The sequence below is a fragment of the Cetorhinus maximus genome, chromosome 1, assembly GCF_964194155.1.
Source record: "Cetorhinus maximus chromosome 1, sCetMax3.hap1.1, whole genome shotgun sequence".
Taxonomy (NCBI): Eukaryota; Metazoa; Chordata; class Chondrichthyes; order Lamniformes; family Cetorhinidae; genus Cetorhinus; species Cetorhinus maximus.
The window spans coordinates 154,856,738-154,928,826 of NC_135879.1; the positions used below are offsets into that span (position 1 = coordinate 154,856,738).

Consider the following 72,089-nt stretch of genomic DNA (forward strand, 5'->3'; position numbering starts at 1 on the left):
ACTCCAAATTAACCCGTTACAAGGTTATTTTAGTGTAGCAAAATTGAATGGATAGGATTCATTGGGTGGTTGGTTAACTTAATTTGCTAAGGAGGTGATTACACTTGATTTGCATTGTCATTGTAAAGGAATACATTAGAAATCAACTTTTTGTACTATTCTATATAGCATAAATAAAACAAATGAATACATTATCTTTTAAGAAGAGAATAGATCAAACTGGGGCTCTTTTAATCTCTCATTTATCTTAAAACAAACTCCTGCTGGTTTGTGCACATTTCACTTCCTGCAGCCTAAATCTAAAAAGAAATCAGAATAGCAGCAGCTTCATGTTCATTTTATGCACAATTTAATTTTATACATGTTTAATACACTGAGGTTTTTGACATTTGGTGGTTTGTCCACATCCCAAATTTAAGACTTCAATCACTGACAGGATAACAGCATGGATTGTGAATCGGCAAATATGAAATGAGGGAGTTAATAATGGAACTAATTGAGGCATTATAAATGTTGCACACAGAACAATACATTTTATGTCACTCTGGCAAAGATTCTTTGCTTGAGCTCGCCTTTCATTCTTCACTTCCTTGGATGAACCTCCAAGTAAAGACTTAGTGGGAATGTAACACTAGATCACTACAAAGAAAGTGAATGTAACATATATGCAGTTCATTCTTACAATAGAATTAATCTACAATGGTAACCATTTAAGGCTATCAACATAACACACCCTTCAAAAGCAAAATGGAAATTAAAAAATGGCAGGTTTACATTACATATTGCTGCTGGTTTTACAGCACTGCCAGTTGTGTGTGGACACAAGTAACCTTGGAGATAAAAAAAATATAATCACACATCCAGTGAAAATACCAAGATAACATCCTTGCTTCATTTGCAATATCGGTCAGCTTTCATCTTGGATCGCCTGCAGAGCAAAACAGAGAAATTTCATTAAAAAGTGGTAAAGTTAAAAAGTAACTGAATATGTAATGTACTTTACATCTGCCTTTACCAAGGAAGATGATGCTGCCAAAGTCATAGTGAAACAGGCTGCAGCTGAGACACTAAATTGACAAAGCTTTTAAGCAGCAAGTGGTTAGGATCTGGAATGCACTGCCTGAAAGTAGTGAATCACAGAATCACAGTACAGAAGAGGCCCTTCGGCCCATCGAGTCTGCACCGATGAAGGCAGGATCAATTGTGTCTTTCAAAATGGAATTGGCTAATTATCTGAAGAGAAAAGAATTTGCCAGGCTACGGGAAAAAGCTGGGGAAATGGAACTAGCGAAGTTGCTTTTGCAGAGAGCCGATATGGACATGACGAGCCGAATGGCGTCCTTCTGTGCTGTAACCATTCTATGATACTAAGAGATTAAATGAGAAGGCTTCTTCCTAGTTGCTAATTTCAAAACTTAAGCACATACCTGTCTAGCAGGGCCTCATGGAAAGTACCTTCTTGCCTGGCTTTCTTCAGTAGTTTACTGTCCTCTACATTTACTCTAAGTTTCTGGTCTTGAAAACTCTGGAATTTCTTTCTGCAAAGGAAGAATTACATAGGGAACATGAAATAAGCCTTCTGCACAACAACAAACAATAGCAAAATACCATGGTGCATTCAAAACTATCTCTCACCCATTTTTTCAAGTGTTAGAACTCTGGATTGTTGTAGTTTTTATACTTCAACTCTTTTTTTTGCAATGTACTCTAATTCTCTGTGAAACCAAACATGATATTTGCTGCTCCCAATGTGGTTTCCTCTACATTGGAGAGACCAAACGCAGACTGGGTGAGCGCTTTGCGGAACACCTTCGGTCTGTCCGCAAGCATGACCCAGACCTCCCTGTCGCTTGCCATTTCAACACCCCACCCTGCTCTCATGCCCACATGTCCGTCCTTGGCCTGCTGCAATGTTCCAGTGAAGCTCAACGCAAACTGGAGGAACAGCACCTCATCTTCCGACTAGGCACTTTACAGCCTTCCGGACTGAATATTGAGTTCAACAACTTCAGATCATGAACTCTCTCCTCCATCCCCACTCCCTTTCCGACCCCCCTTCTTCCAATAATTTATAATTTTTGAAATATATTTTTCTTTTCCCACCTATTTTAAAATTTATTTCGATCTATTGTTTTATCTCCATCTTTTAGCCCATTTTGATCCCTTCCCCCCACCCCACCCCCACTAGGGCCATCTGTCACTTGCTTGTCCTGGCTGCTACCCTTAATGTCCCCATTAGCACATTCCTTAGATAATATCACTACCATCAACACCCCTTTGTCCTTTTGTCTATGACATCTTTGGCAATCTCTTCTTTGCCTCCACCTATCACTGGCCCTCTATCTAGCTCCACCTATCCCACCCCCCTCTACCAGCTTATATTTCACCTCATTTCTCTATTTCCTTAGTTCTGATGAAGTCAAACGGTCTTGAAACGTCAACTGTGTTCCTCTCCGCAGATGCTGTCAGGCCTGCTGAGTTTTTCCAGCTATTTTTGTTTTTGTTTCAGATTTCCAGCATCCGCAGTATTTTGCTTTTATGATAAACCAATTTACTGGTGGATTGTGTATTGACAGTTATCAGGCCAGACTTAGAGAACTGAAGCTATTTATTTTAGAAAAGCACAAACTCTGGAGACACAAAGGTCTTTTTTTTATATATACTCATTCCTGGGATGTGGGTGTTGCTGATTAGGCCAGCATTTATTGCCCATCCCTAATTGCCCTTGAGAAGGTGGTGATGAACTGCTGCAGTCCATGTGGTGTAGGTACACCCACAGTACTATTAGAGGCAGAGTTCCAGGATTTTGAACCAGCCACAGCGAAGGAATGGCGACATATTTCCAAGTCAGGATGGTGAGTGACTTGGAGGGGAACTTCCAGGTGGTGGTGTTCTCATGTGTCTGCTACCCTTGTTCTTCTAGATAGTAACAGTTGTTGGGATGGAAGGTGCTATCTGAGGATTCTTGGTGAGTTCCTGCAGTGCATCTAGTAGATGGTACACACTGCTGCGTCGGTGGTGGAGAGAGTGAAAGTTTGTGGATGGGGTGCCAATCAAGTAGGCTGTTTTGTCCTGGATGGTGTCCAGCTTCTCGAGTATTGTTGGAGCTGCACTCATCCAGGCAAGTGGAGAATATTCCATCACACGCCTGACTTGTGCCTTCTAGATGGTGGACAAGCTTTGGGGAGGTGAGTTACTCACCACAGGTTTCCCAGCCTCTGACCTGCCTCTGTTTATTAATATAATGAATAGTTCAGATTTTATCCAAGTGATTAGGTTATTTGAGCAAGATAGGCAGGGGAGAACTTGCATCAGCACAACTTACACAACATGGAATTAGGGTACAGGATGATACTAAGTTACATGGCACTGTAAGACTAAGTTAGATGGCACTGTAAGACTAAGTTAGATGGCACTGTAAGTAACGCAAATGCGAATGGAAAGTTACAAAGCGGCATTAATATGAACATACAAAATAGGAGCAGCAGTATGCCATTAGGCCCCTCGAACCTGCTCCTCCATTCAATAAGATCATGGTTGATCTGTTTGTGTTTTGAATTCCACATTCCCATCTATCATCGATAACCTTTGATTCCCTTGCCTAACAGGAATCTATTTACCTACGCCTTAAAAATATTCAATGAACCCGCCTCCATTGCCTTCTGAGGCAGAGAGTTCCAAAGTCACACCATCCTCAGAAAAAAAATTTCTCCTAATCTCTGTCCTAAAAGAGCAACCACTAATTTTAAAACAGTGCCTCTAGTTCTGGACTCATCCACAAAAGGAAACATCCTTTCCTCATCAACCTTGTCAAGATCGTTCATGATCTTATAACTTCAATCAAGTCACCCCTCACTCTTCTAAACTCCAGTGGAAACAAGCCCAGTCTGTCCAACCTTTTCTCATAAGGTAACCTGCTCATTCCAGGTATCAATCTAGTAAACTTCCTCTGAATCGCCTCCAAAGCACTTACACCCTTCTTTAAATAAGGAGACCAAAACTGCACACAGTATTTGAGATGTGGTCTCAATAATGCCCCGTATAACTGAAGCATAACATCTTTACTTATATGTTCAATTCCTCTCATAATAAAGGATAGCATTCCATTAGCCTTCCTAATTATGTGCTGAGCCTGCATACTAACTTGTGACTCATGCACTAGAACACCTCTGCACTTCGGAATTCTGCAGTCGTTCTCTGTTTAAGTAATACCCTGCTTTTTTATTCTTCCTGCCAACGTGAACAACTTTATATTTTCCCACATTATACTCCATCTTCCAGATTTTTGCCCACTCACTCAACCTATCTATGTCTGTCTGCGACCTCCTTATGCCCTCTTCACAACATACTTCCTACCTATCTTTGTGTTATCTGCAAATTTAGCTACAATGCCTTCGTTCCCCTCATCTAAGTCATTGAAATAAATTGTAAAAAGTTAAGACCTCAGCACAGACCCCTGCTGATCTCCACTCGTCACATCCGGCCAATCAGAAAAAGACCCATTTATGCATATTGTCTGTTTTCTGCCAGCCATCCAATCTTCCATCCACGCTAATATGTTACCCCTCACCCCTATTTTGCGCAATAACCTTTGATACACAATTACACGAGTATGCTGGACTGTAACAGAAGGAGTTGTGGCAAAGTGTGAGGTCATCCACTTTGGAAAGATAGATCAAAATATTTTCTAAATGGTGAGAAGCTAGAAAATGTGGAAAAGCAGAGATTTAGGGGTCCATGTAGAGAAATCACTAAAAGCTAATAGGCAGATACATAAGAATGTTGGAAAGAGTAGGAATAGATCATATGGTCTCTCAAGCCTGCTCCAGCCATTCAATAAGACTTATGCTGAACTTCAATATCAACTCCACTTTTCCACCATAACCCCATATCCCTTAACGATTTGGTTAGACTGCATTAGATATTTACTGCACCTTAGGAAGGATATACTAGTCTTGGAGGGCATACTACAGTGCAGAGCCCCAGTATCATTCTGGTGAATAAGATTTAAATTATGAGCTTGCACATAATAGTCTTGTATTCCTTTGAGCATAGAAGACCAATGTGTGAACTATTGACGTGTCATGACTAAAGGATTTGAAAGTATAGATTATCTCTGGTGGTGCAGTCTAGAACAAGGGACATAACCTTAAAATTGGAGCTAAGACATTCAGGGATAATGTCAGGAAATACTTCACAAACGGCAATGGAGATATGGAAGTCTGAGATCCTCTGAATTTCAGAAGCTCCGTGATCTTCAGAATTTCTAAACTATGTGTCATAAAAGGTGAATTGGCATTAAATGACATTATTCCAGCCATACATTTTAAATATAAAGATAGGCATATTTTTTCATTCTCCAAGCATAATCAGGTCATATAGATATATCTGATATTCCAAATTTATCAACACATGACCCCCTCTACTGCAGATGTGTGATAGTCCCATACTGTTCCACTGCTCTGCCTCAGAAAGATAGCCTTAACAGTGGTAAGTTGAAAGTCTATATGTACTGTGGACTGTAAAACTATCCAAGCTAATTTATACTGGATACCTGGCACCAAGGAAAATGAAGGATTCATTTTATTTTTCTGGAAAGGTTTAAGAGCCTAGATCTATCAATGAGAAGATCATAATATGTTGCAGCTATCTGTCTTCCCTACCCTCAGTAATTTAGAAGTATAAATATGTGCATCTTATTCTGTGAACTACTACAATTGTGCTCAAAACTGTTGTGGTACTTACACATAGTTGATTTCACATTGCTTCACGTTGCCCTTGTCTTCATCTAAAAGCTCATCTTTTGCCTTTATTACAATATCAGCACAGGAACGGATCTGTTTAAAACAAAAATGCAAGTTATGATAAAGTGTAACAATGTAGATAGTTGGACCTGGTTAATCAGAGAATGATGAGGGAGAACAGTATTAATGAAGCTGTTGGAATATAAGCAGAAGGCTTAGCTGAGATTGTTATGACCACTAGACATTATGAGATGGTTGTGTTTTAAACTGTCTCTTTTAATTTCAGGTAAACAGAATGCCCTGGAATGGGGGATGGTGCGAAGTTGCACTGAACTCCAACAGGTGCAGGTGATCTAGTTGTCATGGGGATAGGGGCCCCATGCCAAGCCCTATTGAAAGTCAGGTGTAAGCTTTAACACCTGAACATAAACATGAAGGCATCTGTTCTTGCTGTTTCTAACCAGTCAGACCAAAGGTTTGGGGCAAGAAGATCCTTAACAGGTGTGCTATGCCAAGCAGAAGAGAAGGACTGTTTTTGGAGTAACCACCAAGTGGAGGACTGGTGAGGGCAGAACTCATGTTTGAGGAAATAGCTAGAGGGAACCTTGCAATGGGAAGTCCGTTCGAATATGCTCCAAGGGTTGAGTGAAGCTGACTTTGTTTAAAAGGAAGATTCATTTTGGTGAAGCAGGAAGAAGGGATCTATTAGAGCTGGGAAGAGCTTTGGACTTTAACTCAAGACTACATTCTATGGAGAACGTAGTGTAATGTATAAATGTGGCATGGGGATTTTGGTTGTGTTTAGAAGTTAAAGGGGATATCTTTCCTGTAGTTTGCTGTAATAGTTCCCTACTAACTACTGTTTAGTCAATATTGATTTTAGTTTGTTACAGTGAAACTCTTAAAATGTGAAATCTTGCCATATAATTCCTTTATATTTGTCACTGGGAAATTTATATTTCTTTCCAAAAGTTATCAGTCTATACGGGGATCGTGGCAAGGTAAATAGTGAGAAATTATTGCCAGAGAAGAAAGGAGTAGGTGGTGATAAGGGTACTGTTGTAGAAGGGGCAGGCAATATTTAAAAAAAATTAAATGAGAACATAAATAAAAAGAATAAGGTACAAATCTTAAAAAGGAAATCAAAGTCAAAATTGGGTAGTGTGTTTGTGAATGTACAAAGCATTCCAAACAAAATTGAACCATTAGAAACACCAGTGGCTACTTGGAGGTGCACAATACATTAGTTATGCAGACTCATGGCTTCAGTTTCCAGTTCTGTTGAAACCTAGTATTAAAAAAGCAAAATTAGTGCCATTACCTTCCAGCTCTGATGAACAGTCATTATCCTGAAATGTTTATCATCTTTCTCAATATATGCTGCCTGGTCTGCTGAGTATTTCCAGCATTTTCTGTTTTTATTATAAATTATATTGGAAACATTATTTCTGGTTATAGCATTTTCAGGAGTCACAGGAGAAAAATGGATTGTGTAGCAATATTAATAAAGGCGTCTACCACAGCGTTAGAAAAATTCTCAGTGTGCAATGCAGGCCAAAGTATGCAGATAAGATAGAAAATTAGATCTCCAGACAGTTCAGTGTGATGAGTGTAAACAAAAGGCCAATAAAATTGGGTGATTTTAACTATCCCAAAATAAATTTGAAAGTGTAGAATGATTTTCACAATGCAAGTAAGATTGCTACCTACATAAGTATGTTTCTAATTAAACAAATGTTTGATTTAGCAGTGGGGAAGGAAGTGAGGCAAATATCTGATGTCAGATTATGAGAACAATTGGGAAATAGTGGCAAAGTTCTGCAAGGTTGGAGAAGGATAATGAAAAGTCAAAGATAAAGGAGATAAATTCTTAAAAGGCAAAGTTCAGTGAGAACAGGAGAATCTGGTTCAAATTAACTGGACAGAAAAATTCCAAACAGGATGTCAGATCAGTTGTGGGTTTCTTCAAATAAAAGATGCATATGGTACAAAATATATTCCTATAATATAAAACGGGAGCAGATCAAAAAATGGAGAATAAGTGAATAAAGAGAATAGGTGAATAAAGATGCAGATTTAAAGCTAAATGGAAACAAATCTGATAAAATATATGATAAAACTAGGACTAAAGAAAATAATGAGGAATATAGAAGAAATGTAACAGGGGGGTAAAAAGGGGGAAAATTAGCCAGCAGAAAATACAAAAGGAAATAGTGCTCATAAGCATATCAAATACTGAATTGTAAAAATAACTGTAAAAGAAAAATTAGTTCTGAAAAATTAGCACAACTCTTGATGAGAAGCTAGGGAATAAACTTGTGACTTGGCATGTCACTGATTTGGAGGTTATCATGAATCCTAAATGTGAGGTGATCAACAACAAAAGAGGTCTTCTAACAACTCATTCAGATTGGTCAACAGAAGTGAGATGAGGTTTTGGAAATTAAGGATAAGCAAAATGATGTTTTTACCACTAAACTCTTCAGTTCCTAGTTTTGTTCTTGTGTTTTTAGTTGTTTTTGTAGTAGAAGGTGTAGAGCTACTATGTTTACTATATATAGGATGTCTTTGAAAATCTCCCACAAAGAGACAAAGGTTATAGAAGCTAACATGGTGTGCAGGTCAGATACAGACATAAGCCCCAGTATTTTGACAGCACCATAAATATTAGCAGAGATATTTGATGATGGGGGAATAGTAGGATATTTGATTAGTTTGTATTGACTAGCAAAGAACCAGCATGTGATGGGCTAAATTGCCTGCTCTTGATGCTGTAGTTTTCAAGGGTTCCATTAAGTGCATTTTTAAAACACAACACTTCTAAATATAACCAAAAGTCCCATGCCACATTTATACATTACACTGCGCTCTCCATAGACATGTACCCTTGAGTTAAAGTCCAAAGCCCTCCCAGCTCCAACTAGGATCCCTTCTACTTGTTTTCAGTCACCCAGAAGAAAGTTGCTTTTTCCCCAAAACTTTACATATAGTACATAAAGGGAGCATCTTAGATTATCTCTCATTATTTCTTTTGAACATGTCAAAACTTCAGTGCCCACATTATCCAAGATTTACTTGTGGCAGACCACTAAGGGGCTTTCACTAATTAGAGTAATTGTGTGAAGCAGGCTCAGTGAAAACTCCAAAGCAGAATGACTGCAAGCTGCCTGGTCAGCCTCCTAGTAAAAGGCATACATGACTTTTCATATTAAAGAGGCAGAAACAATGGAAAATTAATGTTTAATGTTTACTTACATTAATTTGGACTCAGAAGGAAAGGTATACGGTTAACTATATAAAAGACAATTAACCCGATTTGAATTCTGCGCAAATGGATGAGTTTTGAACAAGTCAAAATCTTGTCAAATGGTTTTAGAAACAAATGACCAAAATGCTACTTAATTCCCAAGCAAACATATTATGTAATGGATAAAAATAATTTAATTAAGAGTAATTTTCTCCCTTCTTGGCAATGCAGCTTTGGCCAATGGGCAAGGAGATGACTGTTCCTATAGATGCACCAATGCCGCTTTGTATCAGCTACTGAGAATGCACAAATATATTCATGAAACAAACTGATGTTTTTCTTCTTCCTTCCTGTGTTAGGTATGACTCCAGCCAGTAAAGTCCCACCCCCTACCCACTGATTCCCATTTCAATTTTACTAGGATTCCTTGATGCCACATTCAGTCCAATGCTGCTTTGATGACCAGTGTAGGCATTCTTATCCCATTTCTTGAATTCAGCTCTTTTCTCCATTGTTGGGACCAAGGGTGTAATGAGGTCTGGATCAGAGTGATCCTGGCAGAATCCAAACGGAGCATTGCTGAGCAAGTGCCACTTGACAGCCCTCTCAGCGACACCTTCCATCACTTTGATGATGATTGATAGTAGAATAATGGAGGGATAATTGGTCGGATTGAATTTGCCCCCCATTTTGATGGAAAGGGCACTCCTGGGCAATTTTCCACTCTATCAGGAAGATACCAGTGTTGTAACAGTACTGGAACAGCTTGGCTAGGGGAATGGCCAGTTCTGGAACCCAGGTCTTCAGCACAACAACTGGATGTTTTTGAGGCCCACAGCTTTTGCTTTATCCAGCTATTTTTTATATCACATGGAGCGAATTGAATTGGCTTCTATGATGGGGGATCTCAGGAGGAGGCTGAAACGGTTCATGAATTCAGCACTTCTGGCTAAACATAGTTGCAAATGCTTCAGCCTTGTCCTTTGCGTTCATGTGTTCAGTTCTGCCATCACTGAGGATGGGGGTGTTTATGGAACCTTCTCCTCCCATTAGTTGTTTAATTGTCCACTACCATTCATGTCTGGATGTGTCAATGACTGAATGTGCCAACAATGAATGTCAATGACTGGATTAGTCAACAATTCCATTATCATTGTACCATGCAACTACTAGGATGGTAAATAAGATAGATCTTGGATTTTCCCTTTTGCAATTCCAATGCCCCTATATACACAGACTGATAATAAGGAGCCTTTATCCACTTTTACTTAGATCCTGGGCACAAACTGTCTGAACTCAGGCCAACCAGTGTCTATCAGTAATTTTCAATCGTCAAGCCACTAAGTCTTTTAGAATAATCATGCAGAATTTGTCACTTGATAATAAATCAAATCTTTTGCTGCGGGGTATATGACAGTGAAGCCACATCAACTTAAAAATGGAAGTGGAAGGAACAGGTTATTTTCTGGTTTAATTTACAATTAAATCAGAGCAGCCCACAGTAATACCTTTATCATCTCCTCCTCTCCTGCTGTTTTTTGCTTTGCAATAATGTCACCTTCTTCATTACAAGAGATAAAGCAGCTGTTTGATGCCATCAATGCCAGCTTCCCCTGGAAATAGAAAAGCTAGTGAGGTTACAATGCTTTATCACAGAAATGTGTGCGCTTTATAAATACTACTGAAACCTCTTCTCTTCGGGACCTTTTACTGAATAACTTTTTTAACTCACCGTCATATTTCTTCAGTTCTTCTTGCCCCTCAACCTTACACTGCACATAAAATCCACTCACATACATCAAAATGATCTCACCATCTTGGACAACATTGGGGAGAAATTTTGTAGCTTATGCACCCAGTTTATAAGCCCAGGCCATAGTATTTGAATAATTATAGGTGCTATATAGATGCAATCCGTTGTTGCTGTTGTAAATAAATGTTCATAATGTTTCAATGACCTTATTCAGTATTTCATATTTCCAACATTTTCTGCAAAATCTGTCAGTTTTCAAATATGTGGCCACAACATACAACTCTATCTAAACATCATTACCATGGATCACCAAAGCCTCATAACATTTTCCATTGAACATCAAGTATGTGAAGCAGAGCACAGGGAGGGTGAGAGGGGAGGAGGCAGTCTATACCAAGGAATGGTATAAAAGAGAGTACACATTTAAAAAATTATAAATAGTGTACTCAGGAGAATTAGGAACAGAGGATGCAGGAAACTATGGGAACTGTTCTCAAAGAAATTTATCTTTGGATCCTATTTTGAATCAGGAGGTCGTTTCTTTGTCCAATCAAAAATGTCATGTGCTATTAAAGCACCATCATTTTATGATCGACAGGTCATTCATGCAGTATATCATGGCTTATTATTTGCAAATCCTACTCTCCCTGTTTAGTATTAGAATCAATAGGTGGTAGTCTTAGACTACAGCTTCCAAAACACAACTGTGGTGTACACAGCATGACAAAGACAGACTCCTGGAATTCCACTCCACTACCCGGATGAATATCTTCATTCAAATACAAAGCATGCCCAGGGAATTAAGTAGAACACAAGTCCTAGGTCCTAGACAAAATGGCAGGCTTGTGTAGAAGAAATAGGCATTTGCAACACAGAACGAGTGGCTTTAAGTTAAGTGTTCTGTTCCAGAATTGTTTAAATTTTTACATATTTTTGTTTTAATTATTATTTTCAGTTGGTCAGAGTGGACTTAATGGCAAATAAACATGGCCACCCATGAATTTTCCGTAATTTATTTCAAGCAGTTGACTGTGTTTCTGGTTGTTGAATGGTACTTTTGCCTCCCAGTCTATATTTGAGCAGTGACATTAGATTAATAAGTGAGTGTTTAAGACAAACAGAAAATGTACCGTATACTTCTGAAGTGCAACACCCTATACAACTTTAAAGCTGGGATATCCTATGCAAGTCTTTAAATTATACATCATACAAAGAGGCAGGCATTGAATAATGTGATTGATGTTCCGTCGTATTGCTCATGGACAAAAAAGACTTCCTGGAGCACATGATAAAAGACTGATGTTTCAGTGCTGTAGTGGGAGTGTGCTGTATTATTGGTAACATGTTCCTTTGGAGATGGTAAACTGAGAACAGTGGTTCTGGCACACTCAAAGCTTCCATGGCCATTACCTGAACACGAGTGTGCAATTTTTTTTTTTTTACAATGCTCCAAGAAATGTTACTCCTTCAATTAATTTGACTAAAAATACCACATTACTTGGCCATTCGCACAAGGAGAATGTAATTTTGGTTGGGGAGGGCTAGTCGTCACATCTTAGATCATTGATGCAGAAAGATCCCCACTGTAGCACTTTGTACAGGGGGCCATTTGATGTGTTCATTACTCTGTGAAAAAAAGTGGTGCTATCAGTCCTAGATTTACCTTTTAGTTAGCTGGTCCCGCAATCCCTTGTCAGCTCCAATTAATTTCAAGTAGTTTTCCTGATTTACTGTTTCTGTATGATTTACCACCTTATTTACCTCTATAAGATGACATATCAGAGGCTTCCTTATAAGGCCGAAAAGTAAAAGCTTCTCTTGTCTTTTCTTGTAACTTAGAGCTCCAAAGCAACTTTTTAAATTAATTCACAGGATGTGGGCTTTGCTGTCTGGGCCAACACTTATTGCCCATCCCTAATTGCCCTTGAGGTGGTGGTGATGAGTTGCTCTCTTGAACCGCTGCAGTCCATGTGGTATAGGTACACCCACAGTGCTGTTAGGAAGGGAGTTCCAGGATTTTGACTTAGTGTCAGTGAAAAAGGCAATATATTTCTACGTCAGGATGGTGAGTGACTTAAAGGGGAACTTCCAGGTGGTGGTGTTCCCACTTATCTGCTGCCTTTGTCCTTCTAGATGGTAGTGGTCGTGGGTTTGGAAGGTGCTCTCTAAGGAGCCTTAGTGAATTTCTACAGTGCATCTTGTAGATGGTACACACTGCTGCTACTGTGTGTCGGTGGTGAAGGGAGTGAATGTTTGTGGATGTGGTGCCAATCAAGTGGGCTGCTTTGTCCTGGACGGTGTCAAGCTTCTTGAGTGTTGTGGGAGCTGCACTTGTCTAGGCAAATGGAAAGTTTTCCATCACACTCCTAACTTATGCCTTGTAGATGGTGGACAGGCTTTGGGGAGTCAGGAGGTGGGTTACTCATCGCACAATTCCTAGACTCTGACCTGCTCTTGTAGCCACAGCATTTATATGACTACTCTAGTTCAATTTCTGGTCAATGGTAGCCCCCAGGATGTTGATAGTGGGGGATTCATTGATGGTAATGCCATTGAACATCAAGGGGCGATGGTTAGATTCTCTCTTGTTGGAGATGGTCATTGCCTGGCACTTGTGTGGCACGAATGTTACTTGTCACATGTCAGCCTGGGTATCGTTCAGGTCTTGCTGCATTTGGACATGGACCGCTTCAGTATCTAACGAGTCACGAATGGTGCTGAACATTGTGCAATCATCAGCGAACATCCCCACTTCCGACCTTATGATGGAAGGAAGATCATTGATGAAGCAGCTGAAGATGATTGGGCTGAAGATCCTACCCTGAGGGACTCTTGTAGTGATGTCCTGGAGCTGAGATGACTGACCTCCAGCAACCACAACCATCTTCCTTTGTGCTAGGTATGACTCCAACCAACGTTTTCCCTCTGATTCCCTTTGACTCCAGTTTTGCTCGGGCTCCTTGATGCCACACTTGGTTAAAAGCAGCCTTGATGTCAAGGGCAGTCATTCTCTCCTCACCTCGGGAGTTCAGCTCTTATGTCCACGTTTGAACCAAGGCTGTAATGAGGTCAGAGGCAGAGTGACCCTGGCTGAACCCAATTTGGGTGCCAGTGAACAGGTTATTGCTAAGCAAGTGCTGCTTGATAGCATTGTTGATGACCCCTTCCATTACTTTACTGATGAGCGAGAGTGGACTAGTAATTGGCCAGGTTGGATTTGTCCTGCTTTTTGTGTACAGGATGTATCTGGGCAATTTTCCACATAGCCAGGTAGATGCCAGTATTGTAACTGTACTGGGACAGCTTAGTATTTAGTACGATTAGTATTTTGGTTCTTCTTTGCATTGCTTTCAACGTGTGAATGCTTCCTTTGTGTTTTGTTGGCCACTATGCTTTACAATTTGATCACAACTTCCTTTGATATGTATTCTGTTTTGGCCACATAATTTAACACTTACAGAATTAAGTATGATACTGTGCAGGAGGCTATTAGGTCCATCATGCCTATGCCAGTTGTGTAGAATGATCCAATTAATCCCACTCCCCTGCTTTTTCCCCATGACACTCTATTTTGTTCCCTCTTCAAATGCTCATCCAATAATCTGATGAAAGTCACGGTTGAATCTGCTTCGACCACCCTTTCAGGCAGTGCATACCAGGTCACACCAGCTCACCTTGTAAAAAAAAAAAATTCTTCATTACATCTCTAGTTCTTTTGCCAATCACCTTAAATCTGTCTCCTCTGGTTACTGGCCCTTCTACTACAAAGACAACTTGCTTCTATATAGTGCCTTCAGCATAGTAAAATGACCCAAGGTGCTTTACAGGGTGATATGAAACAGAATTTGACATTGAACCACTTAAATGATATTAGGACAGGTGACCAATAGGTTGCTTGAAATGGTCAGTTTAAGGAAAAAATTAGAGGAAGAAAGAAGTACAGGGGTCTAGGGAGTGAATTCCAGAGCTAAGGGTCTTGGTAGCAGAAGGTATAACTGCTAATGGTGCAGTGATTAAATCAAGGATGTGCAAGAGGCCTAAAAACTAAAGAACTGCAGATATCTCAGGGGCTTTAGGAGGTTACAGACATGGGGAGTAGTGAGGCCTGAAGGGATCTGAAAACAAGGTTGAGATATTTAAAATTGAGGTTTTGCTTAACCAGGTAATGGTTCCTGTTCATCCAGTACTGGATGTCAGCCAAGCTGTCTGAAAACAGTTTTTCATTATTCTATCAAAACCATTCATGATTTTAAAGACCATCATTAAATCTTCTCTGCTCTAAGGAGAACAACCACAGCTTCTCCAGTTTTTCCACATAATTGAAGTCTCTCATCCCTGCTACCATTCTAGTAAATCTCTTCCTCACCCTAACACCTTGGCATTCTTCCTAAAGCGTGAAACCCAGAATTGAACACAACACTCCAGCTGACACCCAGCTGGTATTTTGTATTGGATTTGTTGATTGCTGCTTTATATTTGGAATAAGAGAAGGAAGATGTTTGGAGATAATGGTTCTGGAGCAGCACTGACATATAATGAGCAAGCAAAAGCAACTTACGTCCTGAAAAATTGGCTCCCACTGTTCTCTTGACCCAATTGCATCTGATCGCCCAGTTACGACACCATCAGAATTTATTCCCATATATTTGCCATAGCCAGACTTCAGCGCTATTCTATAGGAAATAATGAAAAATAGTGAAAATATATTCTGAAATATCAATGCAGAAGCATTAACTGGACTTCGGTTAACATAGTTATTGCAAAAGTGTATTTTATATAAACATATGTTGCTCAGCAGGATATTGACAAATTCCAAGCTGTAGAGTTGTCTCATTACCATCTACCAAATTCGTTAATTTAGTAGTTCAGATTCATATTAACATTGCGGTAGACAGTAGTAACATCAAATACTTTAAACATTAGCAACATAACATTCATGTCTCCTTCTAATTGAAATTAAAAATCTAATAATTGACCATGTGGCTGTTAAAAGATTTGATTCAAAATGGTACCTATCTGAAATGCATACACACTGCAGAGCAATTGTATGATGGATTTATAAAGGAACATGAACAAAAGGATTGATTGTTTATAACTAGTGGTCTTATCAGATTGTTGAGACCATCTGCATTCAAATTTTGTCGTACAACACTGCTGTGAGATGCCTTGGGACATTTTTACTATAATAAAGGCATTATAGAGATGTGAGTTGTTGATACATAGCATGCAGCTGTTGTAAATACAATTTTGGATTCTACAGTACATAGAATAATAGAACAAAGATCTTAATAAGGAGCTGATAGCTTCCTTCCCTACTTGAGTATTGCACACAGTTCTGGTTGTCCTACTACAGGAAGGGTATCATGGGGTTGGAAAAGGTAGCGAAGTGCAGCTCATCTGAAAGATTCATCAGGTATCTAAACTACAAGGAAAGATTACAGACTTGAGTTTGTGAGAAAGGATGATTGAAGTTGATCAATTGACAATAATAAATGTTTACCATGGCACAGAGAATGACTGGGCAGGGGGTGAGGGGTGGCAGCAAGCGATGAAACTCTGAAGAAGGGAGGTCAATCAACAGTTCAGAAAGAACAACTTGACAGAGGGTGGTGAATGTTTGGAATGGACTGGCCAGTGAGGCAGTCTAGACTGATGACCTCAGTAATTATAAGAGGAAAATGGGTTGCATTTGGCAAAATAAAATGAGTGATACAGGTAGTGGACAATGCATTGTTTCTCTGCACTTTGGAGCCAGGTGGATAGACCAAAATGATCTTCTCAGATCCTGAACTTTCCTATCATCACTATGGCCACCTGCGTTTTTGCCTAAGAATTGTACCTAAGTATCAATGGGGACGCTACAAAAATTTACTTTAATAAGTTTAAATAAAATGATACATATTCCCTATAAGTCATTCTTAAATTGCTGTAAAATTGTATGCAAGTGTAAATTGTTTATTGTTTATTAAAATACAAATAAAATACATATTTTATTTTTATTGTGCATATCTAAATACATATGCTCATACATTTCTGGAAAAGTAATAGATTTTGGTTTGTGAATATAAGCACAAATTGTACTTCTATGGGTGTCCTGCAATTATACACATCTTTCACATTTGCAGAATAGGATACAGAAGTACTCACCTACTTGCTGACTGACTGGCTAAGTCTACAAACTTTCTTCAATGTCAATGGCCACGAGTTATGAATTTCAGAAATGATATCAGCATCCGAGAGCAGATACATCAGGTTCACTTTGGCCCTGATTATCTGGTTTGTATCAGCTGATCATCCACAAACATTTCTGGGCTGCAGGGGCTGTGGAGTCAGGGCAGAACAGGGGGGCAGATGGAGTCAGCTACATTACTTTTACTTTGGATATGATTTAACATTACTTCTACTCCTATTTTTTCCCTGTCTCTGGACATGGCTGCACAAGAACAAACAGGAAGGTAGATTTGTATCTATGCCCAAGTCAATGGGAAATTAACTCCTTATGAAGGTCATGAAAACATTGAACAAACATCAGATTATAATGTGTAACCCACAGTAAACATTAGAAAACAGATATTATGATGAAACATTATTTCCATCAACACTTTGGGTTAATTTCCTTTTTCTTTCTTTAAAAAACAAGTTTCTGGCAGCATCATTTTGTTGGTAAAACACTTGGAAGAACTTTGTCTATGACAATCAGACTTCATTGCACTCAGAATCAGTGAGTGATTTTGGATATGTGGCCAAACATTTCAGCAAATGGGTTGGTTGAATGAATAATATTAATTAAGATAGATTAATGAATTAGTTTTCATTCCATTGCAGTTTGATTTTATGGAGCTCTTGATTATCCGCCCAATTCCATTATCTGCCAAGGTTCGTTCTATTAATGAGTTAATGAGGTGCATATTCGTCTTCCCCTTCAAACAAACAAAAAAAAATGCAACTTGCATTTCTCACCTCGTTTCAGATAATTTAATAGCTGTTAACTGCTCTGGGGGATCAGGGGTTTCATTATCCTCTGTGAAAGAAAAAAAGTACAAAAGCAGATTGTATCTTATAATGAGAAAGACAATTGTTAATTTTCACCATGTAGCAAATGCTGCTGAAAGCTGTGGCACTATAACTAGTGCTGAAAGTTTTCTCTTCATTAAAGTATGAGTAAACAAACAGCGCCTTTCACATCCCCTAAACACCTCAAACGCAGCAGCTAATTTGTGCTCAATCAGATAAATTACCAGTTAATACAATTTTGATGATTGTTGAGGGATGAATGCTGGCCAGAGCACCAGGAGTACCCCCTTGCTTTTTTTTTCATTAGTATGATGGATCTTTTATGCCCAGCAGAAGAGGCAGACCAGGGCTTAGTTTAATGTATTATCTGAAAGACAGCAGCTCCAAATATATAGTATTCCCTCAGTATTGCACTGAAATGGGTCTAAACTAAGGGCACAAATCCTGGAGTCTGGCTTGAACCCACAGCCTTCTGGGAGGGAGTGCACCAATTGAACCAAGCTAATGCATTCTGAGTAGTTACAGTTTAAAAGCACTGATCAATATATCCTGTTTCTCATGGGAATTTTTTCAAGACACCCAGAATTAACGAAAACTTGTTTTAAATACAAATCTCCTGTCTATAAGGTGTCAGAGTGTACACTGAATTCCCAATTTCAGCTGCAACACAGCTGAGAAGTGCCAAGCAAAGGTTGTGTGTTTCCGGAGACAGAGGAGGATCTTCAGTCTATGCAGCACCTTCTGCTAATCAAATTCAAGCAGCAATATTGGAAGTTTGGGTGAAGGTTTCTTAATTTGATGGCCACAAGCAAAAAATAGAGGGGCAAAAGGGTAAATTTTCAACTTATTGTTTTTATAAATCCAGCATTGTGGATATGCAACAGTATAGCAACAGCTCAATTTTCATTTCTATTTCCATTGAAAACAGAAGAAATGAAATCCATGATTTGCACAACACTGGTTTTATACTTAGCACAGCAAGTTGAAAATGTATTCCTAAATATCTTTCAAAATACCAATCTTAAGACACTATATAGACAGATTCTTAATGGCAGTTTTGTTCTTTAAGATCAATCTAACTATAAAGGTATTATCAGAAATTCTTTACTAATTTACACAATTGTTAAGTGAAATCAGAGCAACAAGATGAGAGATTCACCAAATGAATACACAAGGACTTTCTGTTTTCTTAAGCTAATTCTGGAAATCACAAATTGCATTGAATTTTCAATTTCTAAAACTATAAAATAATAATTAGATTTGAGGGAAAAGGTTAACCCAGTTCAAACTGTGCCTACCTTTATGTGGTGCTCCAAGTGTAAATAGACCATTGTCGAGAGCACGCATGTAAGTCCCTGTTCCCATCTCTATTGCCACAGTGCCTGTAATTTCTCCAAAATTTCGAACTGCCCACCATCCTCCTAACAAATAATACAAAAAAAGAGACACATTTGAAAAAACTAAATCAACAACATATGGAAAAAACTTGCATTCGCTTAGTGCCTTGCATGACCTCATGACAACCTAAAGTACTTCAAAGGCAATAATCAATTTGTCCTGTAGCCTAGCCACTTTTGTTGTGAAAGCAAATGTAGCAGTCAATTTGTACACAGTTAGGTCTCACAAAAAGTAAATGAGGTAAATGCCAGTTATTCTGTAATGGTGATGCTAGTTGAGGGAGAACTCCCCTGCCCTTTGAATAGCACCATGGGTTCTTCTATATCTATTTGAACAAGCAGACGGAGCCTTGGTTTAATGGTACATCAAAACACATATGAGAGTGCAGCACCCCCTCAGTACTCCACTGAAGTGTCAACCTGGACAATATGCTCAAGTCTCTCAAGTGGAGCTCGAGTCAAAGTTGTGGATTCAGAAGTCACAGCACTGCCAGGTGAATCAAGTAATGGTCTTCAGTACAGGATCTTTGAAAAGCATTCACAGTGTACATACTGCAGGAAATTGAGAGAATTTGGCATTGAGAGAGAGAATGTGTGTGCGCGCGCACACCAGGGCAAATTAAACAAAATTGCAAAGAATGAGAAGAGGACAATCAGAAAGGGAAAACATATACAAGGCTTGGTGGGGGTGGGGGGGGGGGGGGGGTGTAGGAGAAGGGTGGGAAGGCAGGGAAAATGAGTATTATTTGTTCATTAGTGGGAACAGAGGCAACAGAAGACCAAGAATACAACTGGGTAATGAGCATGAATAGTACCTCAGAGGCCCAAGACCAACCTATGATGAAAACAAAATTATTCTGTAAATAACCAATTATTCAACAAATGTTATTTTCATTTTCTAGAAAAGGGAAATCACAGGCTTGAGGGGATGAATCACCTACTCCTGTTCCTATGACTATTGCAAATGTAATATGGCATTCTCATTCATGAATAGCAACAACCTGACAAGAACATTCTACAAATAGAAAGAGCTGTGGGGGTTCCCTCCCTACAAACACTTGCACTTACAAACCTTGTGTGTTATACAAGGTCCGATCAATAGGTAATATGACTGAACAAATAAGGGGAACTATGCTACCAACTTACCATCCTATAAATGCCATGTTAAGAAAATATACTACACCACCACTTTGTAGGATTCAGCTGTTCTTTTGTTCTTTCTTTATCAATTTCTTGGTTATCCTTTGCTGAATTCTGAAATCCTCTCAATCCTTAGGTTTACTACTCTTTTGACAACATTGTAAGCCTCTTCCTTTGATCTAATACTACTTTGGCTTCTGTCAGCCACTGTTGGACCACCTTTCCCATTTAAAAAATGTGTTTATGGGATGTGAGCATCGCTGGCAAGGTCAGTATTTGTTGCCTACCCTTAATTGGTCTTAAGGGACTGCATATTTGTTGTAAATTATAAATGATTTCCCTAAATGTTTGTCATTGCTTGTCTACTATCATACATTTCAATCTAGTATCCAGATCTACCATAAGCAAGTCACCCTTCACATCTATGTAGTTTGCTTTGTACAGATTGAAGACTATCAGCTTTGAACTGAGCTAAATGATTCTCAAAGTCAATGGAAAATTAATTGCATTATGATCACTCTTCCCCAGAGGCTCCTTCATACAAGATTGTTAACTAACACTCACTGCACAATACTAGATCCAAAAAACCCATTTCCTAGTTGGTTTCTTGACATACTGATCTCAAAAACTCTCTTGAATGCTTTCCATGAACATCTTGTCCACACTATTACTGTACAAAGAACAAAGAAAAGTACAGCACAGGAACAGGCCCTTCGGCCCTCCAAGCCAGCACTGATCATATTGCCCGTCAACTAAAACATTTTGCACTTCCAGGGTCCGTATCCCTCTATTCCCATCCTATTCATGTATTTGTCAAGCTGCCTCTTAAACACCACTATCGTACCTGCTTCCACCACCTCCTCTGGCAGCGAATTCCAGATACTCACTACCCTCTGCGTAAAAAACTTGCCCTGTACATCTCCTTTATAGTTTTCTCCTCTCACCTTAAATCTATGTCCCCTAGTAATTGACTCTTCCACCCTGGGAAAAAGCTTCTGACTATCTACTCTGTCCATGCCACTCATAATTTTGTAAACTTCTACCAAGTCGTCCCTCAATCTCCGTCGCTCTAGTGAGAACAATCCGAGTTTCTCCAACCTCTCCTCATAGCTAATAACCTCCAGGCAAGGCAGCATCCTGGTAAACCTCCTCTGCACCCTCTCCAACGCCTCCATATCCTTCTGGTAATGTGGCGACCAGAATTGCATGCAATATTCCAAGTGTGGCCTAACCAAGGTTCTATACAGCTGCAGCATGACTTCCCAGCTTTTATACTCAATACCCCTGCCAATGAAGGCAAGCATGCCATATGCCTTCCTGACCACCTTATCCACCTGCGTTGCCACTTTCAGTGACCTGTGGACCTGTACACCCAGATCCCTCTGCCCGTCAATGCACTTAAGGGTTCTGTCATTTACTGTATAATTCCTGCCTGTATTAGACCTTCCAAAATGCATTACCTCGCATTTGTCCAGATTAAACTCCATCTGCCATTTCTCCGCCCAAGTCTCCAACCGATCTATATCCCGTTGTATCCTTTGATAATCCTCTTCACTATCTGCAACTCCTCCAACCTTAGTGTCATCTGCAAACTTACTAATTAGCCCAGTTACATTTTCCTCCAAATCATTTATGTATACTACAAACAGCAAAGGTCCCAGCACTGATCCCTGCGGAATTCCACTAGTCACAGCTCTCCATTCAGAAAAGCACCCTTCCATTGCTACCCTCTGTCTTCTATGACCAATTCTGTATCCATCTTGCCAGCTCACCTCTGATCCCATGCGACTTTACATTCTGTACCAGTCTGCCATGAGGGGCCTTGTCAAAGGCCTTACTGAAATCCATGTATATAACATCCACTGCCCTTCCATCGTCGATCATCTTTGTCACTTCCTCGAAAAACTCGATCAAGTTAGTGAGACACGACTTCACAAAACCATGCTGCCTCTCACTAATACGCCCATTTGCTTCCAAATGGTAGTAAATCCTGTCACGAAGAATCTTCTCCAATAATTTCCCTACCACTGACGTAAGGCTCACCGGCCTGTAATTTCCTGGATTATCCCTGCTACCCTTCTTAAACAATGGAACAACATTGGCCATTCTCCAGTCCTCTGGGACCTCACCCGTAGCCAGTGAGGTTATAAAGATTTCTGTCAAGGCCCCAGCAATCTCCTCCCTTGCCTCCCTCAGTACTTTGGGGTAGATCCCATTTGGCCCTGGGGACTTATCCACCTTAATATTCTTCAAGACGCCTAACACCTCCCCTTTTTTGATCTCAACATGATCCAGGCTATCTACACACTCTTCCCTAGACAAATCGACCGCTAAGTCCTTCTCTTTGGTGAATACTGATGAGAAGTATTCATTTGGTATCTCTCCCATTTCTTCTGGCTCCACCTCTGTCCCTGAGTGGGTCTACCCTTTCTCTGGCTACCCTCTTGCTTTTTACATATGTATAAAAGGCCTTGGGATTTTCCTTAATCCTGGTTGCCAGTGATTTTTCATGACCCCTTTTAGCCCTCCTGACTCCTTGCTTAAGTTTCTTCCTACTTTCTTTATATTCTCCACGGGCTTCATCTGTTCCCAGCCTTCTAGCCCTTACGAATGCTTCCCTTTTCTTTTTGACTAATCTCACAATATCCTTCGTTATCCAAGGTTCCTGAAACTTGCCATACTTATCCTTCATCCTGGCAGGAACATGCCAGTCCTGAATTCTTATCAACTGACGTTTGAAAGCCCCCCACATGTCAGTTGTTGATTTGCCCTCAAACATCTGCCTCCAGTCTAGATTCCTCAGTTCCTGCCTAACATTGTTATAATTAGCCTTCCCCCAATTAAGCACCTTAACCCGAGGACTCCTGTTATCCTTATCCACCAGTACCTTGAAACTTACTGAATTATGGTCACTTTTCCCGAAATGTTCCCCTACTGAAACTTCGACCACCTGGCCGGGTTCATTCCCTAATACCAGGTCCAGTATTGCCCCTTCCCTAGTTGGACTATCTACATATTGTCTCATGAAGCCCTCCTGGATGCACCTAACAAATTCTGCACCATCCAAACCCCTAGCACTAAGTGATTCCCAGTCAATATAGGGAAAGTTAAAATCACCCATCACATCAACCCTATTGCTTTTACATCTTTCCAAAATCTGCCTACATAACTGTTCCTCAATCTCCCGCCAGCAATTTGGAGGCCTATAGTAAACCCCCAACATTGTGACTGCACCCTTCCTATTCCGGAGCTCTACCCATATTGCCTCGCTGCATGAGCCCTCCGAGGTGTCCTCCTGTCATACAGCTGTGATATTCCCCTTAACCAGCAGTGCAACTCCCCCACCTCTTCTACACCCCTCTCTATCCTGCCTGAAACATCTAAATCCTGGAACGTTTATCTGCCAATCCTGTCCATCCTTCAACCAAGTCTCTGTAATAGCAATAACATCATAGTCCCTAATCCAAGCTCTAAGCTCATCTCCCTTGCCTGTTATACTTCTTGCATTGAAACAAATGCATTTCAGAACCCCAGTCCCACTGTGTTCAGTAATTTCTCCCTGCTTGCCCTTCCTCTTAGTCCTACTGGCCATATTCACTGGTTCCCAGTCATTTATTTCACCTGCTGACCTATTGCTCTGGTTTCCACCCACCTGCCATACTAGTTTAAACCCTCCTGAGTGACACTAGCAAACCTCGCAGCCAGGATATTGGTGCCCCTCCAGTTTAGATGCAACCCGTCCTTCTTGCACAGGTCCGACCTGCCCCGGAAGAGATCCCACTGATCCAGATATCGGAAACCCTCCCTCCTACACCATCTGTTCAGCCACATGTTCAGCTGCACTATCTTCCTATTTCTAGCCTCACTGGCACGTGGCACAGGGAGTAATCCTGAGATTACAACCCTAGAGGTCCTGTTTTTAACTTTCTGCCTAACTCCCTGAACTCCCGCTGCAGGACCTCGTCACTCTTCCTGCCTAAGTCGTTAGTACCAATGTGTACCACGACCTCTGGCTGTTCTCCCTCCCCCTTCAGAATGTCCCGTACCTGATCAGAGACATCCTGGATTCTGGCACCAGGGAGGCAACATACCATCCTGGTGTCTCTTTCACGACTACAGAAGCGCCTATCTGAGCCCCTGACTATAGAGTCCCCTATGACAATTGCTCTTCTGTGCTTTGACCCCCCCCCTGCTGAACAACAGAGACAGCCGTGGTGCCACTGCTCTGACTACTGCTGTTGTTTTCCCCTGATAGGCCATCCCCCCCAACAGTATCCAAAATGGTATACCTGTTAGAGAGGGGGACAGCCATAGGAGATTTCTGCACTGACTGCCTGCCCAGTTTGGTTTGCCCAGTGTATATGAAGATTAAAGTCTCCAGTGATCAATGTTCCCTTTTAGCTGTGCTACCATGCTGAAATCTGAAAGTTCCTGTGCAGGCTGCACAAAAATTAGCCCCTTTAAATTACCGTATGTGCATGGCAACATAAAAAAAAGGGGCTGCACACTTAATGGAATCACTTGCACAGTCGAAAAAAATTACACAGGGAATGTTGTAAGTAATGACTGTATTAATCTCATTAACCAAGTTTCCTGATTTATACTCTACCAACATAACAACCACAGTAAGGGGACCAATAAACTACTACCACTAGTATTTTCTACTCATTTTTTCTTAGCTTCACTCAAACTGATTTTATATTCTGATTTTCTGAGCTAAGACCTTTTCTCTTTACTGCCTTTATCATATCCTTTGGGGCTGGATTGCTCAAATGGCTAGCGTGTGGTTCAGATTAACACCAACAGTACAGGTACGATTCCCCTTCTGACTGAAGTGGACTTGGGCTCTGCTCCCAAGAGCGGAAGACAATGACAAACCACCACTGGCAAAAACTGCGAAGAAAACAGCTCAGCATAGAGCATTAGCAATGAGCCAAAGATCTGCCTTTCAGAAGAGCACACATGAATGAATTAACCTATCCTTTATCCTAGGGTTAACTGCCATCCCGTTTTTTTGATTTTGTCTACCTCCTGAAAAAATTAAGTTTCCTGGAACATTTATTCCCAACCTTGTTTACTTTGCAGCCACATCTCCCTAATGGCTATTAGCTTTAAACATTTATTTATATTTGTGCTTTTAATATATCTAGGTTGTCGCAAATACTTCACGCACTCAGATATAATGTCTTTAGTTTTAACTTTCTTCTATTTTTCCCTGATGTCACATTAGTCACTAATGTCTTATTATCTTTGTTCAGCTTTTTGACTCTTCCTAATCTGCACTGCTTATTACACATATTGCTATTCTGCTCAACAGTTTTGAGATTTCTCAGACTGCTTTTGAATTTACTCTTTCTTAAATCCTTCCACATCCTGCTTCATTAGTCTAAAGCCCTATTGCTCCAGTTATTCAATTCGCCAGGCCACTGGTTCCAGCACAGTTTAAGTGCAAAACAACTCCTGACTTCCCCTGTACTGTCCTGAGAAATGAACCCCTCTGCCTCCAACACCAGTCTTTCAGCCATGCATTTAATCTTCCAATCTGATGTCTCTATGCCAGTTTGCATTTGACTGAGGTAACAATCCAGAGTGTATTACCTTGCGGATTCTGCATCTTAACTTTGACCCAAGCCCCTAACTATGCTGTTTGTTCCAATGTGGACCATGACAACTGGGTCCTCCCCCACCAAGTTCTTTCCCAGCTGTGAAATATCCTTAACCCTGGCACTGGGCAGGTAACACAGTCTTCGGAACTCTCAATTACAAATGAAGAGGACAGTATCTACCCCCCACTGTACTGTCCCCAGTTATTACCATATTCCTTTTCTTTCTCCCCCACCGCACTTGAATGGCCTCTGGTGCCATGGTCAGTTTGCTCATCCACACTGCAGACTTTGCCCTCATACACAGGCAGCAAGAACCTCATAACTGTTGGATACCGGCAAAGGTTGAGGCTTCTCCACCACTGCACCTGAGGTGACCTTACCTGCCTGACTTGCAGTCACACCCTCTTGTTGAACTAGACCTGTACCACTACCTAACCTAAGGGGAGTGACTGCCTCCTGAATCAAACTGTCCAGATAACTCTCCCCCATCCTAACGCACCTCAAGCTCCAGCTAAACAATTCATGAGCTGCAAATACTCACTGAAGATGCCATTGTCTGGGATTGTGATGCTCTTCACAAACTCTCATAACGCAGTTGTGATATACCACCTGCTCTGGCATGTCTAATTGGCTCTGTTATATTTAATTAATTAAAGTTCATTCATTTTATCCAAATTAAGTTAAAGTTTTTTTAGCCAATTACTCAATCTAGTTTAAGTTATAGGTAGATAAAATATTCACCTATAACTTACCCTTGTCACCCCTCTTTGTGCTGCAATGTCACTTTGCTTTGTGCCACTTACAGAATCCAGACTTCCACACCTCTTCGATGGCCTTGTATCCAACCCCCTCCCCGCATCACACTCAGCTTTGCCCACAGCCTTGTGCCTCTCTCTTGTGCTGCTCTCGCCTCACCCTTTCCTGTTTCAGGAAAAAATTAAATTTCAACTCAATTCTAGAAATATTTATTATAATACACTGGTGCATTAGAAAAGAACGGTGGAAAGTCAGTGCAGTTTTGGGAACCGTTAATTAAGCCCCTGTAATGTACAATTTCTTTGTGAACAATTTCTAAATTGGCAGACATTTGAGCTGCTTGAAGCAGACACGACTGAACTACTAGCCAAGGGCCCATTCATAGACTACAGTGTGAAGTTTTCTCATGCTCAAATCTCACAGCTGGGTGATATACCTGAAAACCCAAAAGAGCAACCAGCCTCACTTACCAATGATATCAAGCACCTGTTCCTCCTCCTCTAGCTTTCTTTTCCCTTTTTTTTTCTTCTTCTTCTCGCTAAAGAAAAATGTAATGATTGACTTGAGCATTTAAATCTTGTACAGAAGTTACAGCTATGATGCCTGTTCCCTGATCACACAAGTTTCATCTGTACAAATGCAAAAGTGGCAGCAAATAATTTCTGGGTATAAATAAAAACATAAAAACTATATCTATTACAAAATTGGTAGGTTATTTTTCTACTGTATGTTTTGAAATAAACTTCAAAATTGTTGCAGGCCTCATTGTTGTGTTAAAGACTAGTAGATTCTGCAGTAAAACTACCTCAACAAACTACAACAGCAAACACGATTGGGCTGATAATTGGTAAGTAAATTCATGCCACACAAACAAGAGAGAATCTAACCATCTCCCCTTTATGTTCAATGGCATTACCATCACTGAATTCCCCACTATCAACATCCTGGGGGGTTACCATTGACCAGAAACTGAACCGGGCCAAACATATATAAATGCCGTGGCTACAAGAGCAGGTCAGAGGTTGGGAATACTGTGGCGAGTAACTCACTTCCTGATTCCACAAAGCTTGCCCACCATCTACAAGGCTCAAGTCAGAAGTATGGTGGAATACTCTCCATTTGCTTGGATGAGTGCAGCTCCAACAACATTCAGTATGCTTGACACCATTCAGGACAAAGCAGCCCGTTTGACTGGCAGCCCATCCACCATCTTAAACATTTACTGCCTCCACCACTGACGCACAGTAGCAGCAGTGTGCACCATCTACAAGATGCACTGCAGCAACTCACCAAGGCTCCCTCGACGGCACCTCCAAACTCACAACCCCTACCACCTAGAAGGACAACACAGCAGATGCATGTGAACACCACCACCTGCAAGTTCCCCTCCAAGACACACAACATCCTTAATTGGAACTATCACTGTTCCTTCACTGTCGCTGGTCAAAATCCTCCCTAACAGCACTGTGGGTGTACCTACAACTCACGGATTGCAGCGGTTCAAGGTGGCAGCTCACCACCACCACCTTCTCAACGGCAATTAGGGATTGACACTGATGCTCACTTCCAATGAAAGAATAAAAAGAATGATGAGGAACACACTCCAAACTGGTCTTTGACTCAAAAGGGAAGAAAGCACATTATGATGTCTATTAAACATGCACACAAAACTTTGTGCAATTAAGAGAATTTATATTATCACTCATTTCACAACTCTCTCAATGTCTTCCATAAAATATTAGCCCCTCCTCTATGAATCACAGTGTTTATAGTGGTGTTCCTCTCCGCAGATGCTGTCAGACCTGCTGAGTTTTTCCAGGTATTTTTGTTTTTGCTTATGTAATCTTCTTTGCTACAATTAAATCTGCCTCCACCACATTTTCAGACAGTGCATTTCAGATCCTAACCACTCGCTGTATAAATTTTTTTTACAGGATAACCAGCTCTTTGGGTGGGGTGAAATAAGGGACACTTGGCTGGAGCAGGGGATGCTGGCGAGTCTGGAGGAGAGGTTAGTCCGGACTCACCCCCCTCGCTCAGGTCAGCCCGGACCCCCCTGGACCTGAGGGGGACTCGGGCCTTAGAGTGCCAGCCAGCCCCAGGCACCAAGCTGCGGGAGCCGGGACACTGTCAGAGGAGAGTGCCGGCCAGAGCTGCCGCTCCCTCAGGCTGAGCAGCTTCTTCACTCACCGGCTGCCCAAGAGCCGGGACCACGGCCCCCTCTGTTTCTCTATCAGCCTCTCTCTAATATCTGCTTCTAAATCGGAGTCTCAGCTCCTGATCCACTGTCTCCCCGGTTATTCTGCTCCGTGGGTGAAACTCAAACCTTTTCATCCCTTTCAGCACCAGCTTCGTGCTCTTCACGCAGGCATATTCCGCCATATTAGAAATGAGTACCCGCTACAGCGGCCCCGAGTGCCGAGAGGACAGTTACAGCGGCACCCAGTGACCGGGAGGACAGTTACAGCGGCACCCAGTGACCGGGAGGACAGTTACAGCGGCACCCAGTGACCGGGAGGACTCTTAGTTACAGCGGCACTCAGTGACCGGGAGGACAGTTACAGCGGCACCCAGTGACCGGGAGGACAGTTACAGCGGCACTCAGTGACCGGGAGGACAGTTACAGCGGCACTCAGTGACCGGGAGGACTCTTAGTTACAGCGGCACCCAGTAATCGGGAGGACAGTTACAGCGGCACCCAGTGACCGGGAGGACAGTTACAGCGGCACCCAGTAATCGGGAGGACAGTTACAGCGGCACCCAGTGACCGGGAGGACTCTTAGTTACAGCGGCACCCAGTGACCGGGAGGACAGTTACAGCGGCACTCAGTGACCGGGAGGACTCTTAGTTACAGCGGCACCCAGTGACCGGGAGGACAGTTACAGCGGCACTCAGTGACCGGGAGGACAGTTACAGCGGCACTCAGTGACCGGGAGGACTCTTAGTTACAGCGGCACCCAGTAATCGGGAGGACAGTTACAGCGGCACCCAGTGACCGGGAGGACTCTTAGTTACAGCGGCACCCAGTTACCGGGAGGACAGTTACAGCGGCACCCAGTGACCGGGAGGACAGTTACAGCGGCACCCAGTGACCGGGAGGACAGTTACAGCGGCACCCAGTGACCGGGAGGACTCTTAGTTACAGCGGCACCCAGTGACCGGGAGGACAGTTACAGCGGCACTCAGTGACCGGGAAGACTCTTAGTTACAGCGGCCCCGAGTGCCGAGAGGACAGTTACAGCGGCACCCAGTGACCGGGAGGACAGTTACAGCGGCACCCAGTGACCGGGAAGACTCTTAGTTACAGCGGCAGTTTTTTGCTTAATCTTAGTTACAGCGGCACACAGTGGCCGGGAGAAGTTGGTTTCCTGTGGCACCCAGTGACCGTGAGGACTCATATTACAGCGGCACCCAGTGGACGGGGAAGGACTTACAGGTACAGCGGCACCCAGTGGAGTCCAGTGGGCTGGAATACGCTGAGGCTGTGTTCACTCATTGAGTGGTTAGATGCATACGCCATAGCATACAGGGCTACGGGGCCAAGTGCTGGAAAATGGAATTAGAAAAGACAAGTGCTTGATGGCTGGCATGGACATGATGGACCGAAGGGTCTGTTCCTGTGCTGTATAACTCTATGACTCACAGTGTTCCAAACCGGAGGATGCATGGATACAATAATGATTGTCTCATTGGTTAAATTGGCCATGTTTGGGTTTTTGAAATGCGGTAGTACTAGATGTCCTATCTGGCTGGCTGTAGTCATGTGACCTCTACCATGAGGAAAGCTCTGTAAGCTGCTATCTTATAATCAGTTCAATAAATATTTCAGACTGGAAAGCATAGCAATCATTGAACTCGAAACAGGCCATTTACTATATTAAAAGATGGTTTCCAGGATATGTAATGATCCATGCATATGGGGTAGGGGGTGGGCTCAGTGAGTTCAGTTGGCTATATAGCTGATGTGTGATGCATAGAATGAAGCCAATGGTGTGGGTTCAATCCCTGTACCGGCTGTATGGATCATAGAATCATAGAAAGTTTACGTACAGAAAGAGGTCACTTGGCCCATTGTGTCTGTGCAGGCCGAAAAACGAGCTACTCAGCCTAATCCCACTTTCCAGCATTTGGTCTGTAGCCCTGCAGAGTATAGGAGTTGAGGTGCATATCCAGACGCCTTTCAAATGAGTTGAGTTTTTATGTCTTGGGTAAATGAGTTTGTTGGCCAACTGAACTCTAACTGCACGCCTTCCTATATTCTCATCAATTGCTGCTTGCAATCAATAATGGGGAGAGACTGATGTAAGAATAAACATTGGTTTATTGAGACATAGGGCAGAGCACCAGATCATAGGTGCTCACTCAGAAACCTCCGGAACTAGACTTAAAGTTCCCAGTTGCCTGCCCTGTACAGTGATTTGTCAGTGCTATCACATGATCAGTACACTTGCATTCTCTTAAAGGGACAGGGTACCTCAATTAACCACATCCCTCTCCCTTTACTTAAAAGTCCAGCTAACAAGCTTAAAACACTTTAACTATTTACACAATAACTATTTATAGGTCAAGTCTCTCAGGAGGCCTTCTTTGACAGGTTGAGCGTCATAGTCCAACAACCTCGGCTGGTGTTTCTGAGACCTCCCTTTCAGGGGCAGTTGCCCACTATGTCCCTCAGTGGACAATTTCATCATCTGCGTGCAGTCACATTCACTCCTGCTGCCCCTCCCCTCCAATCTGAAGCAGATAAAGGGCAACAAGCACAAAACAATACAGCGATGAGCTACATGATGTGTGAGGAGAAAGAGGAAAAGGAAAAAAAAATTCTTTTTGCTTTTCTTTCCGAGGACTGTCAATAATTTCTCTTTTTCTTCCTGCATGTCCTTTTCTTGGTAAAACTGACCCGTATCTTTGTCTTCTCTTTAATTTCGCTGTTGGCCGGACTAGACTCAGGTGCGAGCTGAACATGAATGAGCTTAGTAGTTGGGTTTTCCAACAGCTTTTCTGAGAATTCAGGCCTTGTAGCTTTAAAACTTCAGGACTTTTACGCAGCTGCTGCTTCAGCTCTTCCAATTCTTTCTATTTGCATTAATAGTTTCCTGGAGAATCCTTCTCAGCTAATTTGTTCCTTAACTTGGCCAGAGACAGGTTTAACTCTTCCTTTTCTTCTTCATATCTTGTTCGTGACACAAATTGGGAGATGATTGAATTTTGTAGCGCACGGAAGTCCTTTAATAGATTTTCCATTTCCCGTCGAAGGATGCTGACTTCAGCTTGAACTTTGCCCCGGTGTAATACTTCTACAGGCTCCTCCCGTTGGGACTTTGCGTACTCATTTTTTCTTGCAGCAACACTTCTGGTTTCAAACTGGGAACTTAGTGGGCCCTCAAGGTTTATCTCTCTTAGCCAGTTCCTTTCAAGGAGACTCGGTCCCCTGCCTGACATTACAAATAGGTGTAATTTTGCAGACTGTTCCTCATACTGCACCTTGACTTGACATACCCCTTTCACATTTATTTCTTCGCCTGTGTATGTCCTCAGCTGTGTGTCTGAAACTTCTAACTTCAAGGATGGGTTCCTTTACTCAGATATCTCAATGTATGCTCTCCAATGATGGACCGCGACAATGTCTTATCAATTTCCATCTTACTGGATTGTCCGTTAACTGTAATGACTACTTGGATTGTCTTCAAGTAGAGTCAGCATGGCTTCATGAAGGGGAAATCATGCCTGACAAATTTATTAGAATTCTTTGAGGAGGTAACAAGCAGGATAGATAAAGGGGAGCCAGTAGATATAATATATTTAGATTTCCAAAAAGCGTGTGATAAGGTACCGCACATAAAGCTACTTAATAAGATAAGAGCCCATGGTGTTGGGGGTAGTATATTAGCATGGATAGAGGATTGGCTAACTAATAGAAGACAGAGAGTTGGAATAAGGGGGGCATTTTCGGGATGGCAACCTGTAACTAGTGGAGTGCCACAGGGATCAGTGCTGGGGCCTCAATTATTTATGATATATATTAATGACTTAGATGAGGGAAGTGAATGTACTATCGCCAAATTTGTGGATGAGATAAAAATAAATGGGAAGGCAAGCGGTGAGGACGACACAAGGAGTCTACAGAGGGATATAGACAGGTTAAGTGAGTTGGCAAAAACTTGGCAGCTGGAATATAATGTGGGAAAATGTATCTAAGGCAAGGTATACTGGTATTGGAGGCAGTCCAGAGAAGGTTCACTTGGTTGATCCCAGGTATGGAGGGATTTTCTTATGAGGAGAGGTTGAGTAGGTTGGGCCTGTACTCATTGGAGTTTAGAAGAATGAGAGGCAACCTTATTGAAACATATAAGATTCTTAGGGGGCTTGACAGGGTAGCTGCTGAGAGGTTGTTTCCCTTTGTGGGAGAGTCTAGGACCTGAGGGCATAATCTCAGAGTAAGGGAGCGCCCATTTAAAACAGAGATGAGGAGGACTTTCTTCTCTCAGAGGGTAGTCAATCTGTGGAATTCTTTACCGCAGAGAACTGTAGAGGTTGGGTTATTAAGTATATTCAAGGCTGAGATAGACAGATTTTTAATCAGTAAGGGAATCGAGTGTTATGGGGAAAAGGCAGGAAAGTAAAGTTGAGGATTATCAGATCGATGGGCCAAATGCTACTTACACTTCTATGCCTTATGGTCTTATATAACAAATGAATGCCTGATTCTATTTCTTCTGGCTCTTCCATGAGGTATATTTCATGATTTTTCCTTCTGCCTTTATAGTGTTTTTTTTTTGCAGTGCTGCCTTATGTGGCCATAGCGGTGGCAGAAAAAGCACTCAACTTGTTTGAGTTGTCGTTCGCTAACTGAGGCCTGAATGTATTTCTCTCATTCACTTTGTTGGTTTTCACTGCAGTACCATTGTTTTTCAATGGTTCGGAGCTAGAGAACATTTCCTGTCTTTCCGTGGAGTCCGAAGCTTTCGCGGCTTTTGTTGCCAGATTGTCCCCCTTGACCAGATGGACGGCGCCATTTTGTGTATCTATTATAACTTTGGAATTTCTAACAGCACTCTCCATCGTGGTAGCTAATTCTAATGCCTTATTGAAGTCTAGACTAGGTTCGGCTGGCAAACGCCTTTGGATAGTATCATCTCCAATCCCACATAACCCTAACCCTAACCCTAAACCTAACCCAGGACTTCAGTGTGAGTTCAGAAGCAAAGCCAGGAGCGAAGCCAGCAGGGGATAGAGAAATTGGGAGCCGCTGAAGAAAAGACCCCGAGGAATAAGGTAAGAACAGAGGCCGGGAGGCAGGGGCGGCAGTCAGCAAGTCGGGGGAGAGGCAAGGGTGGGAGAGGCAAGACCAAGAGTAGGCAAGGGCAAGAGAGGCAAGGCCGGGAGTCGGCAAGAGTGGACGAGGCAAGGGAGGGAGGCAAGGCTGGGAGTTGGTAAGGCCAGGAGTTGTCAAGGGCAGGAGGCAAGAGCAAGAAGAGGGACTGAGGGTGAGGGTGGAAGCACTGTAGGAAAAATCATGTGAGCAGACAGGCCACAGAAAAGGAAGTCTGTGACAAATTATGTTAAAGTGAAACTGGCAACATTAAACAGATATACTGACACTATTAACGATGTTAATGTGAAATAATGTCAAGTGAGTTGATGGTTAGCAGGGACTTATTGTATAACCAATTATCCCTCTCTAATGGAGAGAGATGCCTACGGTCCTTTATGGGCTATGGCTACTTGCTTGCTATCAATGTGATCACTGTGGTAATTCATGGAGGCCTATCTCCTTGCCTTTCCCCATGCTTGATGTGGAGTGGCATCCCTCAAAGTCTTTAAACAATTGTCTCTCTCTCTCTTCAGTGGAGAGATGGGCCTATGGTTTTTTGTGACCTAGGCTAATTACCATTGATATGGAGAGCAGTGTAGACTTTGATGTTGAAACTGCCATGTAAATTAAATGGCACCGGTACCTTTTTCCATCTCTGTTTTTGTATTCAGTATTGCCAAATGCCAAGTCTATTTCATTTTAATTTTCTCCATTTGTCACTCTTGCTGACCTGAAGATGCTTGATGATGCTGTGGTGTCATCCTACAAATGCAGAGTTTGCTGGTATTTCGGTAAGTGGCGATTCCTCATACACTGTTTTTAGACCATCAGCCATTGGGGATGTCACACCTGGCAATGATCCTATTGTCATCCAACATGAATATATGTGAAACAGTGAAACAACCAAATATCTAGCTAAATTCTTGTTGTGCTTCGAATATAATCAGTAATACATGAACTGGTATCTGCACAGTCTCTTAATTTAAAATTTAAGCAAACATGATTCACTTTAGAGTTATTTAATTTTTAGTAGTTGGAACTAAAATCAGGAAGAAAATAGTTTTGACACGAACTTCACTCACTTCTGGCTTTTGATTCCTGCCCAACATATATCTTAGTGGGTAACTCTTAATTCAGATTTCCATGGATAACATCATCTGATTTAACATGAGGAAATCTCATTAATAATGCTGTTTTCCATTCAGAAAATAAGTTGTTGAAAGTAACACTGAATGCCAGAAAAAAAACTTTAGAAGTCTCATCCAAGGAACCTACTCAATTGTCAGAGAGAGCTCTGTGGCTGTGAAATTGGACTCTGAAGCCTTGAAGTGAAATAATGGCAGCTGGAATGCTTCTGGCCACCTCCAGGGCTGGTTTGGGCATGCCATGCGTGTGCCAAATGCACACATAGTGGGCACACCGTGCTGTCAAACAGCATCTAATACTGATTTGGCACATGATCTGCTTGGATCACGCAGCTCCAGTTAATGCCCTCTCTGAAACATTGTCAACTGAAATGTGTTCAGCTGCACGAGAGACCCTCTCCCTGCTTACTAGCGTTATTTATAGAGCCACTAACTACTTCTATGCTTTTAGCTTGCTTTTGCTGATGCAGAGTTAGTGCAAGTGCTGTTGGAGGAGATTTGCAATTTTTGGGGATTTTCATGAGATTGGAGCTGGATCCTGACAAGGAGGTCAGAAGAACTGGTTGTCATGTCAGGAGAAAATTGCTTCAGTAATGGGGGATATGGTGCAGCCCCTCTTGGGCTGCAGCATGATTTGGAAATGGGGCACAGGCAGCAGAGAGGGAAACAATACACAGAGGGAGGAAGAGGAAGTAGAAGGGATGGAGGCAACCTGGACTTTTCTATCCCTCTGCCATGTGCCATCACATTGTCCTTTTGGCCAAAGTCCTGAAATAGAAACCAACAACAAAAAATAATTCTAGAACAACTTTATTCAACAATACTTCCAATAATACATACAAAACTGAACTATACACCCTTGTGCATATATTTAGTTTCTGTCTTGATGGTGCGTTTGCCTTTCCTAGTGCTCCAACATTGTGCTATCCCAACGATTGAAGCATGGATGGTGGAAGGCTACTGACTTTCACTGGGGCAGACTGCAGATGACCTTGGAGGATGGCCTTGCAGGCCAACCTTGAGCAGCTCTGGGTCCAGAAGGCCTGGCTTCAGGCTGCACCACCTTGTCCTGGGAGATAGCAGTCTGGGCTGGCTGGCTGAGAAGGCAACAATGAAAGCACCAGTGGAGTGGCAGTAGTGGGAGCACGAATACTGTCAGCTTGAGAAAGGACAGCAGGTTTGTGTGCTATGGGGCACGGTCACTCCCCAGGGTTGTGCCTCAGCAATCTTAGTAATCTGTTAGAGGAGTGATTGGTGGACAGCTGTGAGAGACTTCATGTCCCTTTGAGCACTGATGGCAGTGATTTGAGCCTGCATGGCACTAAGTATGGATCTCAAAACTTCAGTCTCAGCTTCTACAGCAGCACTGAGACGTTATGTAGCTTCTGCCTGTACTGCAATAGAAACTGAGACTATTGGCCACTACACGTTGCATCGTGGGTGAGTCCACCATCAGTGTCATGGAGTTGGCCACCATTTCCATGCTGAAAAGGCTGAACTCCAGACTCTGCATGAAACCCTATGCCAAGTCAGAGCTGGATTCTTCCACGATCCTTAATGGTGATAGGTGACTTTCTGGCAGGCGTGCCAGTGCACCCAGAATCTTAGTGTGCATGCTCAATAGTGTTCTACTGTATCCCGCCCCATCCAAGTCCTGATCTGACTGCCCTGCAGCAGAAATGATCTGTGACCTTACCCTCTGGTGACTGGCACATGAGCTACCCTTCCCCCCACCACCCCCGGCTTGGCTGAAAATCACTTTTCCCCAATGACTCGGTAGGTCCTGATTCTGATTTTATACTACTCTCTAAGCAATGAGTAGTGCCAGTATCTGAGCTGGTTGCTGCGGGTGTATGATCATATGACATTGCCTCTTCTTAAAAGTCAGGTTGGCTGGTGTCCTTCCTCACGAGACTGCACTGGATAGTTAGGCAGCAGGTTCTGGGTGTCTGAAAGCAGAAGGGGAGGGTTGGGATGAGGCAAGGCTTTGGAACAGAAAACACAAGGTGCATGGTCACATCACCTGCAGCTTGCACTTCATGCCAGTTAGCAGAATGAGGGTGAGGTGGGATTTGAGAAGGTCATGAGGCAGGGACATGCTGTTATTTTGAATATTCTCAGCTGGATGCAAAGGCCTCTGTCACAGCTGGCCCCTTGATGTGCAGAACCACCTACTCCAGAGACAACAGGTCACCTGTTCTGCTCTCCTCCCTCCTGTGATAGGCCTTCAAGAGAGAGGGAAGCATGTCAGTGAGTGTATTACAGTGGGCTGGATTTTCATCATAGGGCTGGGAAATATCCCAGCTTGGCCCGCCTGCCCCGGGAGAAAGTGTCAGCAAAGACAGGATTTTCATTCCTGGGGTAGGGGTTGGGTGCTAACTGGAGTTGGGCATGCTAGCCCCAGAAAAAGTTTGGAGGCACCAATAGGGGCTGCTAGATGCTGAGGCAGGCTTTTTAAAAGGCCTGTCTCAGAGTTCTGGGACTTCATTAAAGTTGCAATAATAATAGTAAAACAAAAAACAGCCCTCTAGCCTACACCCCTCATGCCTCACCCCCACTCAGCCCCCACCCACTCCCATGCCCCATCCATGCCACCTCATGCCCTCCATGAACCCCAATAGACCCTCATACCCTCCATGCCAAGCTATGCCCCTCCACCCAACCCCATGGCCCCACATACCTTCTATACCAACCTATGTCCCTCCACTCATACCCAATGGCCCCTCATACCCTCCATAACAAGCTATGGCACTTTCAAGCCCATTCCCCAACCATACAATCTGTTAAAACCAATGAACCCTAAAGTAACAATAGGATGCGTGAAAAAGCTTTAAAATCCAGTCATTCATTCATAGCTTTCTACCTTCTTAAAAAAAAATCTCCTTTCAATACAGTGCTATAAAAGATCAATCATCCAGACCCTTTAAATTGTAAATGACTGAAACTGCAACCACATGAAATCTCTCTATCTTGTAAAGATAAACTGTGAAATTGACAGAATAGATTAGAAAGCAAAAGCTGTCAATCAAATAATGACTCCCTGTTGTGCAGCTGTTTCAACAGTCTAATGGATATCTGGATATCTAGGCTCTTAGCCAAGCCTCATTATGCATTCCTGTCTGGGAGTCCATAAATCTATTAGTCTGTTGAAGCAGCTACATCCAAGGAAAAACATTGCTTCATTGACAGCTTTCTCCCTTAGATAAATATCTCAATTGCTCAATGTTTATTTACACAAGAAAAGAGGTGTCATGTGCTTGTAGTTTCTACTATTGATATTTTAAAGGTCTGGATGATTGACACTTTTATATGGCTGTAGTAAAAGCACTTTTCTTTCAAAGCAAGTGGGAAGTTATGAATGAATACTTTTTTTTAAAGTTTTTCCACACGTTATTGTTACTATAAGGTTTAGTGGTTCTGTAAGAGTGTATACTGGGTGAATGGGCATGGAAGGATAAGGGTCATGGAGGGTAGTAGAGGAGCATAGGTTGGCATGGATGGTCTGAGGGGCTATGGGGGTGGGTGGAGGGGCATATGTTAGCAAAGGGTATGGCTAAGACCTTTTGAACTTACCTTTCAAAAGGTTCTCTCATCCAGACTATGGTTCATGACACCTCCGAGAGGCCGTGGACCATGGCTCCTGGAAAAGCTGCTCCAACTCCATAAAAATTACAGGGGACTAATAACTGCCTATTCTTGCTATGGAGCCAGCCAGGTTGGGTGCGCAGGATGTGTGCTCGCGATCCACACCAGCCCGCACCCTTATCATGCACTGGTAAAAATTGGGGCCAGTTGGAATAGGATCTGGAATCCCAGAATTGGGTCCCAGCCAGTATTTTTGCACTTCCACGGAATCTCCTCGACTCCATGAAAATCTAGCTCAATGTATTTGGGTGATGTGCCTGCCACAGCTGAATAGTGAGGTGGGTGGTGAGGTTGGCAGCTTTGGAAGGTGTGTGAGAGAGGTGAAGAACTGAAAATTAGACTGATTGCTAAAAATTGCTGATGGATGAGTGACAGGGATGTGATGTATTTGGACTTTTGTGAACTGATGGGTAGATGTTTTGTAAAGATGCATTCACTGATCTTGATTATCCGTGTGAGGTCATTGACCTTCTAGCCACACTATGCACTCTCATAGAGAGATTGGAGGAGTTCATCTCAAGAACAAATGGAATGATGTCACAAGCCATAATGAAGATGCCTTCTTCCATGGAAAGAGTGGAACATGAAATGTGGCAATCAAGTAAGTACAGACAGGCCTTCACTAATGACTTGCAAGCTCCGACTGCCACCTTAAATAGGTTATATGACACCCTAATCTTGGCTATTCGTTGCTTTACTGATATGTGACAAAGTGTTCTCCTGCATATTGCTAGCAGGGAACTGCAGCTGGATGATGAGGGGGATGATGATGAGACAAGGTGTGGGAATGTGGACTTGGCTCAAAATACTTCCTGTTCTCCCCTATTACCACCCCCAGGCCAGTCAGTGAACAACATGTAGCCTTGTATTCTGATGGCCAAATCTGTCCCTGCACAGGTGCAGTTGGAGCACTCTTTGCTAAGGTCCTCCAAAACTCAGAGGATATAAAGCAAAGACATCTCAGAAGTCAGAGTAGGTATCTGAGCAGCCTGCTTCTATCTCTGTTTAAAAAAAACTTAATTTATTAATTAATTTATGGGATGTGGGCTTCGCTGGCTGGGCCAGCATTTATTACCCATCCCTAATTGCCTTCGAGAAGGTGGTGGTGAGCTGCCTTCTTGAACCGCTGCAGTCCATGTGGTGTAGGTATACCCACAGTGCTGTTAGGAAGGGAGTTCCAGGATTTTGACACAGCGACAGTGAAGGAATGACGATATAGTTCCAAATCAGGATGGTGTGTGATTTGGAGGGGAACTTCCAGGTGGTTGTGTTCCCATCTATCTGCTGCCCTTGTCCTTCTAGGTGGTTGTGGTCGTGGGTTTGGAAGGTGCTCTCTAAGGAGCCTTGGTGAATTCCTGCAGTGCATCTTGTAGATGGTACACACTGCTGCTACTGTGCGTCGGTGGTGGAGGGAGTGAATGTTTGTGGATGTGGTGCCAGCTTCTTCAGTGTTGTAGGAGCTGCACTCATCCAGGTGAGTGCGGGGTATTCCATCACACTCCCGACTTGTGCCTTGTAGATGGTGGACAGGCTTTGGGAAGTCAGGAGGCGAGTTACTTGTAGCATGATTCCTAGCCTCTGACCTGCTCTTGTAGCCACAGTATTTATGTGGCTAGTCCAGTTCAGTTTCTGGTCAATGGTAACCCCCAGGATGTTGATCATGGGGGATTCAGTGATGGCAATGCCATTGAACATCAAGGGGCGATAGCTGGATTCTCTCTTGTTGGAGATGGTCATTGCTTGACACTTGTGTGGCACAAATGTTACTTCCCACTTGTCAGCCCAAGCCTGGATATTGTCCAGGTCTTGCTTCATTTGGACATGGACTGCTTTAGTATCTGAGGAGTTGCGAATGGTGCTGAACATTGTGTAATCATCAGCAAACATCCCCACTTCTGACCTTATGATGGAAGAAGGTCATTGATGAAGCAGCTGAAGGTGGTTGGGCCGAGGACACTACCCTGAGGAACTCCTGCAGTGATGTCCTGGAGCTAAGGTGACTGACCTCCAGCAACCACAACCATCTTCCTTTATGCTAGGTGTGACTCCAACCAGCAGAGAGCTTCTCCCCTGATTCTCATTGACTCCATTTTTGCTAGGGCTCGTTGATGCCACACTCGGTCAAATGTGGCCTTGATGTCAAGGGCAGTCACTCTCACCTCACCACAGGAGTGCAGCTCTTTTGTCCATGTTTGAAGCAAGGCTATAACAAGGTCAGGAACTGAGTGGCCCTGGCGGAACCCAAACTGGGCATCAGTGAGCAGGTTATTGCTAAGCAAGTGCTGCTTGATAGCACTATCGATGACCCCTTCCATTACTTTACTGATGATCGAGGGTAGACTGATGGGGCGGTAATTGGCCATGTTGGATTTTCCTGCTTTTTGTGTACAGGACATAACTGGGCAATTTTCCACATAGCCGGTTAGATGCCAGTGTAGTAGCTGTACTGTAACAGCTTGGCCACGGGCGAGGTAAGTTCTGGTGCACAAGTCTTCAGTACTATTGCTGGAATGTTGTCAGGGCTCATGGGTATGAATGGATTTTACCAGAAGTTTGTACCAAATTTTAGCAGTCTGGTTGCTCATTGACTGGACTACTACAAAAGAACAAGAAGTTTCAATGGACACAGGAGTGTCAGAAGGCATTTGACAGTTTGAAAACTGTCTTGACTACCAGTTTTGGCAGTACCTAATTATGCCAAGCAGTTTAAGTTGGCAGTTGACTCAAGTGATGTAGGTATTGGGGCTGTATTGTTACAAGAAGATGAAACTGGAATTGAGAAACCAAAAGGATATTTTTCACGAAAGCTGAATGTAAATCAGAGAAGATATTCAACCATTGAGACTCTGGGTCTGGTCTTAGTGTTGCAGCATTTCGAGGTTTATGTTGCGAGCAATTTGCCAGAAACAATTGTTTATAAAGACCACAGTCCTTTAAAATTTCTGGACAAATTCTGAGACTGAAATGCAAGACTGTTCAGATGGAGTTTATTATTTCAACCTACATCACAAGTAATCTACAGATTATACATCTGGCTGGATGGGAAAATCTAATTGCAGTCGCACTGTCAAGAGTTTAAAGTTCAAAGAAAATTGGACATTTAAAACCTGAACACTGGACTGAAATGACCTCTGTTGATACAAAGGATTTGTATATATATTTATGTTAATGCATGCACCTGGTAATGTAATAGTTTGTGTATATAGTTAAGCATAGTAAGTAATGTAAGATGGGTTGAGAAAAATGAAGCCGTTTTTAAAAATTATGATGGTTCATTTTTCCATTAGGATGGAGCTGTCACAAAACTATAATATTTTTCATAGTATTATTGTAGGCTTATGGGTGTGAGTGTGGATGGTTCTGTTTGTGTGACTGATTAACTTAAGTTAAAGTCAGATAGACTGCAAGGTTGAAATTATTAAAAGAGTTAGGTGTAAGAAGGGTATTTTAACTGCTAATGGATGAGGGCTTAGCATATAGGGTATGAATGATATTTATATTTTTAGATAAAGGGAAGAGTTGTTGGATTTTCAAATGAGATATAAGGTTATTACATTGATTTTTCCCAAAAGTACTGGCCATGTTGACATTATGGGAAAAGTAAATTTCCAAAGATATGTGGAACGATGGGACTTTTACACAGTAAAGAGAGAGAAACATATATAAAGAAGGATGGAAGGCTATGTGGTGGGTGATGTAACACCTTGAAAGGTACATCGTGTAAAGCAGCCTTGGGGAAAAGCCTCTAGCTGCTTTTGCAGAAGTATGCTGTGTTCAGTAACTAAAGTTATGTTAAAAGCCTTTGGAATTCCAGTGTCAAGTGGGTGCTGTGGTAACCTTGCTGGATTGCTTATTTAAATTTAAAATCTATTTTGGACTTTTGCCTTAAAGGGGGTGTGTAGTTGGGAGTCGGGTTAATTAGGAATTTTGAGATTTGTTATAATATCAAGTAACTGTAATCTTATGTCTGTGTTTGAATGCTTTTCTTTTGTTAATAAATGTTTTAATTTAATTTTTAAAATCACTAAAGGTGTTAGTGGATTCATTACTTCTGAATTCAGTGCACAAATCTTCTCATAATAAATACAAATTGCAAAACTGTTGTGATAGCGCGGCCAAGTTTCCCTTGTGTATTTGGTCCACCTGACACATATCACCTACCACGCCATTACACTATGATAAAAGCAAAATACTGCGGACGCTGGAAATCTGAAACAAAAATAAAAATAGCTGGAAAAACTCAGCAGGTTTGACAGTATCTGCGGAGAGAAATGCAGACCAGAATTTTGACCTTGATGGGTTGGCGGGCCCCACCGGCTCGGCAACGGGCGGGCAGCCAAACTCCGCCACCGAAACGGGTTCGCCCGCCATTTTACGTGGGCGGGCCAATTAAGGGTCTGCCTGACAGGAAGCGCTATGCTTCCTGTGCGGGGGGGGTGGGGGGATTCCCCATCTGTCAAAGTGCACTCTTTCATGCATGCTCCCTGAGACTAAGTGCTGTCTCAGGGAGAGCACTGAATCTTTAAAAACTTTATAAATAGAGAAAGAAAAACATTATTAACATGTCCCCCTCATGTGACACTGTCACATGAGATGGGACATGTTAATAAATATGAGTGAAACTTTAATAAACTTTTTAAAAACTGAGCTGAAACCTCATCCCACGGTGGATGAAGTTTCATGTATAATCAGAAGCCCGCTGGGGCTCCTGGCCTGCCCGCCAATCTTAAGGTTGGATGGGCAGGTTTTTCAATGAGCTTAATGGTCCTGTCAATGGCCTCAATTGGCCATTGACAGGTCGGCGGGTGGACAGCTGATTTCGTTGTCCGCCCGCCTTCCTGACAATTTAAATGGACCGGGATGACGTCGGGGGTTCCTCTTGACGTCATCCCGTGTCATCTTCCCGTCGGCGAGCGGGTCCCACCCCCAAATCGGCAATGGGAAAATTCTGGCCACAGTTAACGTTTCGAGTCCGTATGACTCTTCTGATGAAGAGTCATATGGACTCAAAATGTTAACTGTATTTCTCTCCGCAGATGCTGTCAGACCTGCTGAGTTTTTCCAGCTATTTTTATTTTATGTCATAACACTATGATCTGTTGAGACAGATATTAACTCAGTACAGCATTTTCTTCAGACTCTGCAAGTTTTCTAGTGGTTTATTGGCGAGCTCTAGATTTATCATTCATTGATAGTAACTCAGAGGACGATGATTGATGACAAACTTTAGCAAATGGAGAAATTATTTAGGCTATATTTTGTCTAATTACATGCTCTGGAAGACAAATAGAATTTCATGATGCTTTTCATTTCCTTAACAATCCTCCTGGCATCATTACTCACTATATTATAAAATACCTTTACAGCTGCTTGTTTTACTTGGAAGAGGCTTTAAGTACGTCTTTAAAGGTTCTCCAATTTTGCTTTAATAGTTTCCCCCTTTGTAGGTACCAGAACAAGGTTCTGCTTGGTAAATAAATGGTTAGTAGGCTATGATTCCAGTTTGTTCAGGAATTCAATTGCAAAGGAGAGGAAATTTTTGGCAACATCATCTACCATCATCACACAGATCTGGTTCCAGGCTTCTGGCCAATAAAAATACTTTTGTTTAGATGCTGTGATTTGATCACTTGTAACATAGAGGCCATCAATCATTCTCTGATGGCAGTCGCTCTTTGTTGTGAGGAAGGCAGCTTGCCCAAGATAACCTAGGAATTACACTCTTGGCCCGAGCCATTTTAGTGATGTTGAATAGAGCCTTTGAACAACTGAACGATCAATTGCCGTGCTATGACTTGATAATTTTAGAGAGGTATGCAAGATAGTCAAGGGATGGACAATGTAGAATATCCCTTTAAATTAATTTGTAGGACTAGGGGAAGAGGGCACAGATTCAAACTAGTACAAGGTACATCAAAGACTGATAGCTTGCTCTTCTTTAAATAGTGTTCAAAACATGGAATTAACTTCTAGATAGAGTAGTTGAAACAAACATTCTGGAGTCATTTAAGATACAATTACACCTACAATGGAGGAAGAGGAGAGGTTCTCTGGATGAATGAATTTAGATGGGCTGAGTGGCCTTTCTTATTAGTAATTACCTTGCACAATCTTGTGTGAATCTCATTGATGATGCCACACTTCAGAATGAAAGAGTGATGCTGCCCAAAGGATTTCACAGAATCACAGAATGTTTACAGCTTGGTGTAAGTTCGAGTCCATGTTTGGAATCTTTAGTTCCGCCTAGCTATTGGCTGCTCTGGGTACAAGGCATTTGGTAAAAGCAGTAGTAAGGTTATTAAGTGGAAGCACAGGTAGTATAACAAAATGGTACTTAGTAAGGCAGTGGTCATAATCTAAAAGTAAAATACTGCGGATGCTGGAAATCTGAAACAAAAACAAAAATTGCTGGAAAAACTCAGCAGGTTTGACAGCATCTGTGGAGAGAAAGAGTTAACATTTCAAGTCCAGATGATTCTTCTTCAGAACTAAAGAGAAGTAGAAATGTGGTGAAATATATACTGTATAAGGGGGGTGGGACAGGTGAAGCTGGATAGAAGGCCAGTGATAGGTGGAGGCAAAGGAGAGATTGCAAAAGATGTCATAAACAAAAGGTCGAAGGGGTGTTGATGGTGGTGATACTGGATAAAGGAGGTGCTAATGGTGACATTAAGAGTAGAAAGCAGGATGAGCAAGTGACAGATGGCCTTAGTGGGAGTGTGGTGGGGAGAGAGGATGGTGTGGGAGCAAGGATCAAAATAGGCTAAAAGGTGGGGATACAATAATGAATGGAAATAAATGTAAAAACTAATAATAGAAATAGGTGGGAAAAAATGTATGTAGAAAAATTAAAAAATAAAAAATAAATATTTGAAGAAAAGGGATCAAAAAGGGGTGGGGATGGAGGAGAGAGTTCATGATCTGAAGTTGTTGAACTCAATGTTAAGTCCGTAAGGCTGTAAAGTGCCTAATCAGAAGATGAGGTGCTGTTCCTCCAGTTTGCGTTGAGCTTCACTGGAACATTGCAGCAGGCCAAGAACAGACATGTGGGCATGAGAGCAGGGTGGAGTGTTGAATTGGCAAATCACAGGAAAGTCTGGGCCATGTTTGCGGACAGACCAAAGGTGTTCCACAAAGTGGTCACCCAGTCTGCGTTTGGTCTCTCCAATGTAGAGGAGATTGCATTGGGAGAGCGAATGCAGTAGACCTGCTGACAAGGGTGGTGCTGTTGTTGTCTGACGTACTGACCTCTACCTCGCAGAGGCTGAGCGCTAACTCGCAGACACTTCCTCCTATCTCCCCCTGGACCATGACCCCACCACCGAACATGAAGCCATTGTTTCCAGGACTGTCACTGACCTCATCTCCTCTGGAGATCTTCCCTTCGCAGCTTCCAACCTCATAGTCTTCCTACCTCGGACGGCCCGCTTCTACCTCCTACCCAAAATCCACAAACAGGACTGTCTCGGTAGACCGATCATGTCAGCCTGTTCCTGCCCCATGGAGATGGCAGTGTGGCGGAATGTCCTGGTTCCGAGGGACGGGAGGTGGAGGCCTCCCAAACTGACCAAACGTGCGTGGGAGGAGGTGGCCGAGAGTGTGAGCTCCCATGATGTGGTGCGACGTAATGGGTCCAGTGCCATAAAAGATTCACTGACCCCCTGTGCTCAGGAAGGGTGAGTACCATGTTGGCTGCAGTCAGTTAATGCAGCCGTCACCTCCCCCCCCCCCCCCCCCCCCAGCAGGCCCTGCAACTCTGAGTACTGTAACGGCATTGAATCCTTCATGGCATGTATCCTTCGCTGGGTGTGCCAGCAGATTTTGCCCATGCCTTGTTCACCCTGAGAGGGTTTTGCACCCACAGCATGTGTAACACTGACACCCAAGGTATAGAATGGGGGTGAAAGGCAAGGATCTGCACCTAGGCAGAGTGCTGGAACTGTGAAGCATGTCAAAGTCAGGGTGCTAACATGCTGGGAGGGGAGCTTCCAGGTGACGGGACACCAATCCATCTGCTGGTCTTTATGTTCCACATGCTTGTGCCTCTTTGCTTTGCAAAGTAACACCTTGTGGTGCCACATGTGAAGGAGGCAGCATTTGGGCAATGGTGGTGGTGGTGGTGGGGCGGGGGTGGGGGGGGGGGGTGGTGCGGGGTAGGGGGGGTCAGCCCTGGCTTGTTTGTGTGAGTGTGCGGCTGCTGCAGGTGACGAAGAACTGGAGTCCTGCAATGTCCCACTCTGGCTGGGTTGGCAGGGATGCGATGGGAATTCAGGTACAGGCTGGACTAATCAATGCTCATCTCTCCTTTTCAGGAGGAGACTGCGCACAATTCCACCGAGCGGATGTGGACTGGCGGAGGCCAGGCCCAGTTGGCCATCCTAACACCTTTTGAGCAGCAGGCCATGGATCTGGAGAGGCGCCATGTGCCCAGGTCCACTGATGGTGGTGAGACTGGGGTGCCACGGGGAGGTATGTTTGTCAAGCACTCAGGTTACCATGTGTGTCCCAGCAGCCATGGCACTGCCGAATGCTCAGTGATTGAAGTTTGCAACGTGGGTTGACAATTGATTATGGAAGGATAAGCGCATAATAATCCCGGGAACAGGGATGCGCATTGACATTGCCTGCACTGTAACTAATCAAATGTCCTTGTTCTTCCTTTCAGTATCACTGGAGCAGGGCTGGGAGGAGGAGGCAGAGGGGCCACATCTCACCCCTGAGGCCCCAGAGCAAATCTACTCACCAGCGTCACACCATCTCTGCCAGGCAGGCACCAGCGCAGATATGAGCACCTCGGTGGGAATTAGATCTTCGGCTAGTGTCCCGGGGCACGGCGGTGAGGGCACGTCACACTCGCTTGAGGTACGGGCAGGGACAGACAGTGCCCAGGGCGCCGGCAATCGGAGGACTGCTGGGGACCAGGCACATGCTCGGTCAGTGGCTGATGATGTGCCTCTGGAGTCGTCTGTGAGGCAGCAAACGCTGGAAGTGCAGCAGGGTGTGCGGGAGGATCTGGCGGAGATACATGAAGCTATGCGTGGTATGGTGCCCGTGCTGGAGGAGTCCACGCGGAGCATCACTGATGCAATGAGTCTCATAGCTGAGCGCCATGCTTCCTCCATCTGTGACTCTCGTGGAGAGGCTCCTCCAGGAGAACAATCAGGTCCTCCTGGGGTTGCGCTTGGACCAGCAAGCCCTCACAGTGGCATTGGCCTCAGGTGGTCAGTGCCAGTGTGGGAGATGGTTTGGGCACCAAGTATCCCAGCTCAGTGCCCATCCATCTATGATGAGCAGGGAGGTCCAAAGCTACTTCATGTCAGCACAGCAGCTGCCTGTCGCTTCTGCGGGTTCCTCTCAGAGTGTTCTGGATGAGGACAGCAGCTCCTCTGCTCCTCTGCCAGTGATCATGGCATCTGATAAGGCTGCGGCAACTGGGGAGATGCCAGCTGTGGAACAGGTCGCTCTCTCCCAGGTGGGGCCATCAAAGGCTCCGTAGGCCAGAGGACGTCCGCCAAGGTCATCGAAGCCAACAGGACAGTGCAGTGAGCAGGCTGTCTCAGATGCCAGTGCCAGCGAGGGGACAGCACTTAGATGTAGCACCCGTAAGGGTAAATTTAAGGCACATTAGTCACACCACGGTTTTCTCACTGGTGCTTTTATGTTGGCCCATAGTAGTTTATTGAAGACTTGGTGTGATGTCCAACACCTTTTTTTTTTGGTTTATGAAGTTACATTATTTCTCTCAATAAATTTTGACATGTTGCCATGCCTCAGGGTGATTCCTTCCTTCTGCAGGTGTACGGGAACCCATGATGTTATAAGTGAGTTGTTTGACATTGAGCTTTATTGACAAGGGCCTTAGTTAATGTTACTATCCAGGGAGATTTAGCACTCAGGTATTGAGTATGGAGCCTGTAGCCCTGGCATGTGTTGAAGGTCCATCTGTGGTGGGTTAGCTGAAGGTTCTTTGGATTAAAGCCTCCTGGGTGTCTCTGCCTCCCTTAAATATGCCTGGGTCAGCGTCTACCCCCTCAGCGTTCTCCTGTGCGTGCTCATCCTTGGACTCACTGCTGGACTCATCGTGTACATCCAGAGCAACTGCGTCTACATCTTCTTTGTCCACTGTGTCCCCCCTTTCCAGCGCCAGATTGTGGAGAGTGCAGCATGCAACCACTATCACCGACACATGATCTGGGAGGTACAGGAGTGCACCCCCTGAGCGGTCCAGGCATCGGAAGCGCATCTTGTGGTTCTCTCCACCACAGCCCTTGTGGAGGCGTGGCTCCTATTGTACCGCTGCTCAGCTTCTGTTCTTGAATGGCGGAGAGGCGTCATGAGCCACCTTTTGAGGGGATAGCCCTTGTCATCCAGCAGCCATCCATCCAGCCAGGCTGGAGCACTGAAGAGCCTTGGCACCTGGGAGTGTCTGAGTATGTAAGCATTGTGGCTCATGACACCTCTCCGCCATCCAAGAACAGAGGCTGAGCAGCAGTACAATAGGAGCCACGCCTCCACAAGGGCTGTGGTGGAAAGAACCACAAGATGCACTATCGATGCCTGGACCGCTCGGGGGCGCACTCCAGTACCCCCCAGATCGTGTGTCGGTGATAGTGGTTGCATGCTGCGCTCTCCACAATCTGACGCTGGAAAGGGGGGACGGAGTGAACAAAGAAGATGTAGACGCAGTTGCTCCGGATGCACATGATGAGTCCAGCAGTGAGTCCGAGGATGAGCACGCACAGGAGCCTGGGTACCTTGCATAGACATGAAGAATCAGCACCTTGTGATCAGCATTCTGTGGTCACACACTATCTGCACGTTCATGGAGTGGAAGCCCTTCCTGTTGACGAAGGCACCGGGCTCACCTGCTGGTGCTTTGATGGCCACACATGTGCAGCCTATTGCACCCTGGACACGGGGGAAGCCAGCAATAGCTGGGAAGGCTCTGGCTCGCTATGTCTGGCTTGTCTGGTCCCAGCGGTAGTGGATGAAAGTCAGTGCACGCCTGAACAGAGCATCTGTCACCTGCTTGACACAAGTGTGGACAGCTGAATGGGAGACGCCACAAAGATCACCCACTGGCCCCTGGAAGGAGCCGGAGGCATAGAAGTTGAGGGCAGCTGTGACCTTTAGCGCACTGGCATGGGGTGTCTGCCCACACAGTTAGTGGAGATCTCAGGGCCTATCATTTGACAAACGGAGGTGACTGTCTTCCTTGAGAGACGGAGCCTCCTTCGGCACTGTACCTCAGACATTTTGAGGTAACTGCTTTGCTGTCTGTGTACCCTGGCAGCAGGATAGTGGCGTCTTCTGAGGCCTCTTCTGCCTTAGACTTCCTGTTGGCCCTGCGCCCCTTGTGCCTGCACCTCTCCTCCCAAAGGCTGAATGTGGACTCCGGCCTTCTCCCCCTTCTGGCCCTCCCTTCCTTCTCAGAGGAGGTGCCTCCAGTGGAGAGCTCAACTCCCATTGCCCAGCTAAGGGAAGGCTTCCTGAAAGCTGCAGGCCCCAAAAATGATCTTTACTGTAGGGTCCTGACCTGAAGGCTGTTACTCCTGTCCAAGCAGCTGGTATGAGTTTTGAAGTATTCTAGCTCACACAGGCAAGTATCAGTAACTTTCACACTGAATTACCTGACAGATAACATTCGCCACTCCACTCACCCCTCTTATCCCGCCCGTGGATGAAGTTTATACAAATGTCTCTTACCCGCCTGCCCGTTGCGCCCATGCAACCTCTTGAAGATCGCACGGGCCTCAAAAAATTGGAGTTAATTGCTGCCTCAAGGGCCTTAAGTACGCGCATCCGAGAACATCGCGCACCCGTTCACCTAAATATTGCGATGGTGCACGGTGACATCGGGACGCTCACCAACGGGAAAATTCTGGCCAATGTTTTTGTTTGTTAAACAGGAGACCCTTTAGCTAACATAATTAACTAATTATATATCTTTGCTATTGTCTTACTATAGAGTTCAGCAGGCAAATATGCTTATCCAAGTGACCCCACTCTTATTTCTACCAACCTTTTACTATTTATATGCCTATCGAAGACTTTTGGAATCCCTTTTATGTTAATTGCCAGTCTCTTCTCATACTCTCTCTTTGTTTCTCTTATTTTCTTTTTCAATCTCCCTCTGAACATTCTATAATTAGCCTGGTTCTCAATTCTGTTATTCACCAGACAACTTCCATCAGTTCATTTTTTCTCCTTCACCTTAATCCCTATATCATTTTTCATTCAGGAAGCTCTGGATTTGTTTGCCCTACCTATCCCCTTTGTGGAAATGTACTTCGACTGTGCCCGATCTATCTCTTCTTTAAAGGCAGCCCACTGTTTAGTTGCAGCTTTGCTTGCTAAACTTGGATTCCACTTTTGCTGGACCAGATCCATTCTTACCCCATTGAAGTTGTGTATCTGCATTTGATGCTCCAGTCCTAAAATATTCTTAACTTTATGGAAAATTTCAAAAAATGGATAGAAACAGTCTCCTTTCTCTGGCGGGGTTAGTGTTAAACAGTTTTAAGCTGGCATTAGGTACATTATGATTTTAGTCAATTGATTTCACTGCTTGGAGAGATTCCTCGAATCAATGATTTTGCAGTTAATTGGCTTAGCTTTGCATTAATAGTTTAATGATTTTTCAACAAGATTAATCCTTTCACAGCTACTTATGGTCACGTACATATCTTCAGAATGACTTTACATTCCGGTTATTGCACAGTAATCTCTCATGGTTTTTTACCTTTAGTTTGTTGATTGTTACATCTTCTTTTGTTTTGCTAAAACTTTGTGAATTTATACCAAGGGTAAGTTTCCCAAGACCCTAGGCTTCCAGAAGGGCCTTGTATGCAGTGGTTGTACTTTCCTAAGCACTAGATTTGAGGATGTGTGATTTGAGACCCAGTAACAAATCTGTACTACCAGTATGTATGGCCTCAGTTAAATATTAAAATCCAACTGTAAATGGTTCTGAATTTCATAAGTTTGTTAGAAGCTTTGTCCATAGGAGTAGATTTTTTAAAAGATTTTTGTTTTGTTTTTCATGAGTCCTTTCCTTAATTTTGATCTAAACTTTAGTTTGTTTTGCTAAGTAAGTGTCTATTTTGCAATTGTTTCTCCTCTGCCCACTTAATAGTTGTCTTCAGTATTCTGGTGTATTGCTGGCTTTGATGTTGTGCCTTCTGAAGACATGAAGACGATGTTCATTTGGTATTTTCCAAATACACTACATCACTGAGATGAAGAATTGGAGAACTATTTTTAAATGTATTCTTTTATGTGATCTGAGCATTGCTCGCTAGGCCAATAATTAATTGCCTAACACTAATTGCCCTTGAGAAGGTGGTGGTGAGCTGCCTTTTTCAATTTCTGCAGTCCATGTGGTGTTGGTTCCCTCACCACTTGCCGCAGACCCAGTCTAGCAGCTATGTCCTTTAGGACTCAGCCAGCTCAGTCAGTAGCGGTGCTATCAAGCCACCCTTGGTGATGGATATTGAAGTCCCCCACCCAGACACCCAGAATACATTCTGTGCTCTTGCCAGCCTCAGAGGGCATTTAAGAGTCAACCACATTGTTGTGGGTCTGAAGTCACATGTAGGCTTTGCCAGACCAGGTAAGGCAGCAGATTTCCTTCACTAAAGGACATTAGTGAACAAGATGGGTTTTTACAATAATCATCAGTATCATGGTCACCATTGCTGAAACTAGCTTTTAATTTCAGATTTTTAAATTGAATTTAAATTCCACCCGCTGCCGTGGTGGAATTTGAAATCGTGTCCCCAGAGCATTAATCTCTGGATTGCTAGTCCAGTGACATTATTACTATGCCACTGCCACCGCCTCCCCCTGAACATGCATGTGTGCCCAATAAAAGCAGGCGCAATAATTCCGGAAATACTTATGGACACACCCATAACTGCCATAGAGCCATAGAGGTTTGCAGCACAGAAGAAAACCATTTGTCTCACCATCTCTGTGCTAACTCTTTACAAAAGCAATCCAAAACTAATTGCACTACTCCACTTTCTCCCCAGTGCCCTGTGTTTTTCTCTGATTCAAATGTTTACCAAATTTCTTTTGAAAAAGCAGCAGTTTCTGCTTGCCCATTTTCTGTGGAAAGGAGTTCCTCCTAACCTCACTCCACACACTTCTGGTGATAATTTGAACTTGATAACCGCTCATCATAGACTATCCAAACAGAGGAAATAGCTTTTTTTCCTCAATTCCTTCTTTGAACCCCTTCATAATTTTAAAACCCTCTATTAAATCTCTTAATCTGTACTCCAGTGAAAATGACACCAGTTAAGGCAAATCTTTTTTCATAACTATAATTCCCTAACCCTGACATAATCCTGGTGAATCTATGCTGCGTGTTCTCTAAGTTGTTAATATGTTTCCTATAATGGGGTCCTAAAAACTGAACATTATTCTAACTGCTGCCTAACTAATGATACTGTCACTTTTTTGGGGCTTTATCTTTTTGTACTTGCACTTTCAATGAATTATATATTTGAGCAGGTCCTAGGTCTGTCTGTTCATCCCTAGATTTTATGTCTTTCTGGTGTCATGATATTACAAACATGTTCCAATTCTTTATTACTTTTGCGAAAAAATGAAGAATACTTATTCACATTAAATTGAATCCTGCACTTACATGTCTATTCTGCTAATCTCTTTGTCTTCCTGAAGTCTTTTTCAGTCCTCATTGCTGTTTATCAAACTTCCTTATTTTCCGTTGTCAGTTAATTCTTGCATTGTGCTCTCTGTAAACAGAACCAAATAATCTATCTATATATAGAGAGAGAAAATAAAAGTGGACCCAGCAATGGCCCCTGGTACATGCCTTTTAACCCTTTTCCAGCCGAACAACACCCATTTATCCCAACTCTTGTTCCTCCTATCAATCAATTTTCTATCCTTGCTGTTATATTTCTTCTTGTGCAATACAAAGTGAATTTCTCTATCAAGCCTCAAGTGAGATATCTTATCAAATGCCATCTATATACATCATATATACACACCCTATATAGACCACATCACTGAGTTCCCTTCAACTAACCAATCAGTCACTTCTTCAAGAATTCCTAACTTTACCAAATAAATCCATGCTGGTTGTCCTCAAATTTTAAATACCTACATCCACAGGACTTGTTTATTCTCCCCTTTCTTTTTTGATAGCATTTTCTCAATATTTATTAATGTTGCTGTCCATCTTTTGTGTTACACTTTCTCCACGCCCTTGCAATGCTAGTTTAAATTCCATTCTCCTCCAGTCCTGCCATCACTCTATGTACCCGACAAATATATTGGTGCTGTTTCAGTTTGGTGAAGGCTGACTCCTTCCTTGTTCCAAAGTTGCATCAATGCCCCAAGATTGTAAACCTTTCTCTCCTGCATGAGCCCTGGGGTCACACTTTGATGTTTTGAATCTTCCTCTTTTAAACTTGTCCAACATGTAACACAGGAAGCATTCTTGAAATTGCCACCCTTTCAATCTAGTGCTTGGCTCCTTAAACTTCCTCTGCAAAATATCAAACATATTTCTATCACTATCATTGGTTCCAGAAATTTTTCTATCTATTCCATGACAGGGTTCATCTTGGCACTGGGGCTCAACATACCCTTTGGGACTCCCAGCCTGCATTGGAACAGTGTGCTATCGATTGGGCTTATTGACCAACATTTGCATTAAGCGCTGTGTGAAAGTATCCTTTGTGAAAGCACACATGGTACAAAAGTCTGCATGCACAGTACAACTTTGTGAACTTGTTATAAACTCAGGGGAGGGAGTGGCACAGTGGTATTGTCACTGGACTAATTTCCAGAGACCCAGGGTGATGCTCTAGTGACCCATTTCTTTGGTGAAATTTGAATTCAATAAAAATCTGAAATTAAAAGTCTGATGATGACCATGAAACCATTGCTAATTGTTGTAAAAACCTATCTGGTTCACTAATGTCCTTAAGGGAAGGAAATCTGTCCTTACCTGGTCTGGTCTACATGTGACTCCAGATCCATTTCTAACCACAGCAACGTGGTTGATTCTTAAATGCCCTCTGAACAAGGATAATTAGGGATGGGCAATACTGACCTAGCAAGCGAATTAAAAAAAACAGAGAAGGTTTTGCTTTAAAATTTTAATTATTAATTTTCAAGGGATACATCATTTGGATTAGAACAGTAATCACTTCATACTGGCAAAGTACACCTTTGGATTGCAGTTTTGAAAGAAATATATAATTTTTTATTTACCCTTCCTTTACAGCCGGCACTGGGCCAGATTTTTCTTTCCCTTTCCACATGATTTTAAGCAGGTTTAGCGTGCTGGTGTGGGTTGGGGGTATATGGTGAAGGAAAATTGAACCTGTTCCACCAGACTCCTATGCCCACTGCCACTTCTGAGATGTCCCAATGGAGGTGATAGTGGGCATTTCCCATCTTCAATTATAGCTGGGCATTTTAAAAAGGCTTGCAAATGAGGGGAATATATAATAAAATCTAGCCCTGCCATTTAAATCAAGGTAATTCTGTGTGCTGGGAACACTGTTTTTGGTGCACAATGCCGTTATGGCCTCAGATGGGAAGTATATGAATTTTAAAATTCCCCAGACAATGCAATCATTCAGTGGATAACTTATTGCATTCTCTAAGCTCCATAATTTTAAAATAAAATCTGAGCTGTTTCAAAGGCATTTGGCACTGTGAAAAGTGCTTAAAACCTCTACAACAATTACTCTGCTTTCTTGGCATGGGGGTCCTTAAAGTAAGTGGAAACCCTGCTGGGAGTTCCCCTAAAATATGGGAAGCACCCTGATCCTGGGATATTAGCTGGGGTCAATGACAGGCCAAATTTCCATTGACATCCTGCCAAAGAAGAACTTCCCTCACAAACTTGATGCAAGTTAGAATATGGACAGCAGAGCAGCATCTCCTCCTTTTTCATTTCACCGAGGATTCTCCTGCGCTCCTGTTGATGTTATGACAAGACATTGGAACCATTATGGAAATTTAGGATCACATGTGTCTTTCTGTCATCAGTTTCTTTCAATTTTACCTTTAATTTCAAATTGTCTTAGTTAAATAAAAGCAAAATCTCTGAAGAAGAGTCATACGGATTCAAAACGTTAACTCTGTTTCTTTCTCTACAGATGCTGCCATAACTGCTGAGTTTTTCCAGCATTTTCTGTTTTTATTGTCTTAGTTAAATGCCAGTTTGGCTCCATTGGTATTATTCTTACTAAAGACAAATGACTTAAGCCCCACCCCAGAAGTTGAGCACTTAATCCCATTGGACACTTCAGTGTAGTCCTGAGGGAGTGTTGCACTGTGGAATGTACTGTCTTTTGGGATGTAATATTCAACTGTCTTCAAGCGGATGTAACAGGTTCTAAGGTACTTTGATGTAAAGCAGGGTTTCTCCTGGTTCCCTGACCAACATCTCTACTGACATCACTGAAAGCAGATTATCTGGCTGTTCACCTCATTGCTGTTTCTGGGAGTTTACTGTATGAAAACAGGCTATCATGTTTGCCTATAAAACAACAAAGATTGCAATTTAATAATTAGCAATTGGTTCTGAAGTGTGTTGGGATGCTCGAACATTGTAATAGACCTCCATAAATAAATCCATTGCACTGAATTTCTGTACATTGAAAAGCTGTAGCTTTGTGGGAAAATGGGTGGAATCTCCAGAGAAATTAGCTGTTTATATTGCTTCTCTCAAGCTCTGCTAATCTCCTATCAAAATCACAGTAGAAAATTGGGAAAATTCCTGAGGAAATTTGGGACCATGTTCTTTATTTTCTTTCCTCTTTTGCAAATGTCCTTTTGAGTTTTTAAAAAACCTGTTCTGTGAAGCAAAACCAACTGGTGTCTGCTTAGAACTTCTTAAAGCACTGAATAAATGGTGACATATAAGGTCATTTGCCTCCATTATCTTTTATGTAATTTATCATTTCCTACTGTGTTTAATATTGAAAAATTAGATTCTGAAACAGGGAGTCATTCATCTACCCTAGAAGGTTAAAAAATTTTTTTTGTTAATAATGTGAGGTTGACCAAGATTGGGGCATGAGATCTGAAACAATAACAGGTCACCCAGTTAATGAGTTGCTTATAGCACCAGGTAAAGCCAAGCCTATTGAGAAATTAGGAATTTGTATTGGAGTTTTAAATACAGTGTAGGACCAGTTTGCAAATGATCAGCCTTTTTCTGGTGGGAGCGCTACATGCCTATTTTGAGGTCCACTCTAGTTTCAAGATGGCTGTACGTTGACAGGAAGGAGTTGGTAAATGTTACGATTTTCACTCTGCTACCTCCCCACGTACACCTGAAATTTGACATCAAACTTACTCCAGTAAATTTTATTGAAATTTTGAGGTGTTCAAATAAGTAATAACACGCTGAAAACAAGGAAGAATAATTTACTCAGAACACTAACCTCAGGAAATAACATATTGATTCTGTTTTTAATCGAATATACCAGCAGCATTGTATTTATGTCTGCTCATTAGAGCTCCTTGCGGCCTGAGGGAACAGCAGACTTTGGCCGCGATTTTCCGGCCCCATTATGGGCAGGACCCGCCGCGGGTGAGGCGGCGCCACAGTCAGAAGTCCATTGACTTGCAGAGGGACTGGAAGATCACGGTAGCGGGCGGGTGCGGATAATCCCGCCTTTTGTCATTCTTTATGTTTTCACTTTAAATTACAACAAAGCAATAAAACTTTCATCACCTCAGCAGATCAAAGTAAGGACAACAATCATTCCAAATTTAATGTGGGCTGGTGTGATTGCATCAGGACTATGACATTGCACAACATCTGTCAACAGCAGCATTGAATGGTTGTTTGCTTTTGTTTTCAGCTTGCACTGAAGATCAGTACTGTCTTCTAGAAAGCAGGAAGAGCTGATTTTTCCTGATATGAAATAATCCAAATGAATTTAAAGAAATATCCTTGGTAACGACACTGCCTTTTGTGAAACTCCTTCACATCACGAAGGCCCTCGGTTTGTTTCCTCATTTATATGGGTGACCAGGTTTTCAAAAGTGAAAACCGCAGGACTCCCTATAATGCCCCCTCACAATCACAGCATGAACAGATTTCCCTTTGCAGCTTCTCAAGTGCAGTACTTTGTCCGTTTTTATCATTGTACTACCAGAAACAAGTGAAGTGACCATAAATTGGTGCCTTTTCCTTCTTTTCAAAGCCAATTCCCTGCCAAGGCCGAGGAAACCACATTCTGTGGATGTAAACAACTTGGACAAGTGCCTCCTGCTTCCCTACCGCCCATTTTCTGCCAGCCTCACGGGGAAGTGCCTTCCACCACGTGTTATCTGGAAATGTAATGTCATGCTATGGGGCAAAGCAGCACACTGCGTGAACTGCGGGGCAAAGGGGCAGACCAAAGATTCATGCACAAACCTAAATTCAATTCAAACTTGCTTTGCTCTTGCAGAATAAATGGGAAACCTGAAAACTGGGAAATTTAAACCATTTTGAGGAAATTGTTGGGACACCGGGACGTTCTTTGAAATTCGGGGATTGTCCTGGCAATACCCGGACATCTCACAGTATGCGTGGGTTTACTGGCTCCAGTCAGGAAAGTGGCGGGGCTATTACAATTGGCTCGAGTACCTCTGGACTAAGCAGGAAAATATCAGTCAGAGTTCTGATTCTATCCATTGACCATAAGAAAAAAATGAGAATGTGATTATACTAGGGAAACAATAAATTTTGCTTCTGATTGACCCAGGCGGAAAATATTAACCTTTTGACATTAGATGAGAAGATGATTAGACTAAACCCAATCATGTTCTCAGCCAATGATGTCTCCTTATAGTCACATAGCTGGATGGCATTAACTGTGTAAACTCCCGTTTGAAGAATGGCCACTTTGGCAAGATACTGGTGTATGGTCAGTTACCCTTGAAACTGTACAGTGACATGAGTTAGCACTTTTGGGAGGAGGGAAGACATTTGAAAACGAAAGGAAATAAGGCAATTACTGATGTTCCCCTGAAATGCAACCTTTTACTGAATACTAAGAAGGCTGCTCTTTAACATGTCACCCGAACAATGCTCCTTGTAAGTAGATGCTGTCAACTAATCAAATTGTCCACCATGTTCAATTGAGCAGAAGGAAACTGAAGCTGGCCTCTGCAGATTTTAGCTGCTGTTTTGGAGGATTTGAATCAACTGTTTATTCCCATATTAACCTGGGGAGGGCAGCAATACCATTTGATTTTAAAAACAACCTCTTCTGCAAGCTTTTGCAATACCTTTAGAAAAAGCCTTTTCCACTTTTTATTTATTGTTAAAACTCTTGGCTGTGGAAATTAATGTCAGTGTTACCTTTAAAGCCTTTACTCTAAAATCGCACTGAGCAACAGGTTCTGAAGTCCTGTACTGTGCTCATTATCCTGCTATTTCTCATATTCTTCTAAATAGCTGGTTAGGGGAAGTGGCTCCTGTGTAGTATAGTGATAGAGACATGGGTTAGCATAACTAACCCTCCTTTGGCAAACATAAGTGGGATTAGAAGGAGTGCCCTCCAAACCTCACAGGAGATTTTGGATCTCCCTTGCTCCCTGTTCCCCAAATGCTTCTACAGCTCCATTAGCTGACAGCTGGGACCATTCCCACAAGTCACCAGCTGTGGCATCCTGCCATTGAATTCCTGCTCCTGCCTGCTGGCCAGATAGTGGATCTGGCTGGGTTCGAAAAATGTTATGGAAATGAGGCCCAGTCATTATCGGTCCATTGGCCAACCTTGATGTTCCTGGAAGGGCTGCTCAGTTTGAGATTTGTGTGCACTGCACCCATCCTCCCTTCAAAATCATGACCATTTTATAGGAGGGAGTCTGCCCCCAGACACATGCTCATGGTGGGAATGGCAATCTATTAGAAAATTTCAACTAATTGGTCATGCCTCACTGATATGCTGGAAATCTTTGAGGGTTGGTTAAACTAGTCGATGAAGGTTATAGGTTGTATATTCAGAAGGTACCTGTTAAAGTTTCAAGTGTTAGACTTCTAAAAGAAGTTAGGATCTTGGAATTAATGGCAAATTTAAATTGAAAACTGGCCTTTATATTCTTTCACGAGATGTGGATATTGCTGGCTAGGCCAGCATTTTTATTGCCCATTCCTAATTTTCCCCTTGAAAAAGTGGTGGTGAGCTGTCTTCTTGAACTGCTGCAGTCCATGTGGTGCAGGTACACCCATAGTGCTGTTGGGGAGGGAGTTCCAGGATTTTGACCCAGTGAAGATGAAGGAACAGTGACATATTTCCAAGTCAGGATGGTGAGTGGCTTGGAGGGGATCATGCAGTTGGTGGTGTTCCCATCTATCTGCTGCCCTGTCCTTCTCGGCAGTAGAGGCCGCATTTTTGGAAGGAGCCTTGATGAGTTCCTGCAGTGCATTGCGTGGATGGTATAAACTGCTGCTACTGTGTATCGGTGGTGGAGGGACTCCCGCCTATAAAATGGTCATGATTTTGAAGGGAGGATGGGTGCAGTGCACACAAATCTCAAACTGAGCAGCCCTTCCAGGAACATCAAGGTTGGCCAATGGACCGGTAATGACTGGGCCTCATTTCCATAACATTTTTCGAACCCAGCCAGATCCACTATCTGGCCAGCAGGCAGGAGCAGGAATTCAATGGCAGGATGCCACAGCTGGTGACTTGTGGGAATGGTCCCAGCTGTCAGCTAATGGAGCTGTAGAAGCATTTGGGGAACAGGGAGCAAGGGAGATCCAAAATCTCCTGTGAGGTTTGGAGGGCACTCCTTCTAATCCCATGAATGGATGTTGAAGCTGGTGGATGGGGTGCCAATCAAGAGGACTGCTTTGTTCTGGATGGTGTCAAGCTTCTTGAGTATTCTTGGAGCTGTACTCATCCAGGCAAGTGATTAGTATTCCATCACACTCCTGACTTGTGCCTTGTAGATGGTGGACAGGCTTGGGAAAGTCAGGAGGTGAGTTACTCGCTGCAGAATTCCCACCCTCTGACCTGCTATTATAGCCATAGTATTTATATGGCTGGTCCAGTTCAATTTCTGGTCAATGGTAATTCCCAGGATGTTGATAGTTGGGGATTCAGTGTTGGTAATGTCATTGAATGTCAAAGGGAGATGGTAGAATACTCTCTTGTTGGAGATGGTCATTGCTTGGCACTTGTGTGGCACGAATATTACTTGCCACTTATCAGTCCAAGCCTGAATGTTGTCCAGGTCTTGCTGCATCTGGACATGGACTGCTTCAGTATCTGAGGAGTCACGAATAGTGCGGAACATTGTGCAATCATCAGCGAACATCCCCACTTCTGACCTTATGTTGGAGGAAAGGTCATTGATGAAGCACTACCCTGAGGAACTCCTGCAGCGATGTTCAAGGACTGAGATGACTGACCTCCAACAACCACAACCATCCTCCTTTGTGCTAGGTTTGACTCCAAGCAGCAGAGAATTTCCCCCCCTGATTCCCATTGACTCCAGTTTCACGAGGGCTCGTTGATGCCACACTTGGACAAATGCTGTCTAGATGTCAAGGGCAGTCACTCTCACCTCACCTTGGGAGTTCAGCTCTTTTGTCTGTGTTTGAACCAAGGCTGACATGTTGTCAGGAGCTGAGTGGCCCTGGAGGAACTTAAACTGAGTGTCGATGAGCAGGTTATTGCTGAGCAAGCGCCACTTGATAGCACTGTCAATTACGCTTTCCATCACTTTGCTGAGGATCGATGGTAGACTGATGGGACGTTAATTGGCCGGGTTGGGTGTACTGCTTTTTGTGTACAGGACATACCTGGGCAATCTTCCACGTAGCTGGGTAGATGCCAATGTTGTAGCTGCACTGAAACAGCTTGGCTAAGGGTAGGGCAAGTTCTGGAGCATAACTCTTCAGTACTGCTGCCGGAATATTGTTAGGGCCCACAGCCTGTGCAGCATTCAATGCCTTCAGCCATTTCTTAATATCACATGGAGTGAATTGAATTGGCTGAAGACTGGCATCAATGATACTGGGAACCTCTGGAGGAGGCCAAATGGATCATCCACTTGACACTTCTGGCTGAAGACTGTAGCAAATGCTTCAGCCTTATCTTTTGCACTGCTGTGCTGGGCTCCTCATCATTAAGGATGGGGGAATTTTTTGGAGCCTCCTCCTCAAGGTAGTTTTTTAATTGTCCACCACCATTCACGACTGGATGTTGCAGGACTGCAGAGCTTAGATCTGATCTGTTGGTTGTGGGATCACTTAGCTTTGTCTTTCGCATGCTGCTTTTGCTATTTGGTACACAGGAAGCCCTGCGTTGTAGCTTCGCCAAGTTGACACCTCACTTTTAGAAATGCCTGGTGCTGTTCCTGGCATGCCCCCCTCCACTCTTCATTGAACCAATGTTGATCCCCTGGCTTGATGGTAATGGTAGAGTGGGGATAAGCTGGGCCATCAGGTTACAGATTGTGTTCGAGTACAATTCTGCTGCTGCTGATGGTCCACAGCGCCTCATCGATGCCTCGTTTTGAGTTGTTAAATCTGTTTGAAATCTATTCCATTTAGCATGGTGGTAGTGCCACACAACATGATGGATGGTATCCTCAATGTGAAGATGATTTTAGTTTCCATAAGGACTTTGCAGTGATCACCCCTACCGATACTGTCATGGACAGCTGCATCTGCACCAAGTAGATTGATGGGGATGAGGTCAAATATGTTTTACCCTCTTGTTGGTTCCCTCGCCACCTGCAGCAGACCCAGTCTAGCAGCTATGTCATTTAGGACTCGGCCAGCTCGATCAGTAGTGGTGCTACCGAGCCATTCTTGGTGATGGACACTGAAGTCACCCACCCAGAGTACATTCTGCACCCTTGCCAACCTCAGTGCTTCCTCCATGTGTTGTTCAACATGGATGAGCACTGATTCATCAGCTGAAGGAGGGTGGGGGTGGGGGAGCTGGTAGATGGTGACCAGCAGGAGCTTTTTGCTACTTTTTGACTTGATGCCATGAGACATCATGGAGGCCAGAGTCGACGTTGAGGACTCCCAGGGCAACTCCCTCCCGACTGTATACCGCCTTTGCTGGGCCTGTCCTGCCGGTGGGACAGAACATACCCAGGGATGGTGATGGTGTCTGGGCCATTGTCTATAAGGTATGATTTCGTGAGTATGACTATGTCAGGCTGTTGCTTGACTAGTCTGAGACAGCTCTCCCAATTTTGGCACAAGCCCTCAGGTGTTAGTCAGGAGGACTTTGCAGGGTTGACAGGGCTGGGTTTGCTGTTGTCATTTCCAGTGCCATGTCTTGCTGGGTGATGGATACAACTGAGTGATTTGCTAGGCTATTTCAGAGGGCATTTAAGAATCAACCACATTGCTATCTTTCTGGAGTCACATGTAGGCTGGACCAGGTAATGATGACAGATTTCCTGCCCTAAGGGGTATTCGTGAACCAGCTGGGGTTTTACAACAATCAACAATGGTTTCATGGTCAATATTACCGAGACTAGCTTTTAATTCCAGATTTATTAATTGAAGTTAAATTCCACCAGCTGACATGGTGGGATTGAAGCTTGTGTCCCCAGAGCATTAACCTGGCCCTCTGGATTACTAGCCCTGTGATATTTCCACTATGCCACTGCCTCACAATAAGAAAAAGAAGATAGTGATAAATAGGAAATAAAACCCTTCCTCCAGCATGCAGTTAAAAGAAGATATGCAAAGGTATTTTCTGAGCATCCTAACTATTCAATATACTCATAACTGATTTGGAGGAGTATTATTTGTAATAGTTCCAAATAATTTGATGACAATTACAACAAAAGCTGCCCTTCATTAATTAAAGTGTCTCAAGGCTTTTCACAGGAACATTATCAAACAAAATTTGATACCAATTAATATATGTGGTCAGTTAGAAAAGAAAAGAGAGATAAACAGCATTCAAAAAGACCCAGACTAATTAAGTAGAGGGGTCAAGAAATGACAGATGTATATTACTGCAGATAAATATATAGGAATGCACTTTGGAACAGGAAATTAAATTCATGTGCATATTGTGCAAATTAGCATGAGCGTAAGATAACAGAATCTTTAGCTACTTTTAGACAAGGAACCAAAATATTTTGGCCAGAATATTATGCTGGGTGTGTGGGTGCATGCCCGACAGGCCTGAGCGTGAAATGCTGCGCGATGACGTCAGGCGTGCATCCCGACGTCATTGTGCAGTCTCGCGATGTTTCATTCAGCGGGCGTGCACTGGAGTCAGCATGCCGCCCCGCCGATAATTAGAAGGCCTATTAAGGCCATTAACAACCTCATTAACTTGAAATTTACACTGCCCATCCAAACGAACAGTTGGCGGGCAGGCGAAAAGGCCAAGCGGCCTTTACGTTTTTTAGGAAACCTCATCCACGAGCGGGATGAGGTTTCCTAAAGTTAATGCCCATTAAATAAAGGCTTTATTTTGGAATTAGAAACATGTCCCATCTCATGTGACAGTCACATGAGGGGAAATGTTTTATTAAATTTTTGCTCTCTTTATTACTTTTTAAAAAAACACTTGAATCTCCCTGAGGCATGTAACTGCCTCAGGGAGATTGAAGTGCTCTATCGCGCACATACGCTTGGTCCGGCTCTCCCTCCTCCCCCCGCCCACACAGGCAGCGCTTGGCGCTGTCGCTCGCGATCCATGCAGGGCGGGCCTTAAATGGCTGAATTCGTGGTGCAGAGCTGACCGCCCCATCCGAGCACTCCTGCCAAGGGCAAAATCCTGCCCTTTGTGTATGTGCATGTTTTTTTATTTCGTTCATGGGATGTGGGCATTGCTGGCTAGGCCAACATTTATTGCCCACCTCTAATTGCCCTTCTCCAGAGGGCATTTCTAAGAGTCAACCACATTGCTGTGGGTCTGGAGTCACATGTAGGCCAGACCAGCAGATTTCCCTCCCTAAAGGACATTAGTGAACCAAATGGGTTTTCTTTATGACAATCGACAATGGTTTCATGGTCATCATTAGACTTTTAATTCCAGATATTGAATTCAAATTCCACCATCTGCCATGGTGGGATTCAAATCCAGGTCCCCAGAGCATAACCCTGGGTCTCTGGATTACTAGTCCAGTGACAATACCACTATGCCGCCACCTCAGAGTAGGAAGGTTGATGCTCAGCTTCTGCTGGAAGCTGCGCTGAAGAGGCTTCTCCTGTAACAGAGAGAGATCAGTAAGTGGGTAATTGAGTATCACATTACTTTGCGCAACACCCCCAACACTGGTCTGACATAAACCTTTTCATGGCCTGACATGCATGAATAAACTCTGTGGAAATGATGAATCCATGAACGAAGATGTGAAGCCTCTGATCATGACGCTTGTTAAGGTTCCAAAGTGTGAAATCCCAACACCAAACACCTTGCCTTTTTCCTAACCTCCTCTAAATCACACTGACCATCTCCTCTTATCACCCAGTCTGGTACTTTTGCCAATCACCAGAACCAGGCCTCCGTCCAATCTCGCCACTGCCTATACTCCTGGTGGTCTCATCCTCCAGGAGGGACAGCACTTGCCCTTCATATTATGTCAGGATTTCCATGTGTGGTATTCCACCACCTGTATGGCCTCGCTCACAAGCTTTGTGGGCTCGCTTCTCCTGAAAAGATTTGACACGGAGTTGGTCTCAGCGATCTCAAACAGTCACATGTCATGTCTCAACCTCATTATCAGATCAGCGCATGTTCAACTGAAGCCTATGCTCAGGCGTCAGAAGGTCATCCTGTCAACCACCCACCATTTTACATTTATAATTGCTTGGAATGTACAATGGATGGTTTAGTACAGCTGTGCACTTGTGGGAACATGCAACTTTGGATGAGCAGATGATCTCGAATACCTACTGCATTTGCTTGCTAGACCTGTATCACAATGGACCAAAATTGCTCATACTCACCCTTGCCGACCCCCTGAGGTCATTGAACCTTTTGGTGCACTACGACCAGGTCCTCCTCATGACGTCCATACCTCCTCCCATGTAACACGAGTCAGCCTGGGGTTCCTCCTCTTCCCACTGCTTATAATGAGCTGGTTACAACTCCTCTTGACTGCAGGGAGGAGGGCATCAAGGGCAAGCTCATTGAACCTGGGGGCAGCTTTGCTCCTTCTGGAGCACCTCTCCCCATGGTCTGATGGTGCAGACATCTATACATGAAAATATAAAATCAATGTTCAATTACTCAATATCTAAAGCTGGTAGACTTGCTGATTTATTAAAATTTGGGTAATGGTGAGGCTTCAGATGGCTGGCAGACAGAAGCACTCATTAAAATTGACTTGCCTGGATAGACTACAAAAGACAAAATTTCTCACTGTAGAAAATGTCCTGGGCAGGAATTTTCAGTCGGCGTGCGGGGGCGGGTCCAACACGCCGGCACGTAAAATGATGCACGATGACATTGGGCGTGTGTCCTGATGTCATCACGCTGTTTCACGATGTTTCAGTTGGCTGGCGTGTGCCGGAGTTGGCTGCATGCCGGCCGATATTTAAATGGCCTATTAAGGCCATTAAGGAAATAATTAATGTAATTGTTAATGCTGCCCGTCCAACCTTAAGTTTGGTGGCAAAAAGGCCAAGCGGCCTTTACATTTTTTAGGAAACCTCATCCAAGAATGGGATATGATTTCCTAAAGTTTTTATTAATTAAATGAAAAACTTTCCCAAAATATCAAAACATGTCCCATCTCATGTGACACAGTCACATGAGGGGACATGTTTAATTACATTTTTAATCCATTAATTTAATAATTTCAAAAGCTCTTCAATCTTCCTGAGGCCACTCCATGCAGGAGATTGAAGTGCTCTTTTGTGTGCAAGCGTGGAAGAGCGCTGGCCCCGGCTCTCCCTCTCTCCCTCCACCTCCCGCCTGCACAGGCAGCGCTGAGCGCTACAGCTCGGGTCTTACGCTGGGTGGGCCTTAATTGGCCCGCTCAGCAAAATGGCGGCGCGGAGCCGATCGCGTGACCGCCCCCATCTGCTCCCGCCTGCTGACTGAAAAATTCAGGCCCCTGTGTCTCTAGTATCATATAATGGGTCACCCAATACTGTCCCGTGCCAGGGGCCCCTTTAAAGGGCAGGCTGCGACTTGGTTCCAGGTCAAAGCGTCTAGCCTCAGACCAGACATTTCACCCTCCAGCACACATTGAGCGGGATGAACGTCTCTCAACTGCCCTTGCTGCTAATTTGTGGCAATTTGCATTTTATTGGGCATGTGCCGACGGCGGGCCCGGAAGTCGGAAAGCCGCCGGGTGTGGAACATGCGTCAGCAGGAGATTTGATTATTCAGCCCCAAATGTTAATGTAAATTGTGAACAGTGGTCTCAGCATTAATTTTTGTGGAACACCACTTTCTGTTACTCTGAAACATTAACTTTTAGTCTCACTCTCTGCTTTCTGTCTTGAAGCCTGCTAGTAAATAATTCTGCTACCTCCTCCCCACATTGTAGACATTTTTTAGTCGATTATGGGGAACCTTGTCGAAAGCCTTTTGAAAATCCAGATAGATCACAACTACTGAGTCGTTCTGAGTCAGAAGATTGTGAGTCTAACTCTTAAATTTAAGAATAGAATCTAAACTCATAATTCGGAGAGGTACTGAGGGAGTGCTGTACTGTTGGAGATGCCATCCTTCAAATTGGAGTTGGGGCCGAAATGAGATCAGCCATGATCGTAATGAATGGCGGGGCAGGCTCGAGGGGCTGGATTGCCTGCTCTTGCTCTTGGTTCTTATGGTCTTATGTACTGTGTTACCTTTGTCTGCTCTCATGGTTACCACCTCAAATAATTCAGTAAGGTTGGTCAAGCTTGATTTTCCCTTTTGAAATTCATGCTGCCTGTTCATTATGGGCTGTAACTTCCAAACATGTGCCGGGGAACTTCCAGCCCCCCCAACCCCACCCCACCCCACCCCTGGAGGTTCCCAGGTAAGGTTTCCATAGCAATTGCCTGGGAAGCATTAACTTCCCCAGGGCAATTGCTTTGCACTGGGAACCATCCAAGAGTGCAATTAAAATCGCAAACCTTGGATGATTTTGACTGTGTTACATCAAAAGTTACCCAGAAAAAGTTAGAAGAATTAAAACCACTTCTCACATCTGGGTAACTATTGTACAGACTTACACCGATCCCCCCACGGGACTCCCCAACATCCGCGAACTTCCCAACCACCAACTACCATCACCCATGGGACACCTCCAGCCCCCGACTACATTCCCACAGGGACTTCCCACCCCCATGGGAACTCCCCCACCCCCTGAATACCCCCCACCATGGGACTCTTTCCCCCCCGATGGGGAGCCCCCCACCCCACCCAAGGCCTGACTCCTGATTCTCACTTCCTCCATACCCAACCTGAGCCCCCTCGCCAAGGCCTGACCTGACCCGCCCCAAACTCCCTTGCCCCGCGCCCCCCCCCACCCCACCGACTTGACTGGAGGTATCAGGAGTGTGCTGTACTGCACGGTTCTCACCCGGCTTGAGTTGGAAGGCCGGGTGAGACAGGATCTAAAAATTTACAGGTAAGAAAGTAGGAATGGAGTGCCAGTCCGACTCTGATTGCCACTCTGAGGAAGTTCAGGTCCTTTATTTTTTGTTTCTAGATGTCCTTCTATTCTCTCCTTTAGTAGGAATTCCATTATTTTTCTGACTGGTCTATAATTCCCTGGGCATGTTCTACTGCCCTTCGTAAATATAGGAATTACATTAGTTATCCACCAGCCTTCAGCACCTTTTTCTACTTCTTCTCATGAATTATTAAGTATGTGTAATAACGGTTCTGCTATCAATTCTTTAGATTCTTTTAAAATATGTCAATGCAATCCACTCAGGCCGGGGACTTTATCCAGATCATGGGTTTCATGTATTTTGAAGTTTTCAATGCAATTATGGGATCAGGTAACATTATAAAACCCCTAGAATGAAACACGCATCATGAATGTGCAATGAACTCAAATTGCTCCAAAACAGCTTTTTTTAAAAGTAATTTGATCCTTTTCGCTTCTGAAGCCTTCCTGTGCTTCTGCCACTTACTTCTCTTGGCCAAGTGGAAATGTTGAAGTTTTGCATCCAAATTTCCCTGAATTCCATCCTATAGCTAGCAATCTGTGGAATAGAAGAGCCGCAGGCTGGATTTTTAATTCTATCTCTGTTACTTGAGGGGAAGCACTAAGAAACCAAATTGAACAACTAGGATCCTTATTGCCGGACACTTCCAATCTGAGGAGTGGAAGTAAATCAGGAAATAGTTATTACTTGACACCAGGCTTTGATAATATATCAGAATGTTGGTAAGAAGAACTTGGAAGTAAAATGTTTAGCAGTTGTATGATAAAACAACTCTCAGTAATTTCCACACAGTGGTTACATAATAAAATTAGCATCAATAACTGACCAGTTATTTTATAGTCATATTTAATCATAGCAAGTGAGTAAGTAAACAACCGCAATTTAATTTCTGGCCTCAGATTACATTCATAAATCACTCAAATTCTGATCTCTTGCTTGATGACGCACAATGAATCCATGACTAAACCAGATTCATAATTTTATATATTTTCAGGATTATGCTTAGGTAATCACAATAGAATAATTCAGTTTAATGGTCCAGTTGTTGTCAATAAAAATCTATTATCTGAATTAGAATTACAAATAATAAACAGCAGAACATTTTGATATTTAAGGCGGTAGATGCAACACAAGAAAATGAAAATTACAGAGAAAATGGATGATTTGCACAGTTATGGAGATTATGAAATAAATTTAATAAAGATTAAAATGGGAACAAATTATTTTATTATGCCATATTTTCAGCTTCAGAAATCTTAGAAATGTTTTTGCCAAGCAGAACTGACTACTTGTTCGTATGACACAGCTTTAAGGGTGATAAGGCAAAAAAGCGTTAAAGTTTACAATTTTACATAATTAAGGTATTTTCACAGTTTTTTTGTTTTCTTCTAACTTTATTAAAACAATTATAAAAGTGGCCTAGACAAAAAACAATGACTAAAAATTTTAATTTTTATTCTTTCATGGAATGTGGTTGTCACTGGCTAAGAAAAAACTTAAAAATTGGATCATGCTGCAGCATTTTATGTGTAAAATGGACACCTAAGGGTCCAGTATGACCAACGCCTTGCACATGCTCACTTGGTTATGGCCGCTCAGTAGGCATCCAGAACCTGAAATGGGTCTTAGGACCATTGTTTGTGCAAACTGGGGGGTAGTTTCAGGTGCCTTTGCCAAATCAATCTGCGAATGACTGCATTATGCATGATCAATATCTTCCAATGCTCAGCAGCCAACCAATGGTCCTTTATTTGAACTGCTGAAGGGTGCCATCCAAAAAGATAGTGTAAAAGTTTTTATTTGCCACAATATGAATCCTGGAGGAGCAGAATACTCCTTTCAGGTTCACATTAAAACTGTGGGAAGAGCAGGGGTCTTATCCACAGTGCCCTGGCTAATATTTATCCCACAATCTACCTCACTGAAACAGATTATCTGATCATTATCACAATGTGTTTATGGGAGCTTGCTGTGCATAATTTGGCTGCTGCATTTTCTACATTATAACAGTGACGACACTTACAAGTATTTCATTGATTATACAACACATTGGGATGTCCCTTCATCATGGAAAGTGCTTTAAAGGCAAGTTTTTTTTCTGTTTCTTTTGCTTTACACCCCTGCTGGCTCCTGTTCCCAATTGCCTCCTCCCTCCAAATTTGTAAGCCTCCAAGGCAGCCATTCAGGGATTATGCCACTGCTTGCCAGCACTTCCATAAGGAGGCCGAAGGATTAATTTATTGTGGTCCTCCCACAGCCTTCATAAGGCTTGTGCAATGTGCACTGCACTAAGATCGTACCTTGAATCAGGCATAATCAAATTCCTAGATCATTCACTCTTTAACTGATCAGAATTAGAGAGAATGCCTCCAGCAGATGCAATTGAAAGTCACCTTTGGGAGGAGCAACCTTTTGTTGGAGGAGGAGAAAAGAGTGCCTTATTATTATTCGTACAGTTGAAAAAAGGATGCAGTTTATCATCCGGTGACATGATTGTAGAGATGTACTACCGAGAGGCTTCTTTAGTTGAACAATGTAGTGGTATTGTAGCTGGACTAGTAATCCAGAGACCCAGGGTAATGCTCTGGGGACCTGGGTTCGAATCCCACCACAGTAGATGGTGGAATTTGAATTCAATAAAAATCTGGAATTAAAAGTCTAATGACGACCATGGCCAGGATCTTTAGGTCGGTGAGCGGGGGGAGGGGAGGGGAGGGGAGGGGCCCGCTCCCTGACGCGTAAGATGACGTTGGACGGAACTCCCGACGCCACCCCGTGACATTTCAATTTTCAGGTTGGCGGGGATGCAGCCGAATCAGCTGTGCTCCCGCCGACCTGTCAACAGCCTATTGAGGCCATTTAAACAGCAATTGACATATTTAATGGACCTGCCCATCCAACCTTAAGGTTGGCAGGCAGGCCGGGAGCCCTGGCGGGCATTAGCAAAAGCATGAAACCTCATCCATGGGCGAGATGAGGTTTCATGGGGGTTTTAAAAAATTTAATAAATGTTTGATTTAAACTGATGGACATGTCCCAACTCATGTGACAGTGTCACATGAGGGGACGTATCAGGGAAATTTTGTTTGTGCACCTTTACCATTTTTAAATTTGGTGCGTAAGGTACGAATGTGCCTTAATTGGCCCGCCCATGTAAAATGGCAGAGCGCCCCCGGTTGGGGGTGCCAATCGGAGGCGCGCCTGCCCGCACCCACTCCTGCACTTCCCCCCCGATGGGGGGAAAATTCTTCCCCATGAAACCATTGTCGATTGTTGTAAAAACCCATCTGGTCCACTAATGCCCTTTAAGGAAGGAATTCTGTTGTCCTTACCTGCTTTGGCTTACATGTGACTCCGGATCCACAGCAACGTGGTTGACTCCTAAATGCCTTCTGAACAACGGCAATTAGGGATGGGCAATAAATGCTGGCCTAGCCAGTGATGCCCACATCCAATTAATAATAAAAAAAAAAATTATCTAATGAGCTCTAGATTAGTTGCAGGCCTCTGGCAAGGCTACAATACTCTCTCAACTCTGCCCCATATAAGCTTCCCTGCATAGTTTACAAATGATCCGGCTTTCCATGTCTACTTGGTATGAAAGGGGTCCGGTCTCACAGGCAATAATTCCTGGGATCCAACTTGGACCGCTATCGATGTTTCTTACAAATTTGGCTTCATCTACTATAAATTTCCGGGCTTTACTATGCAAATCGTGGCT

At 43.3% G+C, this 72,089-nt stretch overlaps 1 protein-coding gene across 1 annotated transcript; it reads right to left on the reverse strand.

Annotated features, from left to right (window-relative positions):
• Nucleotides 1-332: 332 nt before the first annotated feature.
• frg1 (FSHD region gene 1) lies at nt 333-29,115 on the reverse strand. The gene is made up of 9 exons (XM_078548545.1): nt 28,984-29,115; nt 27,128-27,195; nt 19,057-19,179; nt 17,705-17,765; nt 15,303-15,417; nt 10,500-10,604; nt 5,746-5,837; nt 1,428-1,538; nt 333-928 (listed from the first exon to the last, which is right to left on the reverse strand). Exons 1-9 carry the CDS (start codon nt 29,037-29,039, stop codon nt 892-894), a joined length of 768 nt encoding a protein of 255 aa, XP_078404671.1. The 5' UTR covers nt 29,040-29,115; the 3' UTR covers nt 333-891.
• Nucleotides 29,116-72,089: the final 42,974 nt, after the last annotated feature.

Excerpts from the sequence above, each read along its gene's own strand:
- frg1 (XM_078548545.1), bottom strand. The coding sequence starts at position 29,039 with ATGGCGGAATATGCCTGCGTGAAGAGCACGAAGCTGGTGCTGAAAGGG. Across the intron at positions 1,539-5,745 it reads CAATGTGAAATCAACTATGT|AAAGAAATTCCAGAGTTTTC; the intron begins GTAAGTACCACA and ends CTTCCTTTGCAG. Across the intron at positions 929-1,427 it reads CATGAGGCCCTGCTAGACAG|GCGATCCAAGATGAAAGCTG; the intron begins GTATGTGCTTAA and ends TTTGCTCTGCAG.